The sequence below is a fragment of the Elaeis guineensis genome, chromosome 9, assembly GCF_000442705.2.
Source record: "Elaeis guineensis isolate ETL-2024a chromosome 9, EG11, whole genome shotgun sequence".
In the NCBI taxonomy this organism is placed as follows: domain Eukaryota; kingdom Viridiplantae; phylum Streptophyta; class Magnoliopsida; order Arecales; family Arecaceae; genus Elaeis; species Elaeis guineensis.
The window spans coordinates 23,079,795-23,151,883 of NC_026001.2; the positions used below are offsets into that span (position 1 = coordinate 23,079,795).

Genomic DNA, 72,089 nt, shown 5'->3' on the forward strand with positions numbered 1-72,089 from the left:
CATGATATCTGATGCTACGAAGGAAGCTGTATGGTTGTGGAAGTTCATCGACGAGTTTGGAGTGGCACCCTCCATTGATGGTCCTGTCTTATTATACTGTGACAACACTAGAGCCATTGCTCAAGTCAAAGAGCCGAAGTCCCATCAGCACACCAAGCATATTTTATACCACTATCATCTTATCCGAAAGATCATGGATCGAGGTGATATCGACCTTCAGAAGATCAACGAAAAGAAAAATCTAGCCATCCCATTTACTAAAGCTCTCAAGATCAAGGAGTTCGATGATCACAAATCGAAGATGGATATACGATACTATATCGATTGACTTTAGTCCAAGTGGGAGTTGTTAGAAAATGTATCCAAAAGCCAATCGTTAGCTTGTTGATGATTGTGCTCATTATTGTAATTGTATATAAATTTTTATTAATAAAAATTTTTTAATATTTTTTTATAAATTATCCATCTTTGAACTCCTGTGTTGTAATGAAATCCTTAAGACTATAATTGATCGACAAAGGAGGATTCACCGTTTAGTCCTTAAAAGTATCCGTGACCAAATGATTTGCTATTAATAGAATGATAGCAATATCGAGTATAGATCGTTGTGTACCATATAAGTTGGTTGTCCTCTTAATCAAGAAGTGTGAAGACACTATTATGGCATGTAGATGGAATATAGGAGTACATTCGCATCGAACGTAATCATGTGTCGAGTACTTTGCTGTCAAGAGTAGCTCATGAAGGGTATGGATATAAGTGTCTCTCTGATCTGAGACCACCATGGTGAGTTATAAGCAACTCACTGTACTTTAGTACCAGACCATCTGAGTCAAGTACTTATCAAGTTGGTTTGTGAGTCAAGATGGAATTGACCCCTCTGAATTGGTAGGAGATATGCATCAGTGTATTTCAATTTAATAAAATCTTAGCCAGGATAATCCATGAGATGGATTTAAAAGATTGAAATACAATGTGGTCGACTAAATTTGGGTTGACAGTTAAACCCTAAGTTATCTTGAGTATTCGGGTCAAAAAGATGTATTATACGATAACTATACGCCAGTAGGTTCTAGAATGTTGCTTTGCAATACTTCGATCTATCCGATCGTCGGATTATCATTGTTAGATGGTTACATTGATTGGTCTAGAAAGTCATTTCTATGCTATCGGCTTAGGTTCGAATCTATGAGGTCACATGCATTAGAAGATTTGATCAGATATGTTGGTGAAAGAGTTCAATTGGATTGTGCTTTGGTGAGGAGTCCTACTGGAACTGAGACTCTGGAAGAGAGTCCCACTGAGATTGAGACTCTACTATCAATGAAGAATTAATTAATAATTGACTCAATTTGATTGAGTAAAGAGCTTTGGATCAAGTTTAATATGATATGATCAATTCTGATTACAAAAGAAATTTGATCCTGATTCGATTAGGATTTGAAATCAGCCAATTCTCAATTGGATTAGAAATTTATTGAGATATTTAGATTTCTAAATGGATTAGGTGCATTTCTATTAGTGGGTTCAATCCAAATTTGATTTGGATTAGAATCAGTTTAGAAATAAAGAGTCCAAGTTGACTAGGACTCTATCCTTATCTCCTTGCGCCACACTTGGACTCATGCCCATATCTCTATGCCAAATAGGATTCGGCTTGACCTTTTTGGTGTCAAAGTAGTAGACCCAATAAGGGTAGGCGACAATGATTGATGACTTATAATCCTATCTCTTGTCAAAGTCGAATGCGATTCGAATTAGAGATAAGATGAAAACAAGGAAAGAAAATTTTCATACAAGAAAGGTTGTTGGCATCATAATATTTTTTTTTCTTTATTTTTCTTGAAAAGTTCTTAGGTGTGTGAGACACCAGATTCCTTCTCCATGCCAAAGAGCCTTTTCTAGAATTTTTTGGGATGTCAAAAGTGGTTTTTGCATGGACTCTTGGCACCCTTCCCTTGGATGAAAATTCCTAGTCTTTGCCTATAAAAAGGGATCCTCTATTTTTGGCATCATACATCAATTTTCTTGCTGGTTTTTATTTTTTCAGAGCTCTTCTCCTCCTCTCTTCCTTCTCTAGATTTTTTTATCCTTTGGAGCATCCAAGGTGCTTGAAGAAAAAGAAAAAGATCAACCATCGAAGTTGCTTGCTGGCTAGCACCTCCAAGCCCCTGATCTGCGTCAGTCTTCGCATGAATTTTCTTGTAGAGGTCAGACGATTTTGTGTAGCTGTGAGTGATTTGAGGAACATCTTCTCCAAGCGTTGGACTAGCAAAGATCAAGATCTCATTGGTTTGATAATTATTTCTAATCTATCTTGATCATATTGTTAGACTAATAGTTAGATCTAGAATTTCAGCATCGATGAGATCGATGTGAGTTTTTATTTTCAGATCTAATGTGCATCATATTTCATATACTTTGTCATGGCATGATAGTTTAGATTATATCTTATGCATGTGATTTAGATTAAATTATTTAATCTTTCTCTTTCGTTGTATAAAATTTTTGAAATTGCAGGCATAGTACTACCTATGTTTCCTTCACTTGTCACTAAATTAAATAGCATAATACCATTTCTCTTTTTCTTCTTACTTTCCCTCCTTACCCCCTTTTAAAACACAGACTTTCCTTATGCTTAAAATTTTGCAGATCAATGGATATCAAAAAGTACTCACTTCTGAGTGAACTCTCTACTGAATAAGACATATAGACCATCAAAGCTAGAGTTATATGCCCGTGGCAAGCAACCAAGACAAGGACAAATGAGAACATTTGATTGGAATTGATCCTGTTGGACGAAAAGATAAACACAAAACACATTTATATATGACATGCTTTTAACTATGAAAGACAAAAAAATTACCTATTCTAATGTTACAGATGACAATAATACAAGCCATTATGCACATCATCCAAGTTGAGAAATTTAGACAAAAAATCTAAGGAGGCCATTGCTACTTCATAACAAATTTCAAAGTTATTGAAGTCTACTCAGAGTATAGAGTTGATCCAAATAATATGCGAATAATTTTTTACTTCACAATAATTCTTAGAGAACTACAGACTCCAACCACTGAGATTCCACTGTTCCACTTTCACTTTATAGATATGCCTCTTACATCTGAAAGGTGCAATAAAAATATATATCTGACAAGTAAAAAATAAAAATGCACCACACATAGCTTAATGTATGTTATTCTCAATACTTGATATAATATAATTGCTTTTACTGGTATTACAGATATCATTGAAAAATTCAATGAAATAAGTGAAGTGAAAAACATACAAGCAAGAGGAAAAATAATTCTAAAAGAGATGTTGAGCTGTTGCTCGAAAGGTAAGTACCTTTACAACTATAAAAAAAAGAGCTTTCTTTCCTATATTACACACATAATATTTATACACATGACTACAAATAAATCTTTCAACAATGAAAAGATTAAAGTCACACTTTGGGGAAAAGTAACAAACGAGATCAGTTTTATGAAGAGAACAAATATGAAACCACCCCCTGCATCATATTGTGACATCAACAATTGTGAAGATATTCCAAGGTAACAAAAAGTTTGATTATATAATTGAGTCTTTTCACTTTCACAGCTAATTACTCCCATCTTCCACATTAGATAAGTACAACCTCTCCTCTACCAGTGCTATAAGAATTTATGAAAATATTGATATCCCAAAAGTAGCAAAACTCAAACAAAGGTATATATACTAACAAAACTTTAATTAAATAATGAAAAATTTATTTAACATTAAAAAATAAATTTCAGCTTCATGAAAGCAACAAACTCAATACAACAGCTATACTTACAAAGTGATGCACATAAATCCCTACATAAACAGATGTTCTACAATAGAAGAACACCACAGCAACTAAAGAAAATGTAGGGACAAACAAAAATCGATGACAATCAACATTACATACAATTGTTAGATAAATAATTTATCACAAAACTAATGCCCTTTTCTATCCTCTGTGTAGAATGTTGTCTTCATAGTATACGCAACTGTTGTTGGTACTGAGGAGAGGTTCGGATGGTCTTACGTGTCCTGTACAAACTATGCAAGAAAAGTAATAATGTCAAACAATAAATACGAATGCAAGACATGCAACACCTCTGTTGACTACCTAGGTCCAAGGTAATACATTCTTACAAAGTTGTAAAAATAACATAATAAAGCCCAAAATTATGATACTAATATATTATAGAATTAAACAAGGTTCAAGATTAATGTAAGGGTGAAGGACCATTCCGGCAAAGCAACAATGATCCTTTTCAACAGAGAAGTTGAAAACTTATTAGGAACCATTGCTTCAGAGTTGGCAAAAGATACAAATATTAGTTCAGCGGTGTTCTTAACCAAGTTCAAGACCTTCTGCACAAATCATTGATCTTCAAAATTAAGTTGATTGACTATAATTTGAAAGAAGGCTTCCAAAATTATATAGTGATGAAGACATACGAAGCAGATGAAAAATTAAAAAATGACTATAAAATCGTCAACTTGATAAAGGTAATTACATAATGATCTACTTTCCCTCAAACATAATATAATTCACAATTGTACTTCACCATTTCCTTTGTTACAGGATATGGTACATGACTCAAGTGACGATGATGTCAGAAAAATGCAGTCATCATCATCCACACCAAAAATGGTACAACTAGAATACATTATGACTCATATGTACACAATAGTATGTACAAACAACATAAGCTCATTATGTCCCCAAATCATTCTCAATCCCATAAGAAAAAAAAGGACGCTATCAAAGACCATGCCAAAAAAGCACAAACCAAAAATAGACACGATGGAATCAGAAATTACCAACGAAGACAGTGACATAACAAATCCCAAGAAGAAACGAAAGCTTCAAATCATTGATGAAGACTGATGAAATTATTTTTTATTATGTTGAATTCTCTATTATATTTTGATCCACTCTATACTGACTGCATCATATTATTTTTCCATCAGTATAAGCACATCAATATTTCTAACTGTCAAATATTACATATTATAATCCTGCAAACAACAACATCTGAACAATTAAAAATAAGATAACAACATCTGAAAAATTATTTTCATATATCCGACTTCGTGCAATGCATGGGTCTTCGATTAGGTATCTCCATTGGGCTGCCACTAGGGTTTGGGTGTCAGGATGGATGGAGCACTTAGATGTATTTGGGTATTTTATTTAAATGAGAAAGGTGTTTTATTTAAATGGGAGAGAGAAAGAGGAAGCAATGATTGTTAGGACTCAACCAGTACTCATTGGTTCTGTTGGGATATACCGACTGACTCCTATACGCCGACTTATCCTCGGAACGGTCCGACCGACGCCCGACTCTACCCATCGGACGGACAGATGACTCCGACAATGATTGCCGACAATATTCGGCCAAACAGGCTAATACTGTTTCCAACCGAACGTGCGGCCGAACCCATATCACCGACTCACTGTCGCGGTGGCAGCCGACATCCGACTCCCACAAGGCACCAGATCAGTCGATGGTATTTTCGAGTCATCACTCGATGTTCCGACAATCAAATACCGACATATAGTCGGCCAGCTCATCCAAATGCCGTACGACCGCCATGGACTGTTGTCCTGCCAAGTACATACTATACGACTGTCATGGGGCGTTGTCTTGCCAAGGACATGGGTTAATTCTAATGATCTGACAACCCACGATGATTTGATAGCCTCCGATGATTTGACAACTCTCCAGTTGTCTACACCATTAATGGTGGGACCATACCGCATTCTACTATAAAATGAGGTAAGGCAATGATTTTGGTGAGCTCTCTCTCTCTCTCTGGCTGAGCCTCTGATTTTTTCACTGTTGCCTAGTCTCCTCTCTGACTTAAGCATTGGAGGGTCCCCACCGGAGACATCTCCGATCAGTGAGGACTTTCTTTGTAGGTGCGCGTCTTCGACGATCAGGTGACGAAAGGATTGGCTGCAATAGATTTGGCACATCAGGTAGGAGGAGCGACCGTGGCGGCAGTAAGACAGCGAGCTTCATAGAGCTTGAAAAATCTCTCGAGATGATAAAAATCAAGACTCAGCGATCGAGAGCTACCGGATCAGTGAGGCACTCTTCCCATCAGAAAGATGCCCCTCCTTTACCCTCCATGGCAGAATCCAGCTCTCCGCATCCTGTGGTGACCACGGAGGCATAGATTACGACGATCGTGCGGCAAATGACTGTTCTGGTAGATGCGGTCAAAAACCTTCAACAACCATCGACCTAGTTGTCGCAACCGCCAGCGGAATAACCGACGGCGCACCCAATGCCGTCCAGAAGCAGCCGCTGATGCCCGTGTCAACTTTCGTCTCTTCCTCAAGAGCAGCCGTCTCAGCACTCCCACCGAGAATGAGGGAGGCAGCCACGATGCGACACCCACCGATCTCGGTGTCCCTCTCCTTCCCAGCTGGAGCGAGCGAGGAAGGAGAAGCGGCCGCAGACACCGTCCGCCTTCCTTTCAAATTCGTCGGGAGGTTCGACCCCTGGGATTTCTCAACATCGATGGTTGGATGACTACGAACGTAAGTTCGAAGAAATCGACCGTCGGCTTGCCCAGCTTCAGGTGGATGGTCAGAAGTCTTCAAACGATATCGACTTTCGGACCACCCAACCTCTCTCCCGATTTATCCTCGATGAACCAATCCCTAGTCGGTTCAAGATGCCTCATGTGGAGCCTTACGACGGCTCCACCGACCCAGTTGACCATCTGGAGAACTACAAGACTTTCATGACAATTCAAGGGGCAACCGATGCCCTCCTCTGCATCGGCTTCCCCGCCACACTTCGTAAAGCTGCCAGGGCCTGGTACTCCAACCTCCGCTCAGGAGGTATCCACTCCTTCAGGCAGCTCAAGCATTCTTTTGTGGTCCATTTCAGTACCAGTCAAAAACCGTCATGAACCTCGGACAATCTTTTCTCCCTCAAGCAGGGAGAAAATGAGACACTCCGATACTTTATAGTCCGATTCAATGCGGCCACATTTGAGGTTCGGGACCTCAACAAAGACATGGCTATCTCAGCCATGAAGAGGGGGCTAAGGGGGTCCCGATTCACATATTCCTTGGACAAGACCCTCCCCCGAACATATGCCGAATTACTGAAGCGCGCGTACAAATACATGTGCATGGATGAAGGAGCTTCTGACGGACGTCTGACTGAGAGCAAGGGCTAGAAGGAGAAGCGGAAGAAAAATTGGGCTCATGCTGAACCCAGCGGGCCCCCAACCGATAAACGGGTCTCGCCCCGACGATGGAGCCCGAGATCGCCCCGATGGCAGAGTCTGAGACCAGGTATGACTCCTACACCCCTCTCTCCACTCCTCGTGCGTAGATCCTGATGGAGATCGAAGGAGCAGAATATCTGCGACGGCCTCCACCTCTGAAAGTAAAGGGCCACGATCAGAGAAAATACTGTCGATTCCATCGAGGCCACAATCACAACACCGAGCAATGCATCCAACTCAAGGATGAAATAGAGGTCCTCATACGATGAGGGTATCTCAAAAAGTATTGAAAGGACCCACCGACTCGACCCCTTTCCGATCGATGACCCCAACCGACTGAAGAGGCAGCAAACAATCAGCTTACTGCCGGAGTCATCAACATGATCTCCAAACGACTGGACCGAGGGATGACTGCTGAAGGGGAGTCGACGAAGAAGCCATGCCAGGATGATGTAATCATTTTTTATAAATGAAGATGCTTGGAGAATCCAAACTCCCCATGATGATGCTGTTGTCGTCTCGACAATAATAGCAATTATGATGTAAAAAAGATTCTTGTTGATAATGGAAGCTCGACTAACATTTTGTTTTACTCGACCTTCTCCCGAATGTGACTGTCGACCGACCGACTCAAGAGAGTCTCTACGCCCCTAGTAGGTCTTGCCGGGGATGCCATCGTAGTGGAAGGAGAAATTGCTTTTCTTGTGACAGCTGGGGCCGAACCACGAGGAAGCACCATCTCTTTGACCTTCACGATCGTTCGAGTACCTTCGGCCTACAATGCCATACTTGAAAGATCTGGACTAAATGCTCTCAGAGCGATAGTCTCGACATATCTGCTGGTCTGGTTCCCAACTAAAAATAGAGCTGGAAAAATATGCGGAGATCAACAGCTCACTCGGCAATACTTCCAAATCTCAACTCAAAATAATAAATCGAAGGATTCCCTGTCGGTCGACAAGTTGGACCAATGGAAAGAGGGGGAATGGGCTGAACTAGCTGAACAGCTGATTTCCATCCCGATGGCAAAGAATCCTAAACAGGTGATCTGGGTCGGGTCACAATTGTCCGACCCGGAGTGACAGCAGCTGATAGATCTACTGAAAGCCAACGCCGACATATTCGCTTGGTCTGCAGCGAATATGTCCAGCATCCCTTCAGAAATAATGACTCACCGACTCAACATCGCCCCTGGCATGAGGTCAGTGAGACAGAAGAAATAGTCTTTCGTCCCTGAAAGACAGAAGGCCGTCGATGAGGAAGTAGACAAACTACTCGAGGCGGGCTTCATCAGAGAAATCACATATCCCGACTGGCTCACCAATATCGTCATGGTGAAGAAAGCCAACGAAAAGTGGAGGATCTGTATCGATTACACTGACCTGAATCGAGCCTGTCCAAAAGACAGTTTCCACTGTCGAAGATCGACCAACTGGTGGATGCATATCTGATCATCGACTGCTCAGCTTCATGGATGCCTTTGCCGGATATAATCAGATCCGGATGGCACCCAAAGACGAAGAGCATACGGCCTTCGTGACCGCCAAGGGCCTTTACTATTACAGAGTGATGCCCTTCGATTTGAAGAATGCCGGAGCCACCTACCAGCGACTCGTCAATAAGGTCTTCAAAGCTCAAATTGGGTGCAACATGGAGGTGTACATGGACGACATGCTGGTGAAGAGCACACAGGCTTCAGATCACATCCAAGATCTGGAAGAAACTTTTCACATGCTTCGACAATATCGGATGAAGCTAAATCCGATCAAGTGCACCTTCGGGGTGACTTCGGGGAAGTTCTCGGATTCTTCGTTTCTCAATGCGGAATTAAGGCCAATCCCGAGAAGATAAAGGCGATTATCGACATGCGACACTCGAACATCAAAAAAGAAGTACAGTAGCTCAATGGAAGATCATCGCACTCAGCCGATTCATTTCTCGATCAGCTGAGAGATGCCTCCCGTTCTTCAAAATTCTAGAGTCAACAAAGTTCGGCTCTCCACCGTGGATCGGCCCTCATCAGAAGTACGAGCCCCGACGCTCCGACTTGGGCCCAACATTTTCTTGGGAACCTACGGCCCGATCGCGGAGACACATCGAACTCTTACAAGAACCATTCCGCCTACACTAACAGAAGGCCGGTGTTGGCGATGAAACCTCTCTAAGTTGAAGCCACACTCCTTCCATAGTTGACTCTCAGTCAGCATGGCTGGCTAACTTGCCGACTTGGCTTCGACTAAGAAGGACAAAATACCAAGATGATCGAGGTCGCACTTGTGACATACCGACTTGGTCACGATCCATCGAAGGATATTCGGCTTGCCACCATTTATCATACATCGCGACGTATACGCCTGACCAAGGGTCGGACAATGGATATTCGACTTGTCATCGTTATCCTAATCGAATACATCGGACACTACTCGACTATCAGATTCTATGGAATGATCGTGTCAACAAGCTACGTTAGAGATTGGTCGACACCTGGCTCGACATGTACGCCCGACCAAGGTCTGGGCAACAAACGCTCGACCTACAGTCGACACCCAAGCTAACTGCATTGAATGTCTCTCGACCATCGGATCCTACGCAATCTGTATGACAGTCAGGATGTCGATCTACGATCGGAGCTTGCTTTGCCCTTAGCATGGCACATGCTACTGACTACCTTGATCAACTACGCTGGATCCCATCGAACGTCCTAACAAGGTATGTCAGATCTACGACCAATACCCTCAGGGATGTCTCGCGAGACATACATTTTGAACTGCATGCAGGAAAAAATTTGAAAAGTCTTCGATTTCATTTAGTTGAAGTTAGACATACAAGTATCAAAGATGAAACAAAAACAAAACAAAAATAACAGAGTAGATACTCTGACTACTCATCGAAATTGACTTCCTGGATCAGGAAGGGTTCGAAAGCGACCAGTGCACCCGCTCGGGTCGGAGTGGGATCGGAGGTTGGAGCCACCTCACCTTCGGTAGCTCGTTCCACCTGTCCAGGGACGGCCTCCTTTACAGCCGTCTGATCCTCCAGTATTAGGTCGGCCTCCTCCTCTGTGGCTTGGTCCTCCGACCCTGGAGGGACGATGCTGCTCAGATCGAGTTTCGGGTATAGCCTCTGAATTGCATCCTGAGCATCCTCGTACCCCACTCGATAGGAGGCGAAGCCGCTCTCGAGAAGCTCCTCTCGGTACTCGTCCGAGTCATGAAAGTCCTCCACCGCCCGGCTCAACACCTCTTTAGCCGACTCGCCTCCACCTTCGCTATGTCAGCATTGGCTGGTGGGACAGTCTCCTCGGCTTAGTCAATTTTTCAGGCTGATCCAAAGTTGTTCGCATTTGGCTTCGAGCTCACTAATGCAACCGTCCCGCTCACGCCGCAGCCGATGAATGAAATGGGTCTTGCGCTTGGCCTGCTCATGGGTCGACTGAAGTTCGGCCTTCGAGGCAGCCAGGCCGTCGGTGAGTCGGGAAATCTCCTCCTCGAGCCTGGCCTCATGGTCGACCAACAGTTTTAGCTGTTCCACCAACGTCGCCTTCTCGACTTCGGTGGTTTTCGCCCTATCCTTTCAGGCCACTCGGATGTCGCCAAACCTCCGGTACCCGGCCTCCAACTCAGACATGTTGTAGATCAGCTGCAAGTAGAAGGCCGGTCGTCAGAAAAATAAAATAATAATGGAGAGGAAAGAAAAAGAAGAACTCACCTCGATCATGGTTGGGTAGAATGAAGAGAGCATCTCGGTCACCTGCCGACTCTTCAAGAGCTCCAGGTCGGTCGGGAGAATGGTTGCCTGACACAACCTCCTGACCAAATTGTGGTTGGCCAGGGTCGATGCTCCATCGAGAACCCAAACATCGAGCATGCGACACGGTCCGCTGACCTTGAGTCGTCTGCCGGCGCCATCGGAGCCTTCCTCCGATCAGTCGCCCAGGCCCGGAGATTGGAGAAAGATGGAAAGCTTGAACTCGACTGAGTTCCTCCCGAGGGTGCGACGGGAGCCACCGCAGGTCGTTTGGGCTCTCGTGCTTTGATCCGAACCTCTTCCACAAGCGAGGCCATCGATACTCCTTCAGCTACCCCCTCCGTCGCCCCTTCCTCGGACGGTGCCTCGGGTGGCACTGCCGGCGTCGATAAGGTGATGATTGGTTCAAAGCCCGATGCTCGTGCGGTGTCAGGCTGTGCAGTCGCCATCGCAACGGCAGTCGGAGAAGATGTCTGGGGCCTCTTGGGTGGCCGCAAAGGTCCGACCTCGGGCATCGGTCTCTTCCTCACCACGTGCTGCCGAATGTCGGCATCTGTTAGTCTTACTCTCGACGGTATGCCTGTAATTTTAATGACAGATTAGCACAAGTCCGAAGACAGATGAAAAAGTTAAAAGACGATCGACAAACCGAACTGTACCTAAGTAGAGAACCAAACTTAGGCCGGTGTCATAGAGAGCTTGCTCGGTGACGAGCTCTCTTTGCTTCGGCACCGACATATCCTTCAGTCGGTGAAAGTCCTCTCGATCTTCTGCCTCCACTCGATTGTTTTCGTTCGGCTGAGTTTGAGGGTCGCCCCAGTGAAAAGGAAACCCCCAGGGTAGTGAAGAAGAAGTGAAGAAAAATTGATTCTTCCACCCGTGGATCGACGATGGAAGATTGGTAATGAATAAAAGGCCCTTCTGGGGATTGAAGAACCACCACCCTTGGGCTTTTGGGTGGGGTCGGAGGACGAAGAACGTCCGGAAGAGAGAGATGCGGGGAAAGGTCGGCAAGAGCCGACACGACAAAGCAAAACTGATTATTAATCAGACTGAGTTCGATGCCAGTTGTGCTGGACAAAGCCCGTAATAATCCAGGACATTTCAGACGAACTCCGAAATCGAAAAGCGAAGATCAATCCGAAGGTCCTCAACATAAAAAGCCATCTGGCCCAGAGGCAAGTTGTTAACCCGACCCTCAGCCTCAGGGGTGAAAAGTCGAAACTGCTCCGAGATACCATATTGTTCCTTAAGCCGTTCGACGTTCGGCTCTGAAAGTGAAAAAGTCTCCACCTCCAGGGTCGATCGGGAATCATCGGTCGGGTTCTCCGATTGACTTCCTCGAAGAGAGGTTCTAGCCATAATGCTAGCCCCAAGAAAAGAGACTAAAAAGGAAAATGCAAAGGGAGCGAAGATGCAAAGGGACAAGAATGAAAAGCTTCGAGAAGAGCTTTCAAAGAAGGAGGATGAAAACAGCTACCTAGGACTAGGGGACAACTCGACAGGATCTCAGCGCCAGAAACAGGGCAGTAAAACTTGAAGCTTTGGATACGAGTAGCCGTATATATATAAGATCCTTCGACGGTCGAGTTGAAAGCACGTCGAACGAGGGTTTTCGAATGTTGACATGTGGCAACGCCTGGGCCCTTCCTCGGTCCGACGATTCGACACACCTGTCCCAAATCGAGCCACGTCGCCTCTATCCACGTCGCCTCCATCCGCGTGAACGGTTCCGACCCAATAGCCCCCCGACGCATGGCGGAAAAACTGCATCTCGAAATTAATTAACCAATGGCGGTTTGCATTCTCGATGAGACATTTGACATCGGATCGTCCGTTTGTATGGTCGATAGAGTCGGGGCATGATGTGATGGAAAACCACTCCTTTCGCCCGAGACCGTCGCCCACGTGGTAACGCGGGCCAACACGACATCAGACTCAGGAGTGGGGGGGGGCAACTGTTGGGATATACAGGCTGACCCTTATACGCCGACTTATCCTCGGAATGATCCGACCAATGCCCGACTCTACCCATCGGATGGACAGACGACTCCGACAATGACTGCCGACAATATCCGACCAAAGGAACGTAGGCCAAACAGGCCAATACTGTTTTCAACCGGCCGTTCGGCTGAACCCATATCACCGACTCACTGTCGGGGGTGGCAGCCGACATCCGACTCCCACAAGGCACCAGATCAGCCGATGGTATTTTCGAGTCATCACCCGACGTCCCGACAATCAAATACCGACATATAGTCGGTCAGTCTGTCCAAACGCCGTACGACCGTCATGGGCTGTTGTCCTACCAAGGACATGCTGTACGACTACCATGGGACGTTGTCCTGCCAAGGACATGGGTTAATTCTAATGACCTGACAACCCACGATGATTTGATAGCCTCCGATAATTTGACAACTCCCCAGTTGTCTACACCATTAATAGCAGGACCATACCGCATTCTACTATAAAACGGGGTAAGACAACGGTTTTGGTGAGCTCTCTCTCTCTTTTGCTCTGGCTAAGCCCTGTTTTTCCACTGTTGTCTAGTCTCCTCTCTGACTTAAGCATCGGAGGATCTCCGTCGGAGATATCTCCGGTCAGTGAGGATTTTCCTTGCAGGTGTGCGTCCTCGGTGATTAGACGACGAGAAGATTGGCCACAACAGATTCATTGATGTGGAGGCTTAAGATCTCACCTACTTCCCATGCTTAACCATTCTGCTTCTCTCTCTCTCATTAGTAACCGAAGAACGTTCAGATACAAGATAGTAATAGTGGAGGCTTGCTTGTATATGGTAAACATCATTTTGAGAAATTTATTAGCACATTATAGGAATTTTTATGAGCAAATAGATGAGCTGTGCTGATAATATTTTTCACCTTATACCCATCATACCCTGGTATGGTAGGTCGGCCATGGAGTTAGTAAATGCAAAGCATGGTCTAAGATAAAAATGAATTAGAGCAATGCATTTTATAAAATTTTTGCTGAATAAATACACTCTGCCTTCGGCTCAAAAATACAATATGCCCAATATAAAATTTCAAGAACTGGTGTAACATTAATTGGAGCTAAGAAAGGAATGTCATGCATACGAAAGTTATTGTAGCGAAAATTAGGTCGTATAGTTAGGGAAGCTCTTCTAGTTGTTTGCCTTTTCAGATATTCCTTTACAAAAGAGATCACCAACCATGGATATGTTTTGGTTTTCTTATGTTGTCTCTGAAGCTTTTCTACTATAGGTTGCCAATCTTCAGGTAAAGTAACTTTAAAAGCTAATATTCTTTCTTCTTCATTTAGGCATCCACCAGCAAGTATAATAGTTTGCATCATTCTGTTGACTTCGGCAACTTGCTCAATGATGTCAGCACTGGTGTTCATTCTGTGGTCATTTAATTCCTTTAGCAATTTCCTTAAGCGTTGTTTTTGTTGGCTAGTGCGTGGAATAACGAGGGTTTGAAACAAAGCCATTTGTTAAATACAATCAAATTCAAAATGTAAATGAAGAAAAATATGTAAATGATTAAGAAAAAATGAGAAGCAACATACGGCGATAATGAAGGCCTCAATTCAAGTTACGACAGTACAGGTCTACCTACAAATTCGCTGGTTAATTCTGCTGCAAACCATTGTTGGTTCATACAAAAGACGATCAGAAATCATAGCATAAACTGTAAAAAAAATATTAAAATAATTAATTAATATAAAATTAAAAAAACACAAACTTCTATGACAGCACAAAAAAATAATAATAAATAAAAAAAAATAATTTTACATCTTATATGTAAGGAGAAAGCATATATCTATTAAATCCTACTCAACAAGGGAGAAATGATGTGCACCAAAGAGATGATCACATGCCATATATGGATTCAAGAGCCAAATTGATGATTTTACTCACATGCGTAGAAGCATGATATGGTGCGAATCAGATTTGGTAGGAATTTGAAAGGAATTATTGCTTGGAAAAAGAGCCGAGTTTAGAAGCTTGTTATGTTCTTCCTAATTCACCATGATCTCCAGCCAGCATCATTTCCATAATAGCAAGACGCAATCAAGGTTGTTTTGTTCTTCCTAATTCACCATGATCTCCAGCCACCATCATTTTCATAGTAGCAAGATGCAGCCAAAGTTATTTTGTTCTTCCTAATTCACCATGATCTCCAGCCACCATAATTTCCATAGTAGCAAGATACGGCCACTATTATTTCCTTTGTAGCAAGATATAGCCATCATCATTTCTATGATAGTCAAATTCTGTTATTTCCTTCCATTTACTGAATGTCTTATGTTCCCTCTCTTATCTATATAAAGGGAGGCGACCTATGTATTCAATTCAGATTTCAATGAATGAAAATGAGTGTTGCTGATTTCTCTTATCTAACCCCTGTGTGTTAGTGGCGAGTTATAAACCCTAGAACTTATCACTCACATTCTTCTTTTCTTAAGTGTGGCGTTCTACCCCTTTGTGATCTGATTGTGGCGATTTTCTTATCAATCAGATTTCAAAGGTTTCTTTTTTTTCTCTCTCTTTTTCTGTGCTCCAATCTTTATTCTTACCTACACAAGATAGTTATTTAGGCCTGGGCACATCAGTTTGGTATCAAAGCCTGAGGGAGTCTTTGACATCCAAATCATGTCTGGAGGAGACGAGGCCCCTGTCATTCCTAGAGGCATGAGTCTGGAACAAGCTCAGATTATGGGGCTCTAGCGGCGTCAAGAAGAGATGATGGAGCAACTCAATCGCCTAACACAAGCGTTTGAGTGGTTGGCAACACTTCCCCCACCACCACAGCGGCATGGCCATCCAGTACCACGACGAGTTGATCGCAATGATGAAGAGGAGTATGACGAACCCGGAGATGATGATGGTGTGGAGGAACACCCATGACAAAGGCGGCAGCAAAGGGGTTTGGGAGACAATATTAAGATGAGGATCCCATCCTTTAAAGGAACCAGCTCACCCGAAGAATATCTGGAATGGGTGCAACGTGTGGAGAAGGTCTTTGAATGTCAAGACTATTCTGAGGTAAAAAAATGTAAACTTGCTGCCCTTGAATTCACTGATTATGCTAATCTTTGGTGGGAGAATGTGAAAGCTCAGCGTAGGAGGGATGGAGAAGAGGAGATCTGGAACTGGAGGCTTATGAAGCGGATCATGGAGAAGCGATTTGTCCCTCAATATTATAAGCAGGAGCTGTACATCAAGTTACAAAGCTTGAGACAAGGAGGGATGTGTGTTGAGGATTATGTCAAAGAATTTGAGATGCTGATGGTGAGATGCGATTTGCGAGAACCTCAAGAACAGACCATTGCAAGGTTCTTAGGAGGCTTGAATAAGGAGATTGCTGATACGGTGGAGTTGCAATCTTATGTGTTCCTTGACGATGTGATCAAACTTGCTGTTAAGGTGGAGAGACAGCGCAAGCGTGGTGCAAGTAAGCCAAGTAAGACTACCAACTCATCTTCCTTTCACCATGGTCCGTCCCTAAGACGGTGCCAAAACAAGTAGAAAAAGATGATTCTAGCAAGCGAGTCACAGATACGGCCAAAGAAAAAGAGGTGGAAAATTCACAACCTCCCAGACGAAGTCGAGATATCAAGTGTTTCAAGTGTCTTGGTTACGGTCATATAGCCTCTGAATGTCCAAACAAGAGGGTGATGTTCATTCGAGAGTCACAAGAAGAAATTGAAAGTGAAGATGAGGCTATTTTGGAAGAGGTAAAAGAAGATTATGTGGAGTTTGTAGATGAAGGAAAGTTGTTGGTTATTCGTCGCAACCTGAACCTACAAGCCAAAGTGGATGATGAGCAGCGCAAAAATATCTTCCATACCAGGTGCACCATCCATGATAAGGTATGTGGTGTTATCATTGATGGAGGTAGCTGTACCAATGTGGCTTCTACTATTTTGATAGAAAAACTTAATTTGGTGACTATGAAGCATCCCCATCCCTATAGATTGCAATGGCTTACTGACGATGGTGATGTGAAGGTTACAAAGCAGGTTGTAGTACCTTTCTCTATTGGCAAGTCCTACAAAGATGAGGTTGTTTGTGATGTGGTTCCTATGAAAGCCAGCCATCTTCTTTTGGGAAGGCCTTGGCAGTACGATCGGAGGGCTATTCATGACGGCTTCAAAAACACCTATTCATTTGCCAAGAATGGGAAGAACATAGTGTTGGCACCACTTAGCCCGCAACAGGTCCAGAAGGATCAGCTTGTGATTGAAAAGGGCAAGAAAGAGAATCTATTTGCCAACAAGGGAGAAGTGAAGCGAGTTTTGACTAACCATGAAATTATTTTTGTTCTTGTAGCTAAGCAGGTTCCAAGTGAAGAAGTCTCCCTTCCACCGCAAATGAAGGAGATCTTGGAGGAATTTATAGATGTGTTCCCTGAAGAATTACCAAAAGGATTGCCACCAATCAGAGGGATCGAGCATCAGATTGATCTCATTCCAGGGTTTGCCCTACCAAATAGACCAGCCTATAGATGCAATCCCGAGGAGGCCAAAGAGTTGCAGCGGCAAGTTGCGGATCTTTTGGAGAAGGGTTATGTGAGGGAGTCTATGAGCCCATGTTCAGTACCAGCTTTGTTGGTACTAAAGAAGGATGGATCTATGCGGATGTGCGTGGATAGTAGGGCGATAAACAAGATCACAATAAAATATCGCTATCCAATCCCGTGACTGGATGATATGCTTGATGAGTTGCATGGAGCTAAGGTCTTCTCAAAAATAGACCTTAGGAGCGGATACCATCAGATTCGCATGAAGGAAGGTGATGAATGGAAGACCGCATTCAAGACCAAGTTCGGATTGTATGAGTGGACGGTCATGCCATTTGGCTTGTCCAACGCACCTAGCACATTCATGAGATTGATGAATCATGTGCTGCGATCGCATAGTCTTTCTTGGCTATGTTGTGTCACAACATGGAGTGGAAGTTGATGAGGAAGACTTGGATTTGAGGGCAAATCCTACTCAACAAGGGAGAAATGATGTGCACCATCATGAAGAAAGAGATGATCACATGCCATATATGGATCCAAGAGCCAAATTGATGATTTTACTCACATACGTAGGAGCATGATATGGTGCGAATCAGATTTGGTAGGAATTTGAAAGGAATTATTGCTTGGAAAAAAAGTCGAGTTTAGAAGCTTGTTATGTTCTTCCTAATTCACCATGATCTCCAGCCAGCATCATTTTCATAATAGCAAGACGCAATCAAGGTTGTTTTGTTCTTCCTAATTCACCATGATCTCCAGCCACCATCATTTCCATAGTAGCAAGATGCAGCCAAAGTTATTTTGTTCTTCCTAATTCACCATGATCTCCAGCCACCATAATTTTCATAGTAGCAAGATACGGCCACTATTATTTTCTTTGTAGCAAGATATAGCCATCATCATTTCTATGATAGTCAAATTCTGTTATTTCCTTCCATTTACTGAATGTTTTATGTTCCCTCTCTTATCTATATAAAGGGAGGCGACCTATGTATTCAATTCAGATTTCAATGAATGAAAATGAGTGTTGCTGATTTCTCTTATCTAACCCCTGTGTGTTAGTGGCGAGTTATAAACCCTAGAACTTATCACTCACATTCTTCTTTTCTTGAGTGTGGCGTTCTACCCCTTTGTGATCTGATTGTGGCGATTTTCTTATCAATCAGATTTCAAAGGTTTCTTTTTTTTTTCTCTCTCTTTTTCTGTGCTCCAATCTTTATTCTTACCTATACAAGATAGTTATTTAGGCCTGGGCACATCAATAAAGGAGCCATAAATTAATAAATCTTGCTTAATAAACTACCTCAAGTCAAGTAACCCATATTAGGTATGAAGCACCATGTACGCCTAAAGTTTTGTGTTGGCATAGCATTGCTTGTAGTCCTCTAATCTTTTTTTTTTTTAATAAATATAATATCTTCGACAGAGCAAAAAAGTAAGATAATATATGGGAAGCACAAATACTTCAAACCACATGTTGTGTCCATACAAAGTTTTAGATCCCGTGGGACGAGGCCATCCTGAATTTTTTATGGAATGGGATGTGCCGCCATCTCGCCCTGTCTCGACACTTGGAATAGAGGATGTTCTAAGATGTTTCGATTGGGATGCTGGACCGCTAGCGGGACGAAACTATCTCAACACATGGGATGGTACCCTATCTCAGTGTCCCGTGGGACATCCCATTGGGACCTAAATCCTTTTATGTCCATATAGTATATATGTATCGCATACCAATACTTGTTGGATACTTCTTGGATACGTGCCCAATAAGCATGTTAAGAATCCTCTTTTTCAAGATTAGAAAGCACTTCAGTTACTTCTTGGATACTTTATACCTCCAAAAATGAGAGGGAGGATGGCTTTCTAATTTGTTGATATTAATATTAAAATATAAAGTGTAGATCATAGTATATGGAATAATAACTAGCGGTGAGCTTGTAAAAGTTATTTCTACTGGATAAAGCATGGACTACATTATTTTGATAGCCTACTACACATGAACACTTTTTCTTTATATGTATATATGTTTTGTATGGACTTATGTACATATAAAATGCATAAATATATATTGATAAATTTACGTGCATTTGTGTATGTATTTCTTGATGTACCCTAGCTGCATTGTATCCTAATATTTCAAGATTTGTTCTATTAACATGTCTGTATTGTTTTGTAGCCATCTCCTATATTTGTGTCCATGCTTCGAAGGATAGCATGCAACGAATCAACATTTCCTTAGGCTCATAGCATAGGGAACTGAATTTCAATCAAGTTCTTAGTGCATTACCCTTGCTTTGCAAGTTCCTTTCATGTCCTTGTTGTATCCAGCAGGCAAATTTTTAAACACATACGAACATGCATGAATGGCTCATTTGTTATATTTGTATGCATATAATCAGATAAGCATTTCAGAATCCGATTACATAAGTCTCAATATATTATATCCCTTTTCTAAGATAATGGGCCTTGGTTATGTGGTAAAGTACCTTTGCTTTGTGCGCACGTGTTCCTACCATGAAAATGGACCTACCAATTGTTACTGGAGTCTGTTGGACAAGTCATTAATCATCTTTGGGAGAAGCAATGATTTCCATAAAAACTTCTTAGTACATGCTATTGATTTTTTATATCATTGTCCATTGACATGCCAACATGAGCGTCTTAATTTACTCTTTTCTTAAAGAACACAATACCTTTCATTATTGGAGCATATATAAAAGAAATTGAAGACATATTAGATGCAAAAGTCAAGCCACATATAGGTGCCATTGTAATTCTATGGTTCCAAATTATTTTAGCTTTCTTTTCCCTTCCAAATGAAGGATTTTAATGCATGGTGATTAGATGAGCTATACAACACAGGTGATATTTGATGTGAAATCTTTCTTAGAACATGATATTAACACCTGGTCAACCATTCAGCCATGGGACCACATTGTATCTTAGCTACTATATGCTATGAGGCCATAATGAAGTTTAGGCTGCAAGGTAGCCTCGCAAATCTAGGTTGAGATCTGTTCCAAATTACAAACTTTTGGAAGTATTGGGATTGGCTGGCAAGATGATTTGGTCATCATTTCAAATCCATACACTCAAATCTTTACTTCATATTTTAATATTAACATCATAAACTTCAAATTGACCATTCATAAGATTTTAAATCCCATGAGGCGGGGCCGTCCCTATTTTTTCATGGAACGGGACGCATCGCCGTCCCACACCGTCCCGATATTTGGGACAGAGGATGTCTCAAGGCATCCCGATCGGGATGCTGGGATGCTAACGGGACGGCCTGTCCTAATATATGGGATGGTACCCCATCTCGGTGTCCCACGAGACGTCCCGCTGGGATCTGAATCCTATTTCACAATCAAAAGGTTAACATGAAAAAAAGAGACAAAAGCTTTCGCCTCATTTTTCAAGGTATCAGGTAAGTATCTTAAGCGTACCCAAGAAGTATCTGCTTGTTTTTTTAATTTTGAAAAGTACGGCACTTAACACAAGTATCAAATTTATATCTGAGAAGTGTCCAACAGGTATTGGTACTAATACGGATATGGCATGTGATTTGAAGTATCCATGCTTCTTAAAAACAAATAGTGATTTAAACAAATCTTATTTATCGATAGCCTTGGAGCAATCAATCGAGTATTGATTATGTGATAGCCCAAACCAACCCAGCCCAGCAGATCAAGGCCCAAAAAAAAAAAAAAAAAAAAAAAAGGAAAACAGGGGATTCAAATCGGGAAGAAGACTCCCCGTAGGAGTCTTCTTCTCCGGCGATTCCCGGGCAAAATAGGACTCCTAGGACCCCTCGGAGTCCTAGGGTGCTCTATAAGAAGATCCTCTCCCTCTTGAGACCGATCATTGGCTTCCTCCCTCTCTCTTTCTCTCTGATTTCCTCGAATTAGAGCCGCGGACACCGTTCGATTCTCGCCATAATTGCTCGCCGGCGATGTCTCCGGAGGCTGAGGTAAGTCTCCTTCTTCTTCCCTTCCTTCTTCCCCTTCCTCCCATGCTTCTGTGCGCGGCTGCCGGCGACGAGAGTCGCCGATTTCCGAACGGGAAAGAGACCCTGTTTTTGAACTTTTTTCTTTGGATTTTCCGGCGCCGGCGATCGAAATTGATCGCCGGCCACGCCCCTCCGTGACCGGGGGAGTGGCCCCCATCGGCCGCCGGCCTCTGCCGCGGCGGCCGTGGCCTCAACGGCCCGGCAAAACATGGGCCACGCCGGTCCTCTGTTCCGGCGTGGGAAGAACCAGGAAAAAAAAAAAAAAGAAGAAAAGAAGAAAAAGAAGAAAAAGAAAAAGAAGAAAAAGAAAAGAGAAAGAAGGAAAAAGAGAAAAAGAAAAAGAAAAGAAAAAAAAAAGAAGAAAAGAAAAGAAAGAAAAGAAAAAAAAAGAAAATAATAATAATAATAATAATAAAATATATATATATATATATATATATATGAACAAATAAGTAAGTAAATAAATAAATAAATAATTGAAATTGATGAGAGAGAGAGTTTCTCTCTCTTCACTTCAGTCTGAACCCTGACTTTCTCTCTCTAGAATTAGACTTTCTCTCTCTACTTTCTCTCTCTAGAATTCTCTCTCTAGATTATTTCTCTCTCCTAAGATTTCTAGAATTTTGAGAAGAATGATGATGAATTTAAATGATCCTCGTGATGGATTTTTGATCCGTGATCGTCGGACGGTACACCGACACCCACTTTGATCAGATCAAGTATTTTTAGATTTTATTTCTCATGATCTTATTGAATTGTCCACGTGATAATCTTAGCATGATTTGATCTGATCGATCGAATTTGTTGAATCATATTGTCTGAAGAATTCAAGATGAGTTTTCTCTCTCTAGAATTTTCTCTCTCTAAAATATTCTCTCTCTTGATTGATTCTCTCTCTAAAAAAAAGGTTAGTGAATGAAGAAATTTCTTTTAATAAGTCTGATCTGATTCTAATGAAGAACCCTGATCCATGATTGTCAGACAACGTACTGGCACCCACCCTAATCAGACCATGAATCTTTAGATTTGATCATCCATGATTCCGATCTAGCCATGACTTGATTTGATCACATTGATTTCACCAATCGAGATATTGGACCCATCGTAATGTTGGATTGTGTCACCTGATCAATTCGAATTGTACCTCATGAATTCTCTCTCCTCTGATTTTCTCTCTCCACTTGATTTTATGAAATCGATGAAGAAACCTTGGTCCTATCACTTCGAATCCGATTTGATCTGATAGTCAAACTTTGGATCGTTTAGGTCCTAATTAGATTTTGATTAGATGAAATTAGATGATTGGACCCAATCTAAACCGTTGAAATATAGTATTCGTATTCCTTCTAATTATTCAAATTGATTCTGTATAGGATTGTGGATGTTTGATCATGGGATATCGCGATATGATCTACGAATAGAATTTTTGGAAGAAAATTTATAGAATTTTATGGATTTATTGGAATGCGTTCGAGGTAAGTAGTGTTTTACTTTTACTGAATTTATCTGGTAAATTATGAATTAAATAAATTTATGCATGCTTGTGATTGAAATTATTTATTGAAATAATTGTTGGAATTATTTATGATGAAAGTTAATTGTAGAAAATTGTTTATGATTGATGTTATTTGCTGAGCAATTATTATATATGATCTCAAAGAATGTTATAATTGATTTGACTCGAATATCAATTAATTTTATTATTCTTGAAAATAATATATGAATTGAAAGACAATATGAAGTCGACAACCTGACTGTGTTGAGGACCCCACCAATGGGGGCATATACGTTGGCAATTGACTGTCCTAAGGATTTATATCGCCAGTGAGACCAGCGACATGTCGCCAGATAGACCAGCGACAAAAACCGCCAGTTAGACCAGCGGTTCCCAAAGGACTTGGCTACCAGATGATTCGTAGCCCACCGCAAGCAGATACGCGGTATTATGACCCTGCCACAGGGATAATGTGGTCATAGTCATGGTTGGTAAGAAGAATTTAAGAAATTGATGAATTTAAGAAGAAAAGCATAATTGGAAATTATGACGAATTGACTTTTATATATGATTGACAGTATGAATATGGTTTCATGAAATTACATATTGATTTGTTATGCATGGTATTATTTGCCTGATTATTCAGTTAAAGGTATACACTGCTTACTGGGCTATTTAGCTCATGATAAGTTTTATGTTTTTCTTACAGATCCAGAAAATTAGCATGATGCGGGATTTCGGTTGGGAGAGCGATTAGAGGTGGAGTTAACTCATTGATTTAGGATTTTCTCAGAATTGATTCAAGACCTTTAGTTTTGTTTTAGTATTGAATTGTCAGACAGTTACTTTCTTTTGAACACTTAGTTTTGATTTGTATATTGAACCAATGTTTGATTATTGAATGAAAAAAAAAATATATTTAACTATTTGTGAAGATATCATGATGAGATGCCTTGCATGCTTATGGGAAAAGTATTCTATAAGTATGCGGCGGTTGCCATGACCCTCGACTCACAATCTCGGGTCGGGAGCGTGACAATTAATATGGTATCAGAGCATAAGTGGATAAATTATGACATATAGAAATTGACATAGTATGAGTGTAGGTGGGTAAACATTAGGAATATTGGGACGTTAGAGTATGAACACCATAATAAACCCATCCTAACAAATAGATCAATGAATCTAATAAGGTTCTACTACTACAAGGTTACCATGCCTCCCGTAGAATGACAAGAACTACTCAAGAAATTGCAAGAGAGAGCACAATCAAATGATACACAAGGGCAGAAAAATAAAAACATCAAAAGATCAGCTAAGGGAGCAGTAGACAATAAGACTCAACAGATTGATGGTGAGCCGTGCTCCAGATGTGGCAAAAATCATGCAGATAAGGATTGCTATTGGAATACAGGTGCTTGTTTCAAATGTGGTCAGAAAGATCATAAAATTGCTAGCCGCCCGTTAAATACTGAAAATCTAGTTGGCCAAAGAACTCATGAAGGACAACATAAGGGTGGCGGACCGAATTCAAAAAACCCAGGGAAGAGTTTATGCGCTTACTCAACAGAATCTACAGGCTTCCAATACAATGGTGACAGGTATGAAAAATTTCGAGGATGAAATTTCTTTTTAGGGGTGAAGAATGTGATAGCCCAAACCAACCCAGCCCAGCAGATCAAGGCCCAAAAAAAAAAAAAAAAAAAAAGGAAAACAAGGGATTCAAACCGGGAAGAAGACTCCCGGTAGGAGTCTTCTTCTCCGGCGATTCCCGGGCAAAATAGGACTCCTAGGACCCCTCGAAGTCCTAGGGTGCTCTATAAGAAGATCCTCTCCCTCTTGAGACCGATCATTGGCTTCCTCCCTCTCTCTTTCTCTCCAATTTCCTCGAATTAGAGCCGCGGACACCGTTCGATTCTCGCCGTAATTGCTCGCCGGCGAGGTCTCCGGAGGCTGAGGTAAGTCTCCTTCTTCTTCCCTTCCTTCTTCCCCTTCCTCCCATGCTTCTGTGCGCGGCTGCCGGCGACGAGAGTCACCGATTTCCGAACGGGAAAGAGACCCTGTTTTTGAACTTTTTTCTTTGGATTTTCTGGCGCCGGCGATCAGAATTGATCACCGGCCACGCCCCTCCGTGACCGGGGGAGTGGCCCCCATCGGCCGTCAGCCTCCGCCGCGGTGGCCGTGGCCTGAACGGCCCGGCAAAACATGGGCCACGCCGTTCCTCTGTTCCGGCGTGGGAAGAACCAGGAAAAAAAAAAAAAGAAGAAAAGAAGAAAAAGAAGAAAAAGGAAAAGAAGAAAAAGAAAAGAGAAAGAAGGAAAAAGAGAAAAAGAAAAAGAAAAGAAAAAAAAAAAGAAAAGAAAAGAAAAGAAAAAAAAGAAAATAATAATAATAATAATAATAAAATATATATATATATATATTTATATATATATATATATATATATATATATATATATATATATATATATATATATATATATATATATGAACAAATAAGTAAGTAAATAAATAAATAAATAAATAAATAAAAAATTGAAATTGATGAGAGAGAGAGTTTCTCTCTCTTCTCTCTCTTCACTTCAGTCTGAACCCTGACTTTCTCTCTCTAGAATTAGACTTTCTCTCTCTACTTTCTCTCTCTAGATTATTTCTCTCTTAAGATTTCTAAAATTTTGAGAAGAATGATGATGAATTTAAATGATCCTCGTGATGGATTTTTGATCCGTGATCGTCGGACGGTACACCGACATCCACTTTGATCAGATCAAGTATTTTTAGATTTTATTTCTCATAATCTTATTGAATTGTCCACATGATAATCTTAGCATGATTTGATCTGATCGATCGAATTTGTTGAATCATATTGTCTGAAGAATTCAAGATGAGTTTTCTCTCTCTAGAATTTTCTCTCTCTAGAATTTTCTCTCTCTAAAATATTCTCTCTCTTGATTGATTCTCTCTCTAAAAAAAAGGTTAGTGAATGAAGAAATTTCTTTTAATAAGTCTGATCTGATTCTAATGAAGAACCCTGATCCATGATTGTCAGACAACGTACTGGCACCCACCCTAATCAGACCATGAATCTTTAGATTTGATCATCCATGATTCCGATCTAGCCATGACTTGATTTGATCACATTGATTTCACCAATCGAGATATTGGACCCATCGTAATGTTGGATTGTGTCACCTGATCAATTCGAATTGTACCTCATGAATTCTCTCTCCTCTGATTTTCTCTCTCCACTTGATTTTATGAAATCGATGAAGAAACCTTGGTCCTATCACTTCGAATCCGATTTGATCTGATAGTCAAACTTTGGATCGTTTAGGTCCTAATTAGATTTTGATTAGATGAAATTAGATGATCGGATCCAATCTAAACCGTTGAAATATAGTATTCGTATTCTTTCTAATTATTCAAATTGATTCTGTATAGGATTGTGGATGTTTGATCATGGGATATCACGATATGATCTACGAACAGAATTTTTGGAAGAAAATTTATAGAATTTTATGGATTTATTGGAATGCGTTCGAGGTAAATAGTGTTTTACTTTTACTGAATTTATCTGGTAAATTATGAATTAAATAAATTTATGTATGCTTGTGATTGAAATTATTTATTGAAATAATTGTTGGAATTATTTATGATGAAAGTTAATTGTAGAAAATTGTTTATGATTGATGTTATTTGCTGAGCAATTATTATATATGATCTCAAAGAATGTTATAATTGATTTGACTCGAATATCAATTAATTTTATTATTCTTGAAAATAATATATGAATTGGAAGACAATATGAAATTGACAACCTGACTGTATTGAGGACCCCGCCAATGGGGGCATATACGTTGGCAATTGACTGTCCTGAGGATTTATATCGCCAGTGAGACCAGCGACATGTCGCCAGATAGACCAGCGATAAAAACCGCCAGTTAGACCAGCGGTTCCCAAAGGACTTGGCTGCCAGATGATTCGCAGCCCACCGCAAGCAAATACGCGGTATTATGACCCTGCCACAGGGATAATGTGGTCATAGTCATGGTTGGTAAGAAGAATTTAAGAAATTGATGAATTTAAGAAGAAAAGTATAATTGGAAATTATGACGAATTGACTTTTATATATGATTGACAGTATGAATATGGTTTCATGAAATTACATATTGATTTGTTATGCATGGTATTATTTGCCTGATTATTCAGTTAAAGGTATACACTGCTTACTGGGCTATTTAGCTCATGATAAGTTTTATGTTTTTCTTACAGATCCAGAAAATTAGCATGATGCGGGATTTCGGTTGGGAGAGCGATTAGAGGTGGAGTTAACTCATTGATTTAGGATTTTCTCAGAATTGATTCAAGACCTTTAGTTTTTTTTTAGTATTGACTTGTCAAACAGTTACTTTCTTTTGAACACTTAGTTTTGATTTGTATATTGAACCAAGGTTTGATTATTGAATGAAAAAAAAAAATATTTAACTATTTATGAAGATATCATGATGAGATGCCTTGCATGCTTATGGGAAAAGTATTCTATAAGTATGCGGCGGTTGCCATGACCCTCGACTCACAATCTCGGGTCAGGGGCGTGACAATTAATATGGTATCAGAGCATAAGTGGATAAATTATGACACATAGAAATTGACATAGTATGAGTGTAGGTGGGTAAACATTAGGAATATTGGGACGTTAGAGTATGAACACCATAATAAACCCATCCTAACAAATAGATCAATGAATCTAATAAGGTTCTACTACTACAAGGTTACCATGCCTCCCCGTAGAATGACAAGAACTACTCAAGAAATTGCAAGAGAGAGCACAATCAAATGATACACAAGGGCAGAAAAATAAAAACATCAAAAGATCAGCTAAGGGAGCAGTAGACAATAAGACTCAACAGATTGATGGTGAGCCGTGCTCCAGATGTAGCAAAAATCATGCAGATAAGGATTGCTATTGGAATACAGGTGCTTGTTTCAAATGTGGTCAGAAGGATCATAAAATTGCTAGCCGCCCGTTAAATACTGAAAATCTAGTTGGCCAAAGAACTCATGAAGGACAACATAAGGGTGGCGGACCGAATTCAAAAAACCCAGGGAAGAGTTTATGCGCTTACTCAACAGAATCCACAGGCTTCCAATACAATGGTGACAGGTATGAAAAATTTCGAGGACAAAATTTTTTTTTAGGGGTGAAGAATGTGATAGCCCAAACCAACCCAGCCCAGCAGATCAAGGCCCAAAAAAAAAAAAAAAAAAAAAGGAAAACAGGGGATTCAAACCGGGAAGAAGACTCCCGGTAGGAGTCTTCTTCTCCGACGATTTCCGGGCAAAATAGGACTCCTAGGACCCCTCGGAGTCCTAGGGTGCTCTATAAGAAGATCCTCTCCCTCTTGAGACCGATCATTGGCTTCCTCCCTCTCTCTTTCTCTCCGATTTTCTCGAATTAGAGCCGCGGACACCGTTCGATTCTCGCCGTAATTGCTCGCCGGCGAGGTCTCCGGAGGCTGAGGTAAGTCTCCTTCTTCTTCCCTTCCTTCTTCCCCTTCCTCCCATGCTTCTGTGCGCGGCTGCCGGCGACGAGAGTCGCCGATTTCCGAACGGGAAAGAGACCCTGTTTTTGAACTTTTTTCTTTGGATTTCCGACGCCGGCGATCGGAATTGATCGTCGGCCACGCCCCTCCGTGACCGGGGGAGTGGCCCCCGTCGGCCGCCGGCCTCCGCCACGGCGGCCGTGGCCTGAACGGCCCGGCAAAACATGGGCCACGCCGTTCCTCTGTTCCGGCGTGGGAAGAACCAGGAAAAAAAAAAAAGAAGAAAAGAAGAAAAAGAAGAAAAAGAAAAAGAAGAAAAAGAAAAGAGAAAGAAGGAAAAAGAGAAAAAGAAAAAGAAAAGAAAAAAAAAGAAGAAAAGAAAAGAAAAGAAAAAAAAGAAAATAATAATAATAATAAAAATAATATATATATATATATATTTATATATATATATATATATATATGAACAAATAAGTAAGTAAATAAATAAATAAATAAATAAATAAAAAATTGAAATTGATGAGAGAGAGTTTCTCTCTCTTCTCTCTCTTCACTTCAGTCTGAACCCTGACTTTCTCTCTCTAGAATTAGACTTTCTCTCTCTACTTTCTCTCTCTAGATTATTTCTCTCTTAAGATTTTTAAAATTTTGAGAAGAATGATGATGAATTTAAATGATCCTCGTGATGGATTTTTGATCCGTGATCGTCGGACGGTACACCGACATCCACTTTGATCAGATCAAGTATTTTTAGATTTTATTTCTCATAATCTTATTGAATTGTCCACATGATAATCTTAGCATGATTTGATCTGATCGATCGAATTTGTTGAATCATATTGTCTGAAGAATTCAAGATGAGTTTTCTCTCTCTAGAATTTTCTCTCTCTAAAATTTTCTCTCTCTAAAATATTCTCTCTCTTGATTGATTCTCTCTCTAAAAAAAAGGTTAGTGAATGAAGAAATTTCTTTTAATAAGTCTGATCTGATTCTAATGAAGAACCCTGATCCATGATTGTCAGACAACGTACTGGCACCCACCCTGATCAGACCATGAATCTTTAGATTTGATCATCCATGATTCCGATCTAGCCATGACTTGATTTGATCACATTGATTTCACCAATCGAGATATTGGACCCATCGTAATGTTGGATTGTGTCACCTGATCAATTCGAATTGTACCTCATGAATTCTCTCTCCTCTGATTTTCTCTCTCCATTTGATTTTATGAAATCGATGAAGAAACCTTGGTCCTATCACTTCGAATCCGATTTGATCTGATAGTCAAACTTTGGATCGTTTAGGTCCTAATTAGATTTTGATTAGATGAAATTAGATGATCGGACCCAATCTAAACCGTTGAAAAATAGTATTCGTATTCTTTCTAATTATTCAAATTGATTCTGTATAGGATTGTGGATGTTTGATCATGGGATATCACGATATGATCTACGAACAGAATTTTTGGAAGAAAATTTATAGAATTTTATGGATTTATTGGAATGCGTTCGAGGTAAGTAGTGTTTTACTTTTACTGAATTTATCTGATAAATTATGAATTAAATAAATTTATGCATGCTTGTGATTGAAATTATTTATTGAAATAATTGTTGGAATTATTTATGATGAAAGTTAATTATAGAAAATTATTTATGATTGATGTTATTTGCTGAGCAATTATTATATATGATCTCAAAGAATGTTATAATTGATTTGACTCGAATATCAATTAATTTTATTATTCTTGAAAATAATATATGAATTGGAAGACAATATGAAATTGACAACCTGACTGTGTTGAGGACCCCGCCAATGGGGGCATATACGTTGGCAATTGACTGTCCTGAGGATTTATGTCACCAGTGAGACCAGCGACATGTCGCCAGATAGACCAGCGACAAAAACCGCCAGTTAGACCAGCGGTTCCCAAAGGACTTGACTGCCAAATGATTCGCAACCCACCGCAAGCAGATATGCGGTATTATGACCTTGCCACAGGGATAATGTGGTCATAGTCATGGTTGGTAAGAAGAATTTAAGAAATTGATGAATTTAAGAAGAAAAGCATAATTGGAAATTATGACGAATTGACTTTTATATATGATTGACAGTATGAATATGGTTTCATGAAATTATATATTGATTTGTTATGCATGGTATTATTTGCCTGATTATTCAGTTAAAGGTATACACTGCTTACTGGGCTATTTAGCTCATGATAAGTTTTATGTTTTTCTTACAGATCCAGAAAATTAGCATGATGCGGGATTTTGGTTGGGAGAGCGATTAGAGGTGGAGTTAACTCATTGATTTAGGATTTTCTCAGAATTGATTCAAGACCTTTAGTTTTGTTTTAGTATTGACTTGTCAGACAGTTACTTTCTCTTGAACACTTAGTTTTGATATGTATATTGAACCAAGGTTTGATTATTGAATGAAAAAAATATATATATATTTAACTATTTATGAAGATATCATGATGAGATGCCTTGCATGCTTATGGGAAAAGTATTCTATAAGTATGCGGCGGTTGCCATGACCCTCGACTCACAATCTCGGGTCGGGGGCGTGACAGATTAATACATATGATATCATCTGTTGAGACTACTTGAAAACAGTTCTCCTGTTCAGAAATACAATGTTCCATTTTTCCTGGAGGTTCTTTTTTTGCCTGTCAATGTTATAATCCTTTATTTGGGTCGATGTTTCAACTTAGTGCATTCAAACATCTTGGCTAGCACCAAATTGCCTAAGTTTTTTTTGGATTTCTCGTCTGCCTTTTCAGTGCCTACCATTGTGTCATCATCTAATTTATGTAACTTACTCCAGCTGACTTGTAAGCCATGGATTTGTTTTGTTAGGTGGCAGGTTTATGCATACTTGAAAATGATAAAGACAGGCTGCATGCTCCTGACCTTCACCAGTTTATTCTCCAAAAGAAGGCTTCCCTACCAAAGTCTTCTCTTCAGTTAGTATGTTTAATCCCCAATTTTGTACGCCCAACTAAATAACATGATTTATATAATGCTTGCCTTATATGAATTTATGTTGTCCGCAGCTGTCATCCACTCTGGAGGGCCATAGTCAACTTCTCTCATCTTTGAAGGAACCTATGGCTTGTGCATACATAGTCGAGCAGATTGTTTGCGATGCAGCATTGATGATGATAATCAAAGAGCAAAGAAGCTTAGATTAAGCAGAAAGGATGCTGAAATCCAGTCACCAAAACCGAGGTCACCTGTTACTGCACATGATGGTGGCACAGTGACCTTGCAAGAAGATCATCCTGGATCTGCACAGCATGTGAATAAGCGGAATGTTTCACATGGCGAGAGGATTAATTTTAGCAGTGGTGAAATCGAGCCACTAATACAAACTTTAGCTGCTTCAGCTCCTGATGGTGGTAAATTCAATTTGAAACTAGGTTCTTCTAGACTTGGAAAAGGTGGTGAAATCCAGCCACTCAGACAAACTTCAGCTGCACCACCTTCTGATCGTAATGATGTAAACTTGCAAAAGGATTCTTCTGGACTTGGACGGTATTTGCCCAAGCAGAACATGCCTGATGCTGGTAGTAGTCACTTACATCAAGACATTGGTAGTACTGGTGGTGATACCATTCAATTGTTGAAAGATTACTCAAAGTCTTCAAAATGCAACTTCAGATAGAAGTACAAAGAATGTGAATCCAGCATCCGGCAAGACAGACTTATTTTCTGGTGTGCCAAGTGTGATATCACAGGCATCAAGTGATAGCGACGGTGCTTGTGATGTTCCTTCTGATTTTAATCTTTGTGATGTCTTTGATAACGAGAAGCACCGCTTACTGACTTCTCAAAGCCTTGCAAATCATGATTCTGTTACTGGGGATTGGACAGAACAGGGCCTATGTATAAACTGCGATAATGGTGGTCAATTGTTAAGTTGTAGTGCCAGTGGCTGTTCAATAGGTGTCCATGAAAGCTGTTTGGGAGCATTTGTTAAAGTTGAGAAGACTTGTCTTTTCTACTTCCCTTTCTGTTCATTTAGAAGAGCTGCTATTGCATATTGCAAAGCCAGGGAAAAGCTTTCATCAGCCAAGAAAGCCCTTTCAGTTTTTCTTGGAAAGGATCCTATTCCTGGGCATCGAAAGGAACAATCATCTCCAAAAGTTCATAGAGAAACAAGTCAAGCAGATGTTGCTGGAAATTTGAGTCATCAGTCAGCTGTCCCTCACGCAGACAAGCTGAATGTGAGCTTTTCAATAGCACAAGAAAAACACCAGCAAATAGAAGTTACCAAGGTTTGTGATAAAGCCGAGCTGTGCGGTAACCAAATGGATAATCCATCTGGTGTTGAGGGATGTGATGTGTCTCATAATCCAGTGGAAAATAAACATGATAAGATGTTCAAGAAAGTTAGCTTCCCTGAATCTGAGGATGCTGATACCATCATCAATGTGGAGAATGAATTAGGCAATAACAGTGAACATGTTTGGGTGGCAGAGCACCAGCAACCAACAGAACCTCAAGAAGGAATTGATAATGGTAAGTTACCCTGTGAGGATAGGGATACATCTACTGTTGTACATGCTTATGACGTTTCCAAAGCTAAGCAAAACAGTAACATTGATTCAGCTGATGATCATTTACATACACAGCACTTGAAAAATCAAGGGCAAGTAGAAGCTTTTCTTGACCATGATACCGGCCATAAATCACCATCTCCACAAACCAGTGAGAAGCACTGTGAGAGTAGAAGACAGGATGCTGCTGTAGGTGAGGCATGTCATCCCCAAGGAACAGTAGGAGACCAGGGCTGGAACGACGCTTCACCGGGCAAAAATTTAAAGTACAGATATCGATCCAAGCATTAGTAAGTATTCTGAATTTATTACACCTGAGGGGAAACTTTCTCTTTATCTCTAATTGCAATTTCTTGTGATTACACCTAATTGCATTTTATCTCATCAATCCCTACTAGTGCAAATAATTTTTCATTGAATGCTATATGTAGACAACCTACACCTGTTTTGCCTAAATTACCGCATGGAGTGTGAGCATAATATATGTTCTTCAAAAGAAATCCCAGTGGGCCATCATTACAACAATGGAGTGTAGGGGAAAAAAGAACACTGTGTTTGAGCTACACTAATAGAGGGTTAATGAAGCAAACATCCTAGCTTGTATTATATTAATGGAGCCTAGATGATAATGAGGCTGCCGTGTTTGTGTTTATTTTGTACTAGCATTTGGCGCGAGTGCTGCATGTCTGACCTAAGAGTGAAGAGTATTGGATGGATGGCTGATATGTCTTATTGTAAGATGGATGGCTGTTGTGCTGTGTAGCTCAAGATTTTTTTTCCCCTATTATGTAATTGATAAGTCCACCAACACGCTTGGTTGGTGCACTTCTCTTTTCATTCTTGTAGGTAAAGCAAGAGAGAGTTAAAACCAAGAGGTACATACTTGCTCCTGGGGTTCTAATATCTAATTTAGGGGAAGGGGGAGAGGCAGTGGGTTTGGTTATTATCTCTGTGTCCCTCTTTATTTTCTTGGATGGGCTAGTCTTTTAGACAAGAATCCAGTTGTTAGATAAGAATGGAGTGGCTAAGGATGTGGAGTCACTCGGGGGACGAGAAATCCCCATAAGAGTATGCTTTATTTATGTCGTTGGAGACATTTGAATGTGCTATTCTTTTTGGCCTTTTAGTTGGTATGATCTGATCGGGCAGGGATGCTACTGTCATAGTATTTTTCTCTTTGCAAACTTTTGCAAATGTGTGAACCCACAAAATTTGAAGTCTGCAAAATTCTTATGAAGAAACCCATGATACTACCCTCACATGCCTTACTAAATAATTTCTTGCAACTTTGATCGAGAATCTCTTTGTTTCTCCCAGCAATCACACAACCACTTAGTGACACCTTTGCACTTCATCCAGGCCTCTTTATTTATATAGATATGCCTTCATCTGTTTGTCTCTCCTTCCATATAAATATATGAAAAACTTTTTACTTTTTGGTCCTCAAATGTGCGTTTTTGGTCCTTTAGAATCATGGATTCTTCTCACAGCTATTGAGTTAATTTTGGAACCTGGTTCTGTTATTAAGTTCATTTTTCGGAGGCTGGAAAGCAGCAAACAGTCTTTTCTGTATGCGTTGGTTAGTGAAGATTGACTTTGCCTTTATTCTGTTTTGCAGTTCAAACCCAATAATTCCTTCTGGCAGGCGAAAGAAACTTGCTTGGACTGTCCAGGAGGAAGAAGCTCTGAAGGTATACATTCTTTGATCTCACCTTATTTCTAGTGATGCTGAACATGGTGATATCTGGGTTGTGACTTTGGTCCTGTCTGAAGCATTGCAACTTGTGAAGGACGAGTATTTCAGGCTTCAACTTGCTTTGTACTGTGAAGCTCGTCCCTATTTTTGGGTGCTAGGAAATGAATGTTTAGTCATGACAAAATTCTTTGGTTTATTTATACTTTTATTAAGGTTTCTACGCACCTGTTTTCTAACCCTTAGGCATTTGAAATAGCAATGTTTCACCTAAGTAGCTCGATAGCATTTGCCATACTAAAGAGCAGTTTTACTATTGCAGGATGCAGTGCAGAAATTTTCTGTAAATAGTGATGGTACTCTTCCATGGACAAAAATTTTGGAATTTGGTTGCCGTGTATTTCACAAAACACATCAACCTGGTGACCTGAAAGACAAGTGGAGGAACATTCAGATCAGTGTTCGCTGTATCAGGCTGAACCGCTTGATATGTGGCATATCGAGCTGGACCGATGGTCAGCCAATCCGATTTGAGAGGTTTTTTCGAAAAACTCCTTCGAACCGTTCGGTTTGGTACGGTTCGGATCCATACCATCCAAAATTGAGCGGTATGGACCGATACAGTTTGGTTCGGTATGAATCGAACCATACCGACATTGGCACATGCAAAAAAGGAGGGCGGGGGAGTGGGGTGGGGAGTAGGGCTGGGCTGTCTTTTAGTGGCAGCTCAGGTGATTTAGTTCTCTGAGAAGCTCTCGAACTTCTCAGAGAACTCTCGAGGCTCTCAATGAAACCATCGAGATGCCGAAAAAAAAAGAAAAAAGAAAAAAATTTCATCAAATTACAGCATTGGTTGGAGGAGACGTTGATTTTTGATTGGAAGTAAGGTAATGTGTTATTATTTTAGTAAATATTTTATTTTTTATATTTTTATTGTTAAAAATAGGATAAGAACGAGGAAGTATGAAAATAAGAGGTAATCATGTCAAAATTTTGTGATTATGGTATGATTTAATTATATGTGATAGATCTTTGGAATATCTACATGATGACACTAAAATTATTAATTTTTATTATTTATATATTTTTTTAAATATTTATATATATGTATTCATAAAAAAATATTAAAAAAATAAATTTAAAAATATAAAAAATTAAAGTTTTAGAATCATGTTTAGAATGATTCAAACTATTTAAATCTAACCTCAAGTTTTTTTTGAAATATTTAAAAAAAAAATATTTTTATAATTATTTAAATAATAAAATAATATTATAAAATAAAAAATATGTAAAAATAGTGTTATATTTTAGTTAATTTAAAAATATTATTTGAAGTATATAACGTATTTATTTTGAATTTATAAGTTTTAAAATTATTATTGAAATTATTTTGAATTTATGTATAACTTTTTTAATAATTATTAAACTATCGTGTTTTGTTATACTTGCAGATATTTGTAAGAAAAAAATTCAGAGCATGACGTTCATTGACTTCAATTAATTATATATTTTTTAATATATATTTATTTATAAAAAATATTAAAAAAATAAATAAATAAATTAGAGTTTTTTTTGAGATTAAGAATAATGTTTAGAATGATTCAAATAATTGAAATATTTGAATCTAACCTGAGATTTTTTTGAAATTTTTAAAATTAAAAATATTTTTGTAATTATTTAAATAGTAAAAAATATTATCAAATAAAAAATATGTAAAATGAGTGTTATATTACAGTTAATTTAAAAATATTATTTGAAGCATATAATATATTTTTTGAATTTATAAATTTTTAGTTTATATATAATATTTTTTTAATAATTATTAAACTGTCGTGTTTTATTATACTTGTAGAAATGAGTAAGAAGAAAGATTCAGAGTGTGACATTGGTTGGGATCATGGTGAGATGCTTTCGACTCAACATTATTGGAGATGTAAATGGTGCAACACAAAGTTCAAAGGAGGAGGGGTGACTAAGTTGAAGTAGTATCTGACTGGTGGTTATCCTGATGTGTTCATGTGTCGGAAATGTCTGCAAGAGGTCCGACAGTTGATGAAAAAGTATTTTGCTGATTCGAAAGTAGTGAAGGAAATGGTAAAGCAGAAAAGGACGGAAGTGGACTGTCGAGTTGCAGAGCCACCTTCTTATCACTCTAAAGAGTCAGAGGAGGCTTCCGCTCCAGATGATGAGGCATAGATTGAGGCTGTCATTCAGATGAGCTTGGCTGATTAGTATCGACAGGAGGAGATGGTCTAATATATAGAGCGATTTAGACCATCATGCTACGAATTGGGGTCTGGATCAGCGATCGGTGGGGGAGAATTTGAGTTTAGGAGGACTACATCAGTCAAAGAGCCTAGTGGTAGAGGAAGCAGACACAGCATATCATCTTTGTTGGAAGTTTTTGGCAGTAGGAGGAAGTCCTTTAGAGATATTTCAGTAGGAGCCACCATCCATGATTTGGATCCATATGCTTTGCTCAGCAAGGATTCAAAGCAGCAGAGGATTGACACTATGGTGAAAAAAGATAAGAAGAAGGATATGTGGTGAGCTATTGGATCATGATTTTATTTCAGTCATATTCCAGTAAATGCAGCAGTCAATCCTTACTATCGATATGTCATTTCAGCTATAGAGGCTGTCGGTCAGGGTGTAGATCCGTCAGGACCTAAGGACATCTATGGTCAGCTTTTTGACAGTAATAAGGAGGATCTGCAGAGATGGATTACTTCTTACAAGAATAAATGATCTACATACGGACTGACAGTGATGTATGATGGTTGGACCGGTCCTACTAGATGGAGTATCATTATTTTTTGACGTATTGTGATGAAAAAAATATTTTTTCACAAATCAATTGATGCTTCAGATAAGATGCACGATGTCACATATATTTTTGATCTGATGGAGGAGATGATTGATTCAGTGGGTGAGCAGTATGTCGTGCAGGTCATTACAGATAATGGACCACAATATAAGGCTGTCGGAGAGTTGCTGATGGAGCAGCGATCGCAGATATACTAGACCCTATGTGCTGCACATTGCATTGATCTTATGTTGATGGATATTGGGAAGATTTGTAGGATGCAGCAGATAGTGAAGATTGTCCAGACTATTACTAGATTCATCTACAATCACACATGAGTTCTTTTATTGATGCGGACGTATATTGGGGGAGAGATCTTAAGATCGGATATCATACGATTTGCTACTAACTATATAGCACTTGATAGTCTTCTTCAGAAGAAAGCAGTCTTACATCAGATGTTTGTCAGTGCCGAGTGCAGGAGAGCAGATATGCGAGGGCTGGTACTGATGAAAGTCATGTGGAGAATTTGATAATGAGTTAGTCATTTTGGCAGCAGGCTGAAAAGGTAGTGAAGGTTATTAAGCCATTATATGAGGTGCTTCGCGCCATGGACAGTGAAAGATATCCCCAGATGGGTTTCTTATATTATATGATGGAGAGGGCAAAGAAACAGATCAGTGAGAATGATCCGAAGTATGCTTAAGAATTCATTAACATCATGGAGCGCCATTGGGACTATCAGATGGGTAGAGATTTGCATCTAGTCGGTAAACACGGATTCAAGAATATTTTAAATATATTTTCTTATGCTTGTAAAAGTATACTTAATCAGTTATGGAATGTATCTGCAGCTTATTATTTGAATCTGAGATTTCAGTATACCATTCTTGGGATAGATATGGATAACGAGCTTTTTGCTACTCTTTGTAACGTGATATATAAGATGGTGTCCGATCCAGAAATCGCATTGTTGTGTCTGCAAGAGGTATACTAGTTTAAAATAGATGTGATTATTCAACTGAATTCGATATGTACTCAATGATATATTTATAAATTTAATAAATATATTTTTTTACAGACGAAATAGTTTAGAGAGGGATCAGACAGCTTTGGAGTCGCATCAACTGTCGTAAGCAAAATGTAGATAAATTCAAGTAAATTATATATCAATAATGAGCAGCATAAATAGATATGTAATTTTGCTTAATAATATCATAAAATTTGATATGTAATTTTGCTTTTGCAGTTGAATGGTGGATTCATTTTGGAATGTCCTCAGAATATTTGAGAGATGTGGCTGTCCGTATTCTTTCTCAAACGATCTCTACTAGTGGCTGTGAGCGCAATTGGTCGACTTTCACCCTTATCCACAGCAAACAGAGAAATCATCTGACATAAAAATACCTCAATGATCTTGTATATGTTCACTATAATCTGAGGTTGAGGTTAAAATGCATTTAGGAGGAAGTACAACTGAAATACACTGATCCGATACTAGATGATTATGTTGATGAGAACGACGATCCGATCATCGATTGGCTTGCAGATCAGCAGTAGGATCTCGAGCTTGATGAGCCAGGATCCCCTCCACGACCAGCCAGTGTGGTAGCTAGGGAGATCAGGATGGATCCAGGGCAATAGGCAGAAAGAAATATTTCACATAAGGTTCCAGCTGATCAGCCACAGCCTGAGAAGACATAGAGGATTTATTCATCATATGACTCGATATCCGATATATTTTCACAGATGTTCGAGCAACAGATGTTTAGATGAGATCGACAGTCAGCAAGAAGACATCCATCCTCCCAATCACAGGAAACTTAGCCACAGAGGGGCACAAGGGAAGGAAAAGAAAAGACAGTTGCACGTGCGTCGCTCTCTAGAGTACAAGAACAATCTGGCTCAGATTCGGAGATCAGGGAGAGTGATGATGATACTGGTAGTAGTAGTCATGGATCTGATGATCAGGGAGGAACTGGAGGATAGGAGACCATTGCTTATGAAACACAATCGCAGGATGATATTTGATTCACCGGTGAGTTCAGTTTATACATGCCACACAAGATAGGGACCATGGTGGATGAGTCGGTAGAGATCGTGGGGAGCCGATTTTATATAGACAACGGGCTCCTAGAGGTCATCCAGCACACGATGCAGCTGCAGACGATCTTGCACGTGGAGTAGGGTTCATGGATGTATTTGGATCATCCTTGCATTATGGATCCTATTATTCGCAACCATCTTATGATCCATATGGATATGGTGCATCCGAGGTATCGTCTTTTAGTGGTTACTATCCTATGCAGTCTGGAGAGTCTTACGGATCAGATTTTACTATCGACATATTCGAATGGGCTCCTCCACAGCCATACCATCATCCCGAGGATACTTCTCAGAGTCAGAATTTGAGTGAGAGATCTGAGATGTCTTACAATTCAGAGAGGATATCTTATGGGATGAATATTCAAGAGTATATTACATTTTGGTTAGAGGATTGGACTGATGTTCCTCCAGATTATGCTAATGATCCAGATATCTACGAGCATCACAGACACTCGACGAGAAATTAGATGTAGAGCAGAACTTGATGTTAGTATATCATTCTTTGTGCTTTGTACTTTAAAAATTTAAATATATTTTAATATATATATATATTAATTTTAGGATGATATAGTTGTAATATAATGTAAATAAATATATATTTAAAATTTTGGATCAAAAGTCCCTGTACCACTATCGAACTCAAAAATTGAATCCAAATATATCAATAATATGCAATATAATGTAATTTTGAGATTATATTTATCAATTAATAACTTAAACACTCAAAAAAATGAAATAATTTTTTTTTTTGTACCAATATCGAATCGGTACGTCGAAGTGTATCATATATCGGTACGGTACGGTATTGATATTGTATCGGTCTGTCATCGGTACGGGGTCCGATATTGATACAACGATCTTTGATTCAGATCAAAGAGGGCTTAAGAACTAGGAAAACATGATACAACCTAATTAGTGTTGTTGCGTGTTGGATTTCTGTTTTGTTGTTATTTTTTGATATTGTTTTTGTTTGTATACATAGAGATCTGTGAAGTGTTTAGTCTGTCAAAGAGATGGAGGAACTTTAAGATCAAAGAGGGTCAAGAACTTGAGAAACATGTTATAATTTAAGATGGCAGTTTATTAAAGTCTTTCTTTTTTTAATTTTTATTTTTTATGTAAGTTTAGAAACATTAACATCGAAGATGTGTATACAATTTTTTGTTTGTATATTAGATGTTAATATAATTTTTTGTATGTATACACATCTTTTTTGAAGACTTAAATTATCCATTGGTTGCAAGGTCCTAACTTTTTTTTTTTTCTAACGATCAATGTGGCTTCCTCCCTTTAGTTGAACTTGGATATAGATAGCTTACAAGAGGCTCTCCCTTCTTGTGAGAGTTTACGGTTACTGTCGTTCTCTCCTTGATCGGATGAATGTCTGGGCGTCTTTAGACGCATTGATGCAACCATTTTCACCGGGTCGTTTGGCCGGAAGGTGGTGGCAAATGTCGGGTCTTCGCGATCCAACTTATTGAAAGGTCTAATTCAACTTGCGCATGATTGATGTATGTCCGTTTTTAGATTAATTCTTATGGATGATACATTCGATCAGTTACGACCCTTTTAAAAGGGTGAATCTCTCTTTTTTTTCGATTTCTCATCGGCCACTGACCGCAAGCACCTCGATCGTGTCCGGTTTTTGCCTGGAAAGCTACATTTCTTTTGCAGGTTTCATTCTTAAGGTCCAAGCCCCTGAAAAAGTTGCAAGAATAAAAGATTATATATATATTTTTTCTGGCTCAAAAAATGCACTGCTATGTTTCATAATTGTAATCAACTTGGGAAGGGAACCGCCCCTTGTTTACTCCTACAAGGTATCTCTTCTTTTTCCCTTGTTCTTGAAAGAGTATCTGCTAGCAAATGAATTAATTGAGATATAGTGTTGACCTAAATAACCATACAAAAAGTTACATATACAAAATAAATTATTCAATAAAGATATTTTTTAAAATTTCTAAAGAAACTTCCGTAATAACTAAAGTCTAAAGGTAACCCATTAATAGTAATGTTTGATCAATGAGGATCGGAAAAGGTGACCGACTTATCCGGAGCAGGCATTGTTAAAGATGAAAATACTGATTGTGGTAGAGAGGGAATGTAGAATAGTTATCTGATGCATTATAATATTAGAGATAGTTATTTTAAAGACTAGATATTTGGTACCGGTACATTATAATGTCGAAGATAATGTGCATACAGCAAAAGCGCAGCGACCGTTCGTGGGGAGCTACAAAATCACTGTAGATATTTTTTGTTGTCAGCAAGTTGGAAACGGATCGGATATCATTATATTCATATTTATATTTATTTTATTTAATAAATATAAATATAGATATGTATCAATATTTATTTTGAATGGATTCAAAAATAATTTAAATTTTAAAAATATAAATATAATTATATATATTATTTATATAATTAAAATTTATGACTACATAATCAAAAATATTATTAAATAAATGATAAATTAAATTAATAACATATTTATATAATTGTATAATTTTTTTAAAATTAATAATTATTATATAAAAGTACATAAAATTATTTGTAGATTCGGATACGGATATGAATATAGTATTAGTCAGATTTTTAAATTTTTATTCATATTTAAATTAATTGAGATATGAAAATAAATTTGAATGAATAATATTCATATTATTTTCATTCTTAGTTGCCGATTTAATAGCAGCTCAGAGCATTTGGAGTCCGTCGGTTATCATTTGAACTCAGCCCATTGACTTTATTGCTAATTAGATATTTTTATAAGCCATGGATAATGACAGATTCCGGTTTCAATGGCTACCCATGAAAATTTTTCTTGTCATGGTTTTAAGGGCATGATTAAACTAAATATAGCCGGAATGTTTTTGTTCAAAAATAAAATAATAATGCCATAACAATCATATTTATTGTTTCAAGGTGGATATTGCTTCAGCTTATTCTGCTGTTTGGATAGCAATAAATCATACAAACGTAACATCCTTTGGTGTCATATAACATTTAAAAATAACACAACCAATTAATTGTTTGTTGATTGGGAAATAATAGAGTCAGCTTCAGCCCACTTTTGATAAACAAGTAATCGCATTATTTGTTCATCAAACGAAGAGAAATATTTTTTACCAAATTTTGATAAATACTTCTCTATTTTGATGAATAATGATATGGTTAAATGACGGACCAATCGCAGTCGATCTTCACGAGTGCGCCGCGCAAATGGTGTGATCCATGTGTAGTCTCGTGAATGCCGTTCTTTCCAAAGAAACAAACAGCTAATATCCGGACTCGCAGAGTCGCTACGCTCCGCGAGAGCAAAGAAAAGGAACAAAGGGGAAACCCAACCTGACAAAAAAAATAAATTTCAATACGATTCTCTCTCGTCGTTACCGTGCGCGCTTCCGCCGCTCGAGCGCACGCGCACGTACGTATTATTATTATTCTTGCTAGCGAAAGAAAGGGTAGTGATGATGGAATTAAATATTCCACCCCCTCTCAGAATCCGATCCTCCCTCCATCCAAGGAGTGCTCCTCGCCATCTACTTCCTTTAGATCTCCGGAAGCTGCCTCTCTCCCTCGATTCTCGCCTCTTCCGATCCCCTCGCCGGGTTTGTCTCTTCAGGTGTCCTCTCTCTCCCGATTCCTGCTGCCATCCCGGTCCGATGGGTTCTTTTTCTTGCTTATAGTCGCAATTACAGAGAATTTTAGAGGAGAGCGAGTTCTTGATTCCAGTAGTTTTTGGCGTGCAGGAGGTGGAGTTTGGGTGGTGGAGGAGTGGGTTTTGGGATGGACGGAGGGAGGGCCACCGCGGATGCCACCTCCGGGCGGATGGTCTTTGAGCCCATACTTGAAGAGGGGGTTTTCCGGTTCGATTGCTCGGGGAATGACAGAGATGCGGCGTTTCCGAGCATTTCTTTTGTTGATCCTAAGGCAAGGGAGACGCCGATCATGGTTCATAAGGTGCCGGAGTATATCCCTATGTTTCAACGTATTTATGGACAACAGATCGTCAAGATTCAGGTTTGCTGTCGTTTCTTTCAGCGATTTTGATTTCTCTAGCTGAAATGATGTAGAGTTTAGTGTTTTTAATGCGAGACATTCTTATCTGGAAGGAATATAACACCTACTTGAACTTATATATGATGATGTTATAATGATGTGCAGTTTCCTGATAAGATTATAATGATGCGTAGTTTCTTAAATTGATTGATAATGTTAAACTTAGTTGATGATCATGGTTCATATGCTGATTGATAATGTTAAACTTAGTTGATGATCATGGTTCATATGTTGATTGATAATGTTAAACTTAGTTGATGATCATGGTTCATATGTTGAATCTAAACTCACGGTTCAGTATTGCCTATACATTTGGCACATCTGGCCATCCGACACGGCAGCCTCCAAAAGTCTAGGCACAGGGACTTGACATTTATCCTCAAAAAATTATAGACACCAGGACATGGCATACGTATATCCATGTATAAGTAACATGACGTCCATATACTTATGCATATATCATTGTTTTGATGCTTAGCCTGATTTAAGATTACTTATGATGTGTTAAAATACTTAAATTGATGGTTAACAATGGCAACTGTATAGTAAAATAATAATGACATTTCACTTAGAGTATCCATAAAATGGTTATAACTTTATATCAAAAACATAATGGCACTTTGCTTAAAGTGGCTAGCACTTGAAACTAGGAGTCTCCTCCATGGCACTCCAAAAAAATGCCAAGTTTTAGCACTTTTTTCATTGTCAACGAGATACCTCAGAGTGTAGTATCTAGCTGTGGCATGATCCATCTTGCAGTGTCCAAGTGTCCAAAAGCACTGACACTTGAAAAAAAAGAAAAAAAAGGAAAATTGGAGCGTCTATGTAATATTATTAAGATATGGAGGAAGGGTCTAGATGCTTTATAATAATTTGAAATCATACTTTTTTAAAAATGAAGGAGGGAGGTGCATAAGCATATATCCACATCTATTGTTTTTTCCTTTTTGTCTGAAATTATGCTTTGGGCATTCTGCTAATGCATAGAAAGTAGAATATATCTCTACCATAACTTTTGTTGGAAATTAATAATAATTTTCTTAGATCACGTATGTGAAACATAACTATGTGAGTTATATCTTTGGAGATTATATGTTTATGTTAAATTTTATGATATTAATGTTTTTTATGATGTGATTATATAATATACACCTTTCTTCCACAGCTTCCTTCTGGATCATCCTTTTATGGAACTGGAGAAGTAAGTGGGCAGCTTGAGCGGACAGGCAAGCGGGTATGCTGTCTATCCAGTTACCTATGGTATCTACATTATTCAAGTACTTAACCCCTATGGTCATTTCGGATTTTTACATGGAACACAGATACATGGGGACCACATCCCTGTATCAGTCACATCCTTGGGTTCTAGCTCTTCTACCAGATGGAAAGGCATTGGGTGTTCTTGCTGACACAACTTGGCGTTGTGAGGTTGGGCAAGATTCCTTCATTCTGTAGATGGATCCACCGGCCTCATTCATGTTTTGGTTTCACCTCTAAAGGGATGCCGAATTCTATTAGTCTAGTGATCACTTTTTTTTTGACAGGTTGACTTACGGGAAGATTTCACGATAAAGTTTGTGGCAATGGGTGTTTACCCTGTAATCACATTTGGCCCATTTGAGACACCTACTGATGTCTTGATGTCACTGTCTCATGCAATTGGTTATTTTCTTAAAACCATTTCCACTGTTCTAGATATCATTTAAAACACTTTAATCTATTTCATAGATTTGAATTTATATGCTGTCTCTATTTGCATTTCTTGCATACTTAGATTACTACTTATCCAATTAAATTTTTTATGACAGGAAAAATTCGAATCCAGCAGGACATTTTTCGTGCTTATTATTCATGTATATATATTTTTTTAAAGCCAAATGAAGATTACTTTGTTGAATTAAATTAGTGATTGATTGCTTTTCAGTACGTGTTTTAAATAGCATCTTTGATAACGTCTAGGTCATAGAGCTAAATGCTTAAGAAAGTTGATTAGCGAACTTGCTGGTGAACAGAACGTGCAATATTATTAGTCTAATTGTCCAATTAGAAATGTAACACCACAAGTAGGTTCCTCACACAAACCAGGGTGGCCCTAACTGAACTTTTTCAGATGATCAACTTGAAATTGAAAATTGGAACTAATGATCTCCTGTCATGTGGTGAAGACTGTGTAGAGGGAATGTTGACAACAATACCTAGCCCACAATAGATAATAATAATTAATGGAAGGATCTAGCAGCATGTCACCAAATTCAGTAACGTGTTAATGGGAGGCCAATATCTGGATTCAATGAAACTACATGATTTTGTATTGAATTCCACATCAGTGCAATGGTTCACTGCAAGAACAATAACTTAATGTAAAAAGTTCAATTTGGCCGTGGCCTCTCTCTTATGGCATTTACTGAACATACATACCACCAATATATTTACGCTGGGAGACTTTGGTAAACAAACAACAAAATATTCTATTTTTCTTATCAATTGTTTCTGAAAGTACCCAAATTATACTGGCAGTTTTATGCAAAATTAAGTCTTTTGTATATGATGTCACTTGCATTGTCCTCTCGATTCTTATCTGTTCTATTATATAATGTGAACTCCCAAGTGCTCTGTTCATGAAGCACCTTGCTTCTGTGGCTTGATGTACATGCATTGTACATACCATCCTTCAGTAGTTTCTACATTATAACATTCAACTATAACATATGTAAGTATCTGAAATAGGAGTTATTATAAAAACCGAACTTTGTCAAATCATATAAAACTTGGTAATTTGTTCATGATAGTTGAAATTTCTCTTGTGATCTATATTGGTTTTACCATTACAATTTGGTTTCCATATCTATTCTTCTCCATTAAAATTTTAGGAACCATTTTTATGCCTCCCAAATGGTCACTTGGATATCATCAATGTCATTGGAGCTATGACTCTGCTGCAAAAGTTCTCAAGGTATTTTGATATTAATCATGTAACTTGCACATTGCTGCTTTTGTCTACATTTTAAATCCCTTTTTTCTTTGGGGGGGAGGGGGGGGGGCTGGTTTAATTGTTTTCCTTTGTTTATCTGAATGAAATATGGCTGGACCCTGGTATGGCCATAAGATTAAGTTTATTGTGATAATATGTGCTGGCTATTGCTTCTGATGTTCATATGTTGGCTTTATCCCGTGGCAGGTTGCCAGAACATTTCGAGAGAAACACATACCTTGTGATGTCATATGGATGGACATTGACTTTATGGATGGCTTTCGATGTTTTACATTTGACAAAGTATGTTCCTTCATACAGCTTGGATGTAATATTCAGTCATTATTGTATATCTCTATAGTCACCATAGTAGGTTTTGTTTAGAGACTTAATTTTTTTGATCTTTTTCAGATCAGGCTTATGATGTGGCAGATATGAAAAGAATAAGGTGCTTGTATCATAGTTCAAGTGGGTAGCAAATGGAGATTAAGTACAACTAGACAACTAAATGCAAAAAATAATCTCATTCATTATTTAGAAACATGTTTTGTGAACATCCATGCTATAGATTTTTCATGTTTATGTGCATGTGGATACATGTATAGCATGCTAATGTTGGAGTTGTTTGTTTTCAAATGATGGTTTTAGTTATCAGATTGTACTGGCCAGTATTCTTACATATCATAATGTACTAGTAGGGAAATCAGTACCTGGTAGCGCCCCCCAAAATGAGTTTGGTGCCAAATGATGTGCTGTACTGACACTGGTAGGGGCTGTACCAGTTGGATTCCAGGATGGGTATCGGAAACATTCCATTTAATTGTTTATTACATCTTGATAATATGGAACCTCATGGAAGATTAACACTTCCAATAATTGACATTTCAAGCAGTCTGATATCATGTATCATGCTGTATTTGATGTATTTTTGGGGTTTCATGTTTCTTGTGTGTATGCAGGAAGTTCTTTCGGTTTACTGTGGTTGCACTCGTGCAAAATGGGGATTTCATGTTGAGACTTCATGTACTAACTGTTTTCTTGCATTTCTCTAACCAAGGCAGCCATCAAACTGATCCCTTGCAGAGATAATCTCCTTGTCCTGGTGGACCAAAATTTTAGCATGAGGCAAAAATAAAACCTCAAGCATGCATTCCATTGACTAATTAGAGAGCAATAGAGCATTTTTGACAATGCATGCTATGAACACCATCATCTTGGACTAATCCTTATAGGTCTTAACAGCTGAAGTACTAGTTTAGCTTAAAGTGCAACCATGGAGAAGGCATGAAGGCTATCTTCATTTGTTTGTGTGTTTAACCGCCCTCCCTCGGCAACACTCTCTTGGAATAGTTGCAGCGCTCTCTGCCATCTGCGACCATTTCGTGCCGGAGTATTAGGGGAAAGCGGAGTATTGGGGGAAAGCACACGATTTCGTTGAAAGAAGAAGGGCCTCAAGGCAAAGAGCATTTCAGTATAGGATCTCCTCATCCTCATTATGAGAGGAAGCTTAAGCAAGAAGAACCACAAGAGTGCAGCATTGAGATGGTAGTGGCTGCCACCACCTCCATGCGCAGCCAAGAGCTTTAGCTTTAGAATCACCACCAAGTCCACTGCATTCCCTGCCCTAGTAAAAAAAATAAAAAAACAAAGTCGGATCTAGTTCGTGTACCAGGTCCTTCATTTAATGAACTTAATGGAGGAGAAAGTCATTTGCGTTACTGTAATTGATAGCAAAAGGAGTATATATGGTATAAGGCTGGAGTGAAGTTGCACCAACTCTAAAATCATATGTATATTGAGGCTCTGATCCCAATTTATTGTGGTAGAAATAAAGAAAAAAAAAAAAGACAATCAAATACGTAGATCAGCTCAAGGTTTATATTCACGGGACTTACAAAATTTTATTATGAAAAAGAAAATAAATACAAGAAGAGATCATACGCTCTCAACTCTCATATATTAACTCTCTCTCTCAACAAAAAGCCTATCTTTTTACAAAAACTTTAACTCCCAAGGAGACTCTTACAGGCCTGTCATACTAAAGTCCTCTGATGTCCCTGAATATTTCTTGCAATGCTCTCGACCACGGACCCCCTCTAACGTACTAGGATGCTCTGGGGTGTTCGTTTGCTGCTTTCTCTCGCCACAGACCGTCAGGCCTTTAAAATATCTCAAAAAATTCCAAAATAGAATCTTGATCGAAGTTTTGAAATCAATCAGTCGTTGGATTTTTTCTGCATGCACCCACGATCATTGGATAGCATAAAATCGCACTGTGGACTGCGTGAAACCTCTCTCTAGATCGTGCGGTTCATGTGTGCAGCATGGACCGCTTGGAACCATGTTGGAGCATGGTAGAGCACACGTGCACCGCACGGGCGCTCCCTGATCCGCACAATCCATAGTGGACCGCGAGCGTTGGCCAGCACGCATCTGGATCGCACGTCCGTTGGTGGGCCGTGCATCCCACAGGCTTGCACGCACCTGCGGGCCATGCCATGCTAGGGGCCTATGCATGCTGCATCTTCGGGCCTCCGCATCGTCTGCTGTATGCTGGACTTCTCCGCATCTGATCTTCACTGCTGTGGGTTGAATTTGAGGCGGCAATTCTAATAATTTCCTTCTCGACTTGACATTCGGCCTCCACCTAACTCTGAGAGCTTCTGTATGATCTCGTTCCTATGCTTTGAGATAAACATCTGATTGCTCATTGATGGATAAATATGAGAGTTGAACCAAGTCGCTCGATCCTATCTCCATCGTGTGGTGTGATCTATCTAATCTGAGAACTGCTCGGGATAGCCTCCAGCAGCAATAAGAACTTCATCTTGCGACATTGCATGTCATCTTCCTGAGTTTCCTGTATCGTGCCTGATCATTTGCTCTTGGAACTCCATCTCATACTGGACTTTCACTGACTCCTAAAGCTCCACCTCGCACTTGGCTTTCACTGGCTCCGAAAACTCCAATTTTCTTAATATGTTGTTAAGAGATCTTCAATGGCAACAGAAATCTATAGCCCTCATTTCATAGTTTCTATGTCTCTCCAAGTAATATATTTCTCATGGAAGCCGTCACCTTCTTATTTCTTCAAGATCAATTTTGATAGCAGTATGTGGAAGAGAAGTGATTTGGGAGGAGTAATTTCTATTATTCGAAGTGACATCAGTTCTTTAATAGCAGATGGTGCTGTTATGATTTATGATGCCACAGTTTCAATGGCAAAATTACCGACAGTCTGGAAGAGATTATATTATGCTATTTATATATTTTTAAGCTTTACATATTTATCTAAACGATGATTCTATGACAATTATTAGATGGCTTTCGGTTCCACGTATTGGTGTAGGCAAGCCTCATCCTTTATTATAGGATTATTGAAGATTTTTACACTCACTATTATCTTTTAAAGTTTCACATATTTATCAAAAAACGAATAATATTGCTGATTGAATGGCTTTGTATGTGGCAAATTATATAGAACCTACTCTTTTGACAATTGCGACTGCTCTTCCTTTTTAGTTTAGTAATATTTTTATTTTTTGATTCCCATGAATGTATTTTTTTCTCAAGTAACATAAATCATCTGATTTACCAAAAAAACATATATATATATATATATATATATATATATATATATATATATATATATATATATATATATATATATATATATATATATATATATAAATGAAGGTTCTATGTTGGTAGAGTCCATTGGCAGAGTCTCCATCGGTCATGTTTGTAATTTTTTCTTATTTAATACCATATGATTGTAATAAATATTCTTATGCTTTCACAATCTACAAAACCAAATATCATTATTCTTTTATCTTATTTTGCTCTTTTAAAATTTGAAGTTATGTGATTTGTGGACAAAGTTGAGAACAAGTAGTTGGTATCTCAAAATTATCAAGGATTCTAAATGGTAAGCATGAAGGCCCACCCTCCCATTAACTCTCTCGATGCTTGAAGACTAGCATTAATGACAAGCATGAAAGGATTTCTTTCTCTATAAGCTTTGGATGGAATTGTGATTAGTGAATGAGAGTGAAGACTAACACTAATGACTTCTCTCTCTATGGACTTATTTGGTTTGTGAAAAGTAGAGAGGAGAAGTGATAATTCTTGAGAAATGAAGAGAAGTTCTCTTATTTAGTTGGAGTTTTAAGAAGAAAGAAAAAAAATAATTTTTTTTATAAAAAAATACTTTTCATATTTCATGAAAAGTGAATACCCACGGAAGAAGTAGATTTTGAGACTTCTCATAGAATGAGAAGTGATGGCTATTTTTTCTTTCTAAAACTATCTTTATAAGATCAACGACTGAAAATCTACAAAATATGAATGTGGATGGTGAAGATAAAATATTGAATAGTGATATATGCCAAGGTCTTCATTTTTTTCTCTTTGCAAAAATCCTAGAAAAATTTTTCATAGATGGTGGCTAGCATCTCCACTATAATCCAACTCTCAAGTAAGTCTTCTTCTCTCTTCTTCCTTTTCTTGTTATTTTCCTTTTTTTCCCTTTAATTTTAACACCTCTTGAGTTGAACCATGGGTGTTCATATGAATGGGAGCACTTTTTATTTTGCTATCTCTTCTCTTTGATTGATTAAAAAAATAGCATCCTACAAATATTCATATGACTCATTTTGATGCATATGAGCACCCATATAATTTAATAATGCTATTTGAATAGTTATTTATCAATTGCTGTGGACATACCGTCTCCTATTAACACCAAGATCTTTTACTTGAATAGAAAACCTTTTTCCCCTATTAACTAGTGTGAATTCAAATATGAAAGTTTTTTTTTTTGATATTCACTTTCTTATTATTACAGCGGTTTTTTTAAGGTCACCTGTTCATCCATGTTTGACAAAATTTTTTTAAGGTCTCTCTCTTGTGAATATAGTCTCTCCTATTATCATTCTCCTCTTCCCTTGTTTCGGCCTCTATGGGATATGTTGAATAGATTATGCATTAGGTGGCCTGTTTTTTTTTTTTTTTGATTATATTGAAGAAACATAAGAACCATGGCCTCTAAAATATTTGCTATTGCCTATAAGACCTCTTGGCCATGTACTTTTGACTCACTAATATTTACATTAATCAGTCTCACTTATTAGTGAATTACATTTAAAAAATACTTCTAAAATATTCACTATTTTGATTTGTAATTTGATCTGAATTATATTTAGCAAAACTCATAATTGGATATTCTCAACTATTTATTTTTTTATTAGTAAATTATATTCTATGTTATTGTTATATTTCTGCTAGCTATTTTGTGTCAAAATTAGTACAAAGAAGAAAGATATTATTTTATAGTTTTCTAAATGCACTCATAAAGCTTATTTAATTAATTTTTATCCTATGATTGTTTGTTGTTTGCTTATGACAGTTATAGCTTGTTTATCTATGTCTGAAAAAAAAGAAGATGGCAATTAGTATTTTGGTGATATACATAGAGATGATGTTGATGATAATGTCAATGAAAATTATGATTCTTGAAACCTTGGCATGGCTGAATATTAGAATTCCTAAGAAAGTGGTGTATATTTTTGATAGAATACTTGATAAGAGGGTGATGAATAGTATAGCTATTCTTAGGCTCATGATAATGGAGAGTGATCAAGTTTGTATCGATCCATCTAGAATGGATAGGAAGGCATTTTGAAAATTTGTAAAATGCTTAGATCAGTAAGCAAATTAGAGGAGAATAAAAATATTCATGTGGAAGAGATGGTTGCAATATTCCTTCATACCCTAAGCCATCACTCTAAAAATAGGGTAATGCAATTATACTTTTATAGATCGGATGAAATAGTAAGTGGGCATTTTAATATTGTCCTAAACACTATCTTGAGATTTCATACACATTTACTAAAGAAGCCTGAGCCTATTACAGATATATCAACAAATGAGAAATAGAAGTGGTTTAAGGTGAGCTAATATTATAGTTTAAATTAAAGGCACTATTTCCACTTATTATATTGTTAAACACTCATTATTATGTCTATATTTGTACTATAAAATTATCTAGATGCATTGGATGGTACCCATATTGAAGTATGAGTTTCAGAGAAAGACAGATCTAGATATCGATCAAGAAAGAATGAGATTTCTACAAATGTACTTGGTGTGTGCTCACAGGATAACCTTGATGGGAGGGGTCAGCACATGATAATAGGGTCCTCAGAGATGCCATTTCTCATAGAAATAGATTAAAAGTCTCACAAGATAATTTTAAGTCCTTTATTACTACTAAACTTTCGTTGCATAATTAGGATTAATAATTTTTTCTCACTTTACTTTTTTGCGTGCTTTTGAATGAGTAGGTTATTACTACCTGTGTGATGCTTAATACATAAATTCTAAGGGTTTCTTAACTCTATTTAGAAGTCAGAGATATCACTTCAATGAGTGGAGATAGGATCATCAACCCACTACATCTGAGGAGCTCTATAATATGAGGCACTCAAAGGCTAGAAATGTAATTGAGAGATATTTCGGCCAACTAAAGCTAAGATGGCAATCCTAAGGAGCCACACTTAGTATTTTATTAAGATAATGTGTAGGCTCATTTCTGTACGTTGCTTGCTGCACAACTCTTATTAAAATAATGTGTAGGTTCATATCTGTACGTTGCTTGCTGCACAACTCTTATTAAAATAATGTGTAGGTTCATATCTGTACGTTGCTTGCTGCACAACTACATTAGAAGAGAGATACCTGTAACTCATATTGAGGCTTTGTACAATGAAAAGGAGTGGCTTATGGTAGTTTTCCATATGAGCATGGTGCATATATTAAGCATATTGAGTCATCTGTATCTTGAAATATATTCAGGGCTAATCTTGCAGTCCAAATATTTGTAGAGTGGCAACATAATAGAATTTGAAGAAACAATTATCATCATTGTTGCTTTTAATATTTAGGGCTCTTAATATTTGTATGAATATTATGTGTTATATTATCATCCTTTTTTAATATTTTTCTTGCTATGTTATAATACTTACTGTGTTATGTTATAATACTGTGTTATATCATATCCTTACTTAATAGTTCATTCTTATTGTGTTAGATTATAATCCTGTGTTATGTCAAATCCTTGCTTAATAGTTCTTTTATACTCATTCATGCAATATAATCTAATATGATAAATTTGATTATACAAGGAGAACATATGAGATTGTAAATGTAGATATGAGTACCTTAATAGTAGGAGATACATCAACAGGAAACAAGAGGACAAGGTGTGATCGCTATCGTAGGCAGTAAAAAATAAAAATCAACCCAAAGTATATAGATAGGATGAGTCAAAAATCGTATCCTTAGAGATCTAGGACAATTATTTTATGAAGAAGCAATAAAAGAGACTTGATTGTGAAAGAATTTAAAAATAAAACAACAAGAATTAAACTGCAAGTTTAAAGTAATTTGTGAATAAAAACAAATCAGAGAGATAATACATCAACAGGAAACAAGAGGACAAAGTGTGATCGCTATCGTAGGCGGTCAAAAATAAAAATCAACTCAAAGTATATAAATAGGATGAGTCAGAATCGTATCTTTAGAGATCCAGAACAATTATTTTATGAAGAAGCAATAAAAGAAACTTGATTGTGGAAGAATTTAAAAATAAAACAACAAGAATTAAACTGCAAGTTTAAAGTAATTTATGAATGAAAATAAGTCAGAGAGATAATCTAGAAATTCAAAATCCACCATGTAAAATAGATTTTATTTTTTTCTTTTTTATATTGTAATATTAATACTTGTGATTAGGGTATTAGTATAGTTTATCTCTGAGAGGTACGGATCATATCCGTAAATCACGATTCATCCATTTAGAGTATAAATTATCTAAATTTAATTACAAGATAGAAGATTTAATCTAATATACGACGATCTATCTCTCCTAGGCGCATATCATATTCGAAGATCATGGCACGCCTATAGAAGGTATAGGCCATGCGGGCTAAATCAATACCTCAAAAAAATAAAAAGATATAAAATAAAGTATAATTTTATTACATAAAAATTAAATATAAAAAAATAAAAATATGTTTACAGGCTTCATCGTCTTTCCAGGTTGGAGGAGTCTAGCCACGCATAAAGATCTTCATCACTTCCTCCATATTCTCCCCTAAACAAGCGCTAAGAAAAATAGAAGACTACTGCTGCTTGCTCTACTTCCTGCTTCCGTTGTTATTCTCTATTATCCGTAGTGCCTCCCTTTTATAAAGCACAACATCTTCCATGTCCTGGCCATTCACAGACTCTCAAATCCCTCAAATTCGCATCCCAACTGTGTCTCAGGCAAAACTAATTTTCTGGCCATCGGATCATCATCAAATGCCCCAGATCAGGCCTAAACCACTCCTTATCGATTCGAAAAACAACACTGGCCATTGGATCATGCTTGATCTTCATTTTTGACCATCGAATCGTGCACAAGATCTCTTCTATTTCAGTTCTCTCAGCCGACATTGATTCCAGCCGTCCGATCGTGCCTTTGGATCAATTACAACTGTTGGATCATGTAAAATAGGTGGGCCACCACCGCTTGATTTGGAACAGAGCATTTCTGGCCGTTTGATTGGGTGTTTCAGCCATTCAATGGTGCAATAGAAGCTACCCGCCTCATGCGCCATGATAAAAGACGACGGGATTATTCCCATGAGCCGCATGTGGATCGGGTGTGCACTAGCTTATGCACCGTGCGGTAGACTGCACCATATTCCAGTGGATTGCGCTTGCTATTTCGTGGACTGTGCCTGCTCTGTAGATCGTGGTGGACTGAATGGCTTTGGGCTGATTTTTGGATCTTTTTGAGTTCGATTTATTCCCAATTTGAGTCATTTTAATCTGCAAATTGAGCTCTTTAAATTGGTGATCATCTTTCCTGCAAAATATAAACAAAAGCATCAATTTTTAAGGAATAAAGATCAATTAGTATCTATTTTGATAGTTTTTATAAAATATTTATTGTATTTATCACATCCCCTAACTTAAACTTTGCTCATCCTCGAGTAAAGAAAGAAATTAGTGTTAGATACCGTCATTCTCTGAAATGAGTATTTTATCATGCAATTTTTTAAATAGTCCATTGATATTCAAAAGAATATCATTGAGATAGGTCATAGGGGTATTAATACTCACTAATATGATGGTTAAATATAGAACAAAAATTATTTCCAAGCCTTTTCTAGATCAATTCCTACTTTTATCTTCAAATTGTCTACTTTAATACAAGCAAGTGTAAATTAACTCTTGGCTCCCTCCCCTCTTTTTTTTTGAAAGAGACTTCTTCACATTGCTCACTTTTTGACGTGAACATCAATGCTTCTTGAGGCAAAGAGGTTTGGTTACTCGATGGGAGATCAATGTTTAGAACTTATCTTCTTTTTTTCTTTTCTTTTTTCAAAGGATAAAATTCTTTCATATTTTTTATTTTTTGATGCGAGACTCAATACTTCTTGAGACAAAGAGATCCGATTACTCGATGAAAAATGCTTAGAACTTATTCTTATTTTTTTATATTTTATGAAGGAACGTATAAATACTTTACTTATGCTTATAAAAATAAACTCTTCTTTGATTCTAGTTGGAAGAGTGAGAAATGCTAGAATAATTTTTATTCTACATTTAACCATTTATTAGATTTTCTTAATACTTGATCCCTCGGGATCTTAAGAATTTTCTAGATGAACATCAATTGCTATTTTAAAATTTACTTGATTCAACTAAATCTAGGATAATCGTGTGCCTAAACACTAATTACTTACTTATTCAAGGACATAAATATTTTTTTAATTATTATCCTTACCCCCCAGCTTAATTTCTATTGTCCTTAATGGAGTAAGAAAAAATAGAATAAAAATATGTAAATAAGGCAAGAAGAGATGTCCCCTTACTAGGTGTGCTCGTGTATTGCCGGGTGCTTTCGTAAGGAGTGGTCTATTATTCTTTAAAAAAATAAAAATCACTAAAGGAAAGGATAGAGAAAATAAAAAATTTGGATTGTCTCCTAAAAAGTGCTAAGTTTAAAGTCTTCAACTAGACTAAATCCTTGATACAGAATCAGTCAGTATAAGTAGGCTCATGGAGAACCATGGCTTCCTTTACAACTTCAGTAGGCAACTCCAAGAATGGTTTCAATTGTTATCCATTAACTTTCAAAACGGCACCATTACTTGGATTCTCGATCTCTACAGCCCTATGTGAGAAATTTTTTTTACTATAAAGGGCTCTGTCTACCTAGATCTCAATTTTTCAAAAAATAAATATAACTTAGAGTTATACAAAAGAACTTTTTGATCAGGTGTAAATGATTTTCTAAAAATTGCTCGATCATGAAATATCTTAGCATTTTAATATGCCTCATTTCTGATTTCCTTTAGTTCATTGATTTATAGCTTCCTATGCTGTCCAGCCTCATCTAGGTCCATGTTCAATTTTTTGATGGTCCACATAACCCTTTGTTCAAGCTCGACTGGTAAGTAACATGCTTTACCAAATAAAAGTCTTTATAGAGACATTTCTAAGTTGGTTTTGAAGGCAGTGCGATATACCCAAAGAGCATCCATTAGCTTCAATAACCAATCTTTTCCATGGATGCTCATAGTCTTCTCTAGGATTTGTTTGATTTGATAATTTAAAACTTCGACTTGCCCACTAGTTTGAGGGTGATAGGGTATGACCAATTTATGGGTGATGCTATACTTTTTCATCAGAGATGCAAAGGATTGATTGAAAAAATATGTTCCTCGATCACTTATAATGGCTTTAGAGATTCTAAAATGAGAGAGAATGTTTTCTTTTAAAAACTTGACAATAATTTTGCTATCATTCGACCTACATGGCATAGCTTCTACCAATTTAGATACATAATCAACAGCCACCAAGATATATTCATTTTCAAAAGATTTTGAAAATGATTCCATGAAATTGATTCCCCACCCATTAAAAATATCAACAACTAGGATCGGATTTAATGACATTATGTCTCTTTTTGTGATTCGTCCTACTTGTTGACACCTAGCATAGTTTTTCAGTACTCATGTGCATCCTTAAATAGATTGGACCAATATAATTCACATTGGAGAACTTTTGCGGTAGTCTTCTTGGATCCAAAGTGGCCACCACAGGCTTGGTTGTGACGAAAAGACAAGATGCTTTTGACCTCATGATCCAGAACACACCTTCTGATGATTTGGTTAGAACATTGTTTGAATAGATATGGATTGTGCCAAATAAAATACTTTACTTGGATAAAGAATTTATATTTATCCTGAGTGTTCCAGGGGAGAAAATCTTACTCGTGGCTAAATAATTGACAATATCAGCATACCATGGTTCTATGGTCACAGACATGAGTTGTTCGTCAGGAAAAGACTCTTTTATTGATACTTCATTAGAAGGTGCATCTATCAATCGAAATAAGTAATCAGTTACTATATTTTTGATTTTCTTTTTGTCCTTGATTTCTAAATCAAACTTTTGAAGAAGTAAAATCCATCAGATCAGACATGCCTTGGCATCTTTCTTTGACAAGAGATATCTAATGGTTGAGTGATCAGTATACACAATGATGTGTGATCCAACCAAATAAGATCTAAACTTTTTTAGAACAAAAATGATAGCCAAGAACTCTTTCTCAGTTGTGGAGTAATTAAGCTGTATGTTATTAAGGGTCCTACTGGTATAGTAAATGACTCGTGGCAGCTTATCAATTCTCTATCTTAGAATGGCTCTGATAGCGTGATCAGATGCATCACACATGAGTTTGAAGGATTGAGTCTAGTCAGGTGGGTGAATGATGGGTGTGAAGTCAAATTTGACTTCTTTGGTAAGAAAATTGTTTAATGGTCAAGCTATCTTGCTGAAATTCTTGATGAACCTCCTATAGAAGCCAGCATGTTCTAAAAATGAATGGATTTTTTTGACTAATTTGGATGGTAGAAGATTTGCAATTAAGTCTACTTTGGCTTTGTCCACTTCAATATCCTTCTTTGAGATAACATAGTCAAGTACTGTACCTTTTTTGACCATAAATTGGTATTTTTTTAATTAAGTACTAAGTGTTTATCCTTACATCTTTCTAAAACTAGTCTTAAGTGATGTAGGCACTCGAAGAAGATGGAGCCAAAGATAAAAAAATCATCCATAAATATTTTTAAAAATCTCTCGATTACGTCAGAAAAGATGCTGATCATGCACCTTTGAAAAGTAGATGGAGCATTATATAAGCCAAAGGACATGCATCTATAGGCAAAAGTTTCAAATGGATAGGTAAATATGGTCTTCTCTTGATCCTCTGGTGCTATGAATTTGATTGTAGTCAGAGTATCTATCAAGAAAATAATAGAATTCATATTCGGATAACCTCTCCAACATCTGGTCAATGAATGGTAGAGAAAAATGATCTTTTTTTATGGCCGCATTCAATTTTCTATCATCAATACAGACTCTCCATTTAGTTTGGACTCTGGTCGGTACTAACTCATTTGATTCATTTTGGACCATTGTTATCTCTGACTTCTTAGGCACTACTTGAATTAGGCTAACCCATAAACTATCTAAAATGGGGTTTAGTAACTTGAGAATCTCTTTCTTCACTACCTCTTTCATAGCTAAGTTAAGCCTCCTTTAGGGATCTCTAATTGGCTTGGCTTCCTCTCCTAAATGAATTCAATGTTGGACAATTGAAGGGCTGATCCCCTTGATATCAACCATGGTCCAACCTATGGCCTTTTGATTGTCTCTGAGGGCAACTAAAAGTTCCTCTGAAGGGAAAAATCGATAATTCAAAGCATGCTTTTTCAAAATTTTTTAGCGAAAGACTATAGATTAAATAATTTAATCTATTTTGCTTGCCCCAAATCTGATATAGAAACTACTTAATTTGGATCATATGACATGAATAAATGCAACATCTGATTTCTATATGTGATTGATCATATCAATCATGCAAGCAGATCATATCTGTAACAAACATACTAATCAAGAGTAGATCTTATCTACTGAGATTAGATTCTTTACCAGAGCACAAATCGATGATCACCACTATTGATAGACGTGATAATGGATTCTTCCTGATATTGAGTAGCTGCACAGCACGTCCGGCCTCTACAAGATGTTCACTCGAAGCTTTGATCCGATCATCCTTCCCCAGAAGTGCTAGCTTGTGTGAAAGGCACTGGGTGGCTGATTTTTTCTCCTTCCTTTGGATTACCCAGACTCTTTCGGACCTAAATATGGAACAACAGGAGGAGATGGTGGTGTAGGAAGAATAGAACAAGACCTTCTTATCTTTCTTCTCACAAAACCTAGAGTAGAAACCCTAGGATACCCACCCTAGAACTCATGCCTAAGAGGAAGTGTGTATCCTCTTATCTGTCGCACAAATGGACCTACCCCCTCTCTGTACATGCCCCCTCTCTCTGAGAAAACCAATCTCATGGTCAAAGCCTCTCTTTTGTCGCACAAAATTTGAGAGATTTTAAGGTGGGCATGGAGATGAGATGAGGATAAAGATAAAGTGGTTGATTTAGTTCAAATTCAAACTCCCTTTGAATTTAAACTCAAACCACTTAATCCTTATCCAAGGAAGGTGTCAGAAGGGCTGAGGCATGACACATTTTTCACCAAATTTTCTTCTCATTTGTCACACAAATGATCAGCCCTCCCAAGGAGTTGGTGACAAGGATAGGATAAGGATAGGAACAAGATAGTTTTAAGTCAAAATTCAAATCATTTGAATTCAAATATTAACCAAACTCATCCTAATTCAAAGGAGACCAAAGAGTGGGTGACAAACCTCTTTTGGGCATGAGAACCTTCATGCAAAAATATTTCTTGCGTGAAGAAGAGAAGGGTGCAGAGATAAGGTGGCGCAAGGGTTTTGGTTCAAATCCATTTGAACTTAAAATTGATCCAATTAGGTTCTCAACCAAACTAAATTAGGTTAGACCCAATCTGACCGTTGAACCTAATCTAATTAGATAATAAATTATCTTAATTAAATCTTAATCAAATTAAAAATTAATTGAGCTCAAGTTTTGATCAAATCAGAAAACAAACATCCTTTGCGATTAGGTCATCTCATAACCTAATTGGGTTAAACCTAATTGAATCTAATTCTATTAGACTTGATCCAAACCTCAATGCTCAATCAAATTGAGCTAATTAACAATCTAATTACTTATTAATCTTTCTATAATTTATCAACTATTAGTAAATTAATTTATTATAATTTTTGCACAAGGTTAATCATCAATCGAATTGATGATTATATCCTGAAACGATTCTCAATCATCGATCAGTCACATGATCAGTCAGAAACTTTTTTGAGTGTGACCCCATAGGTTCAAACCTAAGCTGGTAGCATAAGAATAATTTTTCTATACTAATCAAAGTGATCATCTAGCAATGATACCCGATGTCCGGATAGACCGAATGATTGCTGAGCATAAGAACCTATTGGCATATGGTTATCATATTATTCATCCTTTTGATCCTAATGCTCAAGGTAACCTAAGGTTTAACTGTCAACCCTGAAAAGATCATTTATATTATATTTCAATTTTTCAAATCCATCATATGGATTATCCTAATCGAGGTTTTACTGAATTAAAATACACTGATGCATTAACTTTTACTTATTCGGAGGGATCAATTCTATCTTGACTCACATACCGACTTTGCAAGTACTTGACTATATCCAAAAATCTTTCATCACTGAATTAAAAATTTAGATAGTTTAATATCAAAATACAATAAGTTACTTTCAAGTCACCATGATGATCTCAGATCGGAGAGACACTTATACCCATAGCCTTCACGAGCTACTCTTGACAATAGAGTGCTCCATAGTAGGTCACATTCAGTGAGATATACACCTACATCTCACTAGCATGCCATGCTAGTATCTCCACACTCCTTGATTAAGAGGATAGCCAACGTATATAGCATACAAAAACCTACACTTGATATAGCTATTATTTTAATAATAACATATCATTTGGTCGTGAATAAGGTTTAAGGACTAAACAATATATCCTCCTATATCAATTTAAATAGTTTTAAGAACTTCATCATAATACAGGAGTTCAAAGAAGATGTATATAAGTGATGAAAATGCCCAATAATATTTATTATTTAATAATTCATATATAATTTATAAATATGAACTCAACCATCAACAGATTGATGATTGACTTTGGGATATAATTTCCAACAACTCTCACTTGGACTAAAGTCAATCGGTATAGTATTGTATACCCATCTTTGATTTATGATCTTCGAACTTTTTGACATCGAGGGCTTTAGTAAATGGATCGGTCAGATTTTTCTTTCTATCGATCTTTTGAAGCTCGATGTCATCTTGATCCATGATCTCTCGGATCATGTGGTAGTGGCGCAGAATGTGCTTGGTGCGCTGATGTGACTTCAGTTTTTTGGTTTGAGTAATGATGCCAGTGCTGTCATAGTACAACAAGATAGAGCCATCAAGCGAGGGTGACACTTTGAGCTCGTCGATGAACTTTCACAACCACACAGCTTCTTTCACAGTATTGAATGTCACTATATATTTCACCTCGTAAGTAAAGTTGGCCATAGTGTGCTGCTTGGAATTTTTCCAGCAGACTACTCCACCATTCAGGATATATACGTATCTCGACACACTTGCTATCATCATGATCTGACTAAAAATTAGAGTCTGTAAATCTCATAAGTTTTAAGTCAGATTCTTCATAAACAAGCCACTGGCCCTTAGTATTTCTCATATACTTAAGGAGGGTCTTTACGACCTTCCAGTGGTTCTCACCTAGATCGGATTAGTATCTGCTCACTACCCCTAGTGAGTATGCCACGTCTGATCTCGTACATATCATGGTGTACATAATGGATCCCACTGTCGAAGCATATAAAATTTTACTTATACACTCTCTCTCTTGAGGAGTTGTCAGACAATTTCTTTTCGAGAAAAAAATTTTATGACCTATTGGAAGATAGTCTTTCTTGAAATTCTCCATACTGAACCGCTTCAATATAGTATCAATATACATGGACTGGGATAACCCAAGCAACCTATTAGATTTATCTCTATATATCTTTATCTATAGGATGTAGGATACCTCTCCTAAGTTCTTCATAGAGAACCATGACGACTGTCAAACCTTTATTCCTTGTAATGTAGGGATATCATTTTTGATTAAGAAAATATTATCCACATATAAAATAAGAAATACCATCACAGAATTATTAATTCATTTGTATATGTAGGGTTCTTCTCTATTCTTAATGAAGCCATACGTTCTGATCACTTTATTAAAACATATATTCCAATCTGAGATGCCTACTTCAGTCCATAAATGGATCTCTGAAGCTTGCACACCTTAGACTCATTTATGGATATAAAATTTCAGGTTGTATCATATACACTTCTTCTTCCAGCTCTCCATTTAGGAAGGCTGTTTTCACATTCATTTGTCAGATTTCATAGTCCAGATGTGCTACTATCGCAAGCATAATCCGAATGGATTTAAGCATTGCTATAGAAGAAAATATCTCATCATAGTCAATACCATAATGCTGATGATAATCTTTGATAATCGGATGAATTTTATAGGTCTCCAGCTTTCTGTTTGTGCCCCTTTTCTTTTTGAAGATCCACTTACACTCTATAGATTTTATTCCTTTCGGTAGGTCAACCAGTGTCCATACATCATTGACCTTCATGGACTTTATTTTAGACTTCATGGCTTTTAGCTATTTATCAGAGTCAGACCTCCGCATTGCATCCATATAGATGATCGAATTATTGTTGTTTTTATTGAGTTCAACAGGATCACCATCGTGGACCAAAAAACTGTCATATCTGTCTGGCTGATGTGATACTTTATTGGATCTCCTCAAAGATGTTTCTACAATTGGTTCCAAATTTGATCTAATCAAATCTGACTCTATGGATTTACTATATTGTGCCAGTTCTTCTATCGATCAACTTCATCAAGTTTGACCTTAGAGATATTAGTTCCTTCTCCAAAGAACTTCTTTTCTAAAAAGACTGCTCTATTGCTGATAAAAATTTTTTATTCATCAGCAAGGTAGAAGTAATACTCTTTAGTTTTTTTTGAGTATTTTATAAATAGATACTTGTCAGACCTAGATTCAAACTTATCCATTTTCAAATGTTTGATATAAGTCAGACACCCCCAAACCCTAAGGTGAGAGAGTACTGGCTTATGTCCTGTCCATAGCTCATATGATGTTTTACTTACAGACTTACTCGAAACTTTATTAAGTATATAACAAGCTGACTCGAGTGTATATCCTCAAAAGAAGATCGACAGACTTGCAAAGTCCATCATGAATCGAACCATGTCTAACAGGATTTGATTCCTCCTTTTTGACACACCATTATACTGTGATATTTCAGGAGGGGTCCATTGTGAGAGAATCTCATTTTCTTCTAAATATATCAAAAATTCACTGAAGAGGTATTCACCTCCTTGATCAGATTAAAGAGTTTTAATACTCTTTCCAATTTATTTTTCTACCTCGTTATGGAACCGCTTGAACATTTTAAATAATTCAGACTTATGCATCATTAAGTAGATGTGCCCATACCTCAATAGATCATCTGTAAATATAATGAAGTAGTAATACCCACCTCTAGCACTCCTGTTCATGGGTCCATATATATCAGAATGTATTAGACCTAGAACTTTACTGGCTCATTCACCTTTTTCAGTAAAAGGAGACTTGATCATTTTTCTAAGGAGATAGGACTCACAGGTTGTAAGTGATTCACAATCACTTACTCGAGGATTTCCTCTTGAGTCCACTTATTTATTCTATTCTTGGTAACATGAACTAATCTACAGTGCCCAATGTAGATATCGGAGACATCATCAATTTTAGGATATTTGCCGGACGTGTATATCATACTAACAGACTGTGACAATATATAAATTTTATTGTTCAATTATCCATTCATCACATTAATACCATTCATAGTGATATTAAATTTTTTTTTATTGAAATCTCATAACCGTTCATGGCTAAAAGACCTACAGAAATAATATTCAATAAAAATGAAGGATAAAAGTGACATTTACTAAGAATAATTATATTAAATTTGAATACAAACTTGACAATCTCTAACGCTAAAACTGAAACTGATCTTCCATCTCCAATATTAAGGAATCTCTCACCTTCTTGAAATCTTCTACTGACTTGCAGACCTTACAATGAATTGCATATGTTAAAAAGATTTTTGATATCTAATATTCAGGTAGTAGAATCACAAATAAAGAAATTACAAGATGTTATCATATAATTACTTTATCCAGCAACAGCTTGTTTCTTTCTCGATCTGTTCAGATCGAAAGAGTAATGTACTGAGGATAGTTTCTCTTCCTGTGTCCCTGCTTCTTACAGTGAAGCATTCTATCTTACTCTGATCGGATTTAGATTTCTTAGTCTGACAGGATTTGGATGCCCCAGCACTTTGCACCTTCTTTTTATTTTTCTTATTTTTCTTCTCTTTCTTAAAAGGTCAACGTCCAGAAGAAGCACCTCCCACTACATTCACTAATTTCTTGTGGAGCTGATGATTCTTCTCAAAGTTCTGCAGCAATCTCAGTAAACCATAGTAGTTGACTGTAGGCTTTGTTATTCTGTAATGAGTAAGGAATGGAAGATAGAATTTTAGCAGAGAGTTCAAAATTGCATCCTTTCCTAACTGCTCATGCAGAAAAAAATTGAGTTTGCTCAGGCACTCAATCAACTCGATCATATACAGTACATGATCAATGACTGATGTCTCTTTTCTCATTCGAGTGTTGAAGATAGCACAACTCATTTGGTGCCTCTCAACATCGTCAGGAGTGCCTAAAGATCCGTTCAACATTTGAAGCATGTCCTATGGCTGAGCATTTTCAAATCTATGATTGAACTCATCATTCATAGCTGCCAGCTTTATGCAACACACTGTGGTTCGATCGTTGAGCTACTTTTGATAAGTATCTCAAATCATACTATGAGTGTTCGGAGTTGGCTAGTCAGATGTCGGATCTATCAGTACGTACCAGATCCATTCGTGCTCCAGAATAATTTTAAGTTTTTGATACCAATATCGAAATTGGGTCTCATCAATTTATTACTATCTAATAATGATCAGAGCGATAAAGTAGTGGCCATAATTGAAAAAAAATAAAAAATCTAATTAATAAATGAATTGATTCAGCCAAAAATTATAAATTTTAGCCTAAAAGTTTTTTCATTATTTTATTTGAATTGGTAGCCTCTACCTTCAATTCAAGAAATTATACTAATTTTTTAGCAAATATTAGAATCCACACAGGCTGCACATAGGCCCGAGTGTGGCTCGACCAATTCGTGTGCACCGATGGATAGGTTCTTAATCAATTATTTTATTAAATAATTTTAGTAATTAATTTTGCCCCAGACACCTCTTCAGCAAGCATATGGTGCCTCCACTAAAAGTTCTGATTAGGTCCAACCATTAATATGTCAAAATTCAGTGTATTTGACAAATGAATGACTAAGCTTGAGTGTGGCTCGGCCAACATGACCATCATTAGAAAGATACATCTGAATCAACATATTATGAATGATAATTTCGACAAGCAGATGAACATGAGGCATGTGGCACCTCCAATGATCATCCAAACTGTTGGATACATTATCATTCTACTTTATAGGAGGCTATGATCTAGTTATCACCATAACTATTTTATTTTTAGGGATCTAATAATTTTAGAGGATTTAGTTAGATGTATTGAGAGAAGAAAAAAGACTGACTAGCTAATGATAATCTTTCCACTGACTTCACGAAGTCAGATCAAAGAAGACTAGATATAAGCTGATCTAGCTGACTAGTCACAAATCCTCCTACTGACTTCACCAAGTCATAAAGAGGACTACGGATAAGTCGAACTAGGGGCACCTAAATCAGTCATATTGATTTTCTAGTCATTAAATGATCTGATCAAAATATGATTCACTATGTTGGTCAGGTAAGTAAGATCGATGGGAGGGATATGTCATTAACTTGTCATAGACTCAATATATGCGAGTAGCTCCTAATTAATGACTAGTGATCAAGACTGCCAAATTTACTTTAGACACCAACTGGTTAATCAGTTTTAATTTGATCAAGTTATAGACTTGAATTTGACTATGGAACTACGATCGAGGTCCATCTTGATCTAATCAAAGACATGGACTTTGATCAACTACAACTATTGAGAATTGATCAAAGAAGAATTGACCCGTTAGAATTAACCGTTAATTAGATTTAGTCAATTACTTAACTTAATCTATTATCTATGATTTCTAATTCTAGATCTAACCCAGTTAAATGGATCTGACTCGAGCTAACCCATAAACCCATGATTTATGAAAAATAGACTTTAGATTTTTGATTTTGAAATCTAGATCACTTAATTCTTAATTAAGTTTGGGCTGATATGGGTTGGGATTTGGTGTTTGAAAATAATTTCAAATTTTATAAAATATTTTTATAAATTTTCATGCAATCAATCTAAAAATTAATTTTAAATCTAACATACAATATATCAAATCTAAAATAAAATTTTTAAGCTCTTTTCATTGATCATCTTCATGAAAATTAATTATGTAGTACTCCTACACATTATAGGAGAACCCCATCGAATGGAAGGAGAGGGCCATAAAACCCTATTTTCTCCTATGATTGGATGGCTATGGTGATCTACCAAATTTGACTACTACACTACTCAGAATTAAGATTAATTATTTAGATCTAATCTAAATAATTAAAATTAGATTTCATGCATAATACATATGTCATAGGAAACGGGGCTCTAATACCATTTGAAGGAAAAAATCGGCAGTTCAAAGCATACTTTTTCAAAATTTTTAGTTGAAGACTATAGATTAAATAATTTAATCTATTTTGCATGCACTAGATCTGATCTAGAAACTGTCTAATTTGGATCATATGACATGAATGAATGCAACATCTGATTTCTATATGTGATTGATCATATCAATCATGCAAGTAGATCATATCTATAACAAACATACTAATCAAGAGTAGATCCTATCTACTGAGATTAGATTCTTTACCAGAGCATGGGTCGATGATCATCACTGCTGATAGATGTGGTAATAGATTCTTTCTGATGTCGAGTAGTTACACAGCACGTCCAGCCTCTACAGGATGTCCACTCGAAGCCCTGATCCGATTGTCTTTCCCTAAGAGTGCTAGCTTGCGCGAAAGGCACTGGATGGCTGATTTTTGCTCCTTTCTTTGGATCATCTGAATTCTTTTGGATCTGAAGATGGAACAACAAGAGGAGGTGGTGGTGTAGAAAGAACAGAATAAGATCCTCTTATCTTTCTTCTCATAAAACCTAGAGTAGAAACCTTAGAACACCCACCCTAGAACTCATGCCCAAGAGGAAGTGTGTATCCTCTTATCTGTCACACAAATGGACCTGCCCCCTCTCTATACCCACCCCCTCTCTCTGAGAAAACCAATCTCACAGTGAAAGTCTCTCTTTTGTTGCACAAAATTTGAGTGGTTTTAAGGTGGGCATGGAGATGAGATGAGAATAAGGATAAAGTGGTTGATTTAGTTCAAATTCAAACTCTCTTTGAATTTAAACTCAAACCACTTAATCCTTATCCAAAGAGGGTGTCAGAAGGGCTGAGGCATGAGATATTTCTTACCAAATTTTCTTCTCATTTGTCACACAAATGATCAGCCCTCTTAAGGAGTTGGCGACAAGGATAGGATAAGGATAAGAACAAGATAATTTTAAGTCAAAATTCAAACCATTTGAATTCGAATATTAACCAAACTCATCCTAATCCAAAGGGGACCAGAGAGTGGGCAACAAACCTCTTTTGGGTGTGAGAAACCTTCACACAAAAATATTTCTTGCATGAGGAAGAGGAGGGTGCAGAGATAAGGTGGCGCAAGGGTTTTGGTTCAAATCCATTTGAACTTGAAATTGATCTAGTTAGGTTCTCATCCAAACTAAGTTAGGTTAGACCCAATCTGACAATTGAACCTAATCTAATTAGGTAAAAAATTATCTCAATTAAATTCTAATCAAATAAAAAATTAATTGAGCTCAAGTTTCGATCAAATCAGGAATTGAACATCCTTAGCGATTAGGTCATCTCATAACCTAATCGGGTCAAATCTAATTGAATCTAATTCAATTAGACTTGATCCAAATCTCAATACTCAATCAAATTGAGCTAATTAGTAATTTAATTACTTATCAATCCTGTTATAATTCATTAACTATTAACGAATTAATTTATTACAACTTTTGCATAAGGTTAATCATCAATCAAATTGATGATTATATTCTGAAATAATTCTCAATCGTCATCAGCCACATAATCTGTCAGAAATTTTTTTTGAGTGTGACGTCATAGGTTCGAATCTAAATCGATAGTACAAAAATAATTTTTCTATGCCAATCAAAGTGACCATCTAGCAATGGTGTCCGACATCTGGATAGGTCGAATGATTACTAAGCAATATTCAAGAATCCATTGGCATATAGTTATCATATAATTTATTTGTTTGACCCTAATTCTTAAGGTGACCTAGGATTTAACTGTCAATCCTAAAAAGGTCATGCATATTGTATTTCAACTTTTCAAATCCATCATATAGATTATCCCGACTGAGATTTTACTGAATTAAAATACACTGATGCATTAACTCCTACTTATTCGGAGAGGTCAATTCTATCTTGACTCATATATCGATTTCATAAGTACTTGACTGTGTCCAAAAATCTTTCATCACTGAATTAAAAATTTAGGTAGTCCAGCACCAAAGCACAGTAAGTTGCTTGCAGATCACTGTGATGATCTCAGATCGAAGGAACACTTATATCCATATCTTTCATGAGCTATTTTTGATAGCAGAATACTCCACAGTTGATCACGTTTAGTGAAATGCATATCTATATCTCATTAGCATGCCATGCCAATATCTCTACACTCCTTAGTTAAGAGGACAACCAAGTACACATGGCATACAAAGACCTACACTTGATATATCTATCATCCTCATAATAGCATATCGTTTGATTGTGAACAAAGTTTAAGGACTAAATAATATATCCTCCTATATCGATTTAAATAGTCCTAAGGACTTCATCATAACATAGGAGTTCAAAGAAGATGTACAAAAATTATGAAACAACTAAATAATATTTATTATTTAACAATTCATATATAATTTATAAATATGAGCTCAACCATTAATAGGCTGATGATTGGCTTTGGACACAATTCTCAACATCCTCCTCTTGGGTTTGATCTAGGTCTGATGCGATGATTATGGACAGAATTTTTAATGGATCTAGATATGCATATTTGAGGTATTCGAAGAGTGTTTTGAGTTCTAGTTTTAGTGCTTCCTCAATTGATGGTTTGGATATTGGCTCATCCATTCTTACAAGTGGTTCGACAGATGGTTGTCATTGTAGATGAACTCTCTGATCACTGAACGTAAAAATTTCATAAGTGATTTTAGGTTCTTGGTTTAACCAGAGATTGTAGTCAAATTCTTCATCCCGACCTTAGGTCAATGGCTCATAAATCTCATCCTGGATCAGATTTACATCAATGAATTGATCTTTTTTATTTTTAAAATTAAAAATATTAAGATCAATGGATATGTTTCAAATGAGAACTTCATGAGTCCATTGTGGCAGCTGATTAGGCATTGGTGGTTGCTAAAAGTGATCTTCCTAAGATGATTGGGATGTGATCTTTTGGGTTAAACATTGGTTCAGTCTCAAGGATCATAAAATTTACAGGATAAATGAAAGTACCGACCTTGATTAGCACATCCTCCATAACTCCCTTAGGGACCCTCACTGATCGGTCTGCCAATTGTAATGTGATTTATGTAGATTTTAATTCTCCTATCCTCAATTTTTCATAGACTGAATAAGATAAGATGTTCACAGTAGCCCCTAAGTCTAACAAGGCCCTATCGATGATGGTTTCTCTAATGACACAAGAAATTATAGGAGATCCTGACGTATGGCTCGAAAGGTATGAGCTTACACTAGCCGTCAAGCAGGCTTTCTTGAGAACATTGGTGGACTTCTTCTTTGTGCATAGGTCTTTGAGAAACTTGATGTATGTAAAAACTTATTGGATCATATCTAATAGAGAAATATTTACTTTCACTTGTTTAAACATCTTTAAGATTTGATACATATGAGCTGAGTGTTTGGACCTAAGTCTATTTGAAAAAGAGCTATAGGATTGGTGGGTGATGTCTCGGCTCGCTTTGATCTTGAGGTGGGTTCTACGAGTGGCTTGGGTGGCTTGTCAACTTCTGTTGATTTAGACTCCTCAGATTCGTCTGATCGGTCAATTGCTCACATGGTGGTTCAGACAGTGGGTCTTCTTGATTTTCAGATGTATCCACTTGATTGTTTACTTATCTGTCAGTTCTTATGGTGTGAATTGCATTTACATAGTTGAATCGACCTTCAGGTTGGAATTATTGATTGGTTTGGACTCTTGGGTTAGGTTTCGGTTAGGTTGGTAATTTTTTTTTTCTCTTTCACTGATGGTGGTAGCTAACTGTCTTAATTACATCTTCAATCAGACTATCGCTTGGGTATTGACTGTCAAAATTTGGCTCATGGTTTGCATAAAATTGTCCGTAGTTTTCATGAAATCATTGAAGGTATTTGTGCTATTAGAAGTTGATTTCATCAAAATCTCTAACCCTTTTTCTAATATGTTAAGCCTTTGATCATTGCCAAAGCCTAGTGGGTTATTCGATGATTGAGTGGACTTGGGGTGGGCTGACTGAAGGTAGGTCTACTTAACTTTGACCCTTGTGATCAAGAAAAATTGAGATGGTTCCTCCATCTTGGGTTGTACGTTGGTGCATTGGGATCATTTGTGGATCTATGATAAGCAGCATTGACCTGTGCTACTTCGTTCTCGATTGGGCCCATCAAGAAGGGACATATTTTCATTGTGTGGTCTGTGGCATTACACCCATTGCAAGTGGATGTTGAAACTTGGTTTACCTAGGTGTGTCCCTAGAGTTCTAAGGCTTCAATTCTTTGAACCAGAGTAGCAATTTTGGCCTCGGTAGCTAGGGAAGGTTGAAGTTGATGTACTCCCCTTCTTAAAGGTGTGAGTCTATCAGGTTCTCTAGGTATCTCTCATTGTAAGTTCTTTTTTGCTAGGTTCTCTAAAAATTGCTAGGCTT

General features: G+C 37.6%; 2 protein-coding genes and 2 pseudogenes across 5 annotated transcripts; all 4 read left to right on the top strand.

Annotated features, from left to right (window-relative positions):
• Positions 1 to 16,177: 16,177 nt before the first annotated feature.
• LOC105051333 (uncharacterized) lies at positions 16,178 to 35,801 on the top strand. Its single transcript, XM_073243013.1, is given in 8 exon segments — positions 16,178 to 16,457; positions 16,655 to 17,616; positions 31,446 to 31,556; positions 31,643 to 31,691; positions 31,694 to 32,226; positions 32,228 to 33,438; positions 34,767 to 34,839; positions 35,164 to 35,801. Coding segments are annotated over 8 exon segments (3,645 nt in total). The 3' UTR covers positions 35,590 to 35,801.
• Positions 35,802 to 36,625: 824 nt separating this feature from the next.
• LOC140851740 (uncharacterized) lies at positions 36,626 to 42,090 on the top strand (annotated as a pseudogene).
• An 865-nt stretch (positions 42,091 to 42,955) lies between these two features.
• LOC105051285 (uncharacterized) lies at positions 42,956 to 47,949 on the top strand. 4 transcript variants are annotated; one of them, XM_073243719.1, is made up of 7 exons: positions 42,956 to 43,378; positions 43,506 to 43,776; positions 44,981 to 45,049; positions 45,360 to 45,477; positions 46,686 to 46,768; positions 46,994 to 47,089; positions 47,485 to 47,949. In XM_073243719.1, exons 1-7 carry the CDS (start codon positions 43,224 to 43,226, stop codon positions 47,545 to 47,547), a joined length of 855 nt encoding a protein of 284 aa, XP_073099820.1. In that variant the 5' UTR covers positions 42,956 to 43,223; the 3' UTR covers positions 47,548 to 47,949. The 4 variants fall into 4 exon arrangements, with proteins under 4 accessions (XP_073099820.1, XP_029122340.1, XP_073099821.1 ...); XM_029266507.2 differs by lacking the exon at positions 47,485 to 47,949 and adding an exon at positions 47,203 to 47,437 and having other exon boundaries at positions 42,959 to 43,378; XM_010931636.4 differs by lacking the exon at positions 47,485 to 47,949 and adding an exon at positions 47,198 to 47,437 and having other exon boundaries at positions 42,973 to 43,378.
• A 4,430-nt stretch (positions 47,950 to 52,379) lies between these two features.
• Positions 52,380 to 53,693, top strand: LOC140851683 (uncharacterized; annotated as a pseudogene).
• The last annotated feature ends 18,396 nt before the right edge of the window (positions 53,694 to 72,089 follow it).

What these genes read in the sequence shown, in the direction of transcription:
- LOC105051285 (XM_073243719.1), top strand. Translation starts at nt 43,224, where the DNA reads ATGATGGAATTAAATATTCCACCCCCTCTCAGAATCCGATCCTCCCTC. An exon ending in CGCCGGGTTTGTCTCTTCAG is followed by an intron (nt 43,379 to 43,505) that starts GTGTCCTCTCTC and finishes TTTGGCGTGCAG; the next exon opens with GAGGTGGAGTTTGGGTGGTG. An exon ending in GTCACTGTCTCATGCAATTG is followed by an intron (nt 45,478 to 46,685) that starts GTTATTTTCTTA and finishes TTAAAATTTTAG; the next exon opens with GAACCATTTTTATGCCTCCC.